Here is a 72,089-nt window from a genome sequence, read left to right as displayed (position 1 = left end):
TGAAGTCCACCTGGCAGTCCGGACCAGGGTGTGGCGGGCCCATCTTACTTACAAAAATTTTTGACTTGGCAGTGATCGGCCAGCCATTATCGGGTCCCGCCTTCGGGCTGCACAACCCGTCATGGGGGGTAATACATGACATCAGCTAGCTATACATCCTGGGCAGTTTTCAAGTATTATAGATTATATCAGATAACACATGATTCGTATGATTACTTGGAAGTACGAAATTATATGTTTATCTAACCATATTACGATTCATGTTTATGGTATGTGAAATGTACGGTATAAGTATTACAGCATTAAATATTCATGTTGCCACACAACTGAATTTAATTTATTTACCCTTACTGAGAGGCGTCTCACCCCGAATATTAAATGATTTTCAAGAAACCTGGAGAGACCAACGAGTCAGGGCCACCGCTGAGTGAGTTGAGCTTCCCCGCTAGGAGGGTAAGTTTTGATCTAGGACCAGGAGATTTTTGTTGTAAGATCCTAGGTTTATTTTGGTATTTTTTGGAGATTGCATATAAACACGGATATTTGAGAGTGTAGTTAACTCTAGTGTTTAGATTTTATGGCTACGAAAATGTGAATTAAATTTACTGTTGCTTAGGTTTCCGCTGGGTTTGACAGGTGTCTCCGATACCCACGGGTTCGGGTTGACCATTTTATTTATTATGTTTCATTTTATATTAAGATAAACAGGTCGTTACAACTACCCCCTACCCCCAACTTAGAACTTTAGTGTCCTTACTAAAGTGTAAAAGAAAATAGAACCCGAGCAAGGGATAGGACCGTGCATGGTGCTAGTAAGAACAAACAGTGCTCCGCAAAAATATAATAACCAAAAGAACATACAAGCAAGAATACACTGTAGCACGAAAGACAGATGTCAACCAAGAGCACCATGAAAGTTGTATTAATATCAACAAGTGGTGTAAACAGATAGCAGCATTGCCAGCAGTTGGATTGGCAATTGGAAACATGGTGTAAAGAAAGAAAAGAAAATAGTAACAAGGTAAGGTGTGCCACAGCAGCGCAATACAAAATACAATTGCCCACAAAATGCTCGACCCACAAGGTCCGACCCTATCTTGCTCGCGTCAATCGTTTTCAGAGTTGGCCATTCGAGTCCCTGCCCCCTAATTCCCTGAATGTCGCAGATACATGGCCCGCCCCAACATCGGGATGAGGCTGGCTGGCCCCATTGGGGTGGTTAGTCGAAGCACTCTCTAGCCCTTGGTTAGGAGCAGGAGGTGAGATGAGTGACGCGTGCAGTACTCTAGTAGGTACAAATAGAGTTGGCGAAACTGTTCCAGAGGGGTTTTGCCTTCTTGAGTTCGTGTCAATATGATGAAGAAGAATGAGAATCATTTGAAATCCCTGCTCCATTTGCTCCTTTAGCTCTGTGTAGGAATCGAATACTGATGATCCGAAAAACTCAAATTCCTAGTGTAGAAGATATATTTCTTCCCATATCAGGGCTCCAGGGGGTGTTTGTGGTCGGGCCTGGAATGAATCGGGAGAAGAGTGGAAATGAATCTTGTCCTGGAGGTGATGGAGAAGACATTGTGGCGAATGTGAGTTGATGCAAGTGACAAGGTTGGAGGGAAAATGAAAAAGCGTGAACGAGTTGTGGGTGGAGGCGTGTTTTAAATGATTTTGCTGAGTTGTCGACCAGAACACGCTTAACTCAGTACTGGTTGTAGACATGGTCGATTCTCTTAGTATTTACCACTCTCGGAATGGCTCAAGGCTAGACCAGATCGCCCTCATATGTGATGGTTGCGTACTTTGTCACAACTCTCACTTATCCTTGAATCTATTCGAAAGACTACCTTCTAGTTAGTCTATTCTAACTACCTTAAAGACTTAAAAAGAAAAGAAAAACTGTCAGGTTGTCTCTCAAAAGAACTAAGTTTACCGTCTTCAGCCAGACACTTTAAAGCTCATTTTGAACTCATTCTGATTCTCAGTTGACATTGGTTTCTCCCTTCTCTTCCTCACACCCTAAATCACATAAACCCAACTTAGTTTCAGATTTGGGGTCCCAATCATGTTTTAGCATAGATTGCTTAAGAGGATCCTCAAATTCAGCATAGGTAGGGCTGTCAAGCTGCAGTATAATTTCCCAAGGGTATTTTCATAACATTGAAGGAGTTGTTTCCTTAACAATTTTGTCAATCACGTCTTCGTCCACTGTAACGACCCAAAAAAAAAAATTAATTAAAATAAATTATTATTCTTAATTAATTAATTATTATTAAGAAAATTAATTAAATTAAGAAATTTGAGGATTCTGTATATATATATATATATATATATATATATATATGTGTGTGTGTGTGTGTGTGTGTGTGTGTGTGTGTGTGTATAAGTATATATGTAAGTATATATATATATAAGTATATATAAAGTTATTATATAATAAAGTTTAAAGTAAATGATAAAGGAAAGAAAAAAAAAGAAAAAAGAAAGGAATCTTAGTGCCTAAGCTTCCTGGGAGAAAGCAAAAGAAGGTACGAAAAAAAAAAAGGTTCACAACGGAGGAACAGAAGGGAAAAAGAAAGGAAAAAAAAATTCTCTGAGCTCACGCTTTCCACTCCTCTTCTCTTTACGATTTTGCGGCGAATTCTCGCATAATTGAAAATCCGAAAATACCACTAGACTTCATTCTCCGCTACCGACATATCTACCGAAGTGGATATCTCTTGGGGTAAGACAAATTCTCATTCTTGCCTTAATTTTTCTTAAATTTTAAGTCAAATGGGCGATCGGACACCACCATGAAAATCTAGGGATGATTCTCTACAAATCTAGCGGAGCGAATTTCTTGTGGGATCGTTGAAGGAATAGCTCAAAAACTAGGATAAATGAGTTATTTAGAAATTAATTGTTATTTAATTAATGTAAATTAGGAAAGGTTAAAATAATATTTTATGTTCCGCTGCGTGCATGTTAATTATGGTATCAGATACAGGTGATTGGAACACGTGGCACTCGGGCCCCACTTGGCGGGTTTCAGGGCATCACATTGTGGTATCAGAGCATTAGGTTATAGATTCTGCAGACTTTAGGATTGATTAATACAGAGTATAGGTACGAAGAAAAATAAGAATAGGAATGGGTAGATTAAGACGTTGATAGGAGATTTTGAGTTTTGTTTCGTAACTTAGAGGCAGAAATCTCTTGATGGACTTCTGTGAGTTTTTGAATCTGGCCGGTTTCAGAAAATCACGGTAAATCCGTTGACAGTGATGTTTCTGAGCAAAGAGACTGGAACTCAGAATTAGAACTTGAGGGTTAAGTTAATTTGGGGATAAGTTGGTTGTTTGATGTTTTAATTGATGATATAAATGTCAAACTGATTCGTTGTTCTATAATTTATTAGCGAATTTTGAGGACGAAATTCTTTTAAGGAGGGGAGAATGTAACGACCCAAAATTTTTTTTTAAAAAAATTATTATTCTTAATTAATTAATTAATATTAAGAAAATTAATTAAATTAAGAAATTTGAGGATTTTGGATATATATATATATGTATATTTAAATACATATAAGGATATATATATGTGTGTGTGTATATATATATATATATATATATAAAAAGTTATTATATAATAAAGTTTAGAGTAAATGATAAAGGAAAGAAAAAAAAAAAAAAAAAGGAATCTTAGTGCCTAAGCTTCCTAGGAGAAAGCAAAAGAAGGTAAGAAAAAAAAAAGGTTCACAACGGAGGAACAGAAGGGAAAAAGAAAAGAACTCTCTGAACTCACGCTCTCCACTCCTCTTCTCTTTATGATTTCGCGGCGGATTCTCATACAATTGAAAATTCGAAAATACCACTAAACTCCATTCTCCGCCACCGACATATCTATCGAAGTGGATTTGTCGTAGGAGTAACGTGGGCATATCTCTTGTGGTAAGACAAATTCTCATTCTTGCCTCATTTTTTCTTAAATTTTAAGTCAAATGGGCGATCAGACACCACCACGAGAATCTAGGGATGATTCTCTACAAATCTAACTAAGCGAATTTCTCGTGGGACCGTTGTAGGAATAGCCCCAAAACTAGGATAAATGAGTTATTTAGAAATTAATTGTTATTTAATTAGTGTAAATTAGGAAAGGTTAAAATAATATTTTATTGGGGTTGATTTGATTGAATCACCAATGTGAGTCATTGCAATCTTTTTACAAAAACGTTTAAGTCAAGTGCAACGAGGCTCTGATACCAATTGTTAGAATTGGTGTATTCCCAAAAGGGGGAGTGAATTGGAATTTAAACCTTTTTCACTTAGGTTAATTTATCCAACAACAGTCAATACACAACCTAGGGTCAGTCTATACAATTTCCAAATGCGTAGATAAGTATAATGTGGAAATTAAGTCATACACATCATTCACCCATAACATACATGTGCGGTAAGTATAAACTGCAGAAATATAACCAAACACACAATATGTTATCGGGGTTCGGCCAACTGTGCCTACGTCCCCGCCTCAAGCTCACAAGCTCGAGGATTCCACTAAAGGCTTACTTAAGGGTGGAACGTCACCATTTACAACCAGGTCAAATTAACACAGGGCTGACCTCAACCTTAACCAGGTCAATTAGCGAGGCTGACCTCAACCTACATGCCTTAACAGGACGACGCACCTAACTTTCCTAACCGAGTCTAAGCCAATCCGGGACTATTCTAAGGCTAGTCTCCCTCTTCAGGCCCGTGCCTGGATATACAACAAATGTGTATATATAAACAAATGGTACAGTGATTGTGCTTTCGTGTAAAGCAGATATGTACCCAAATGCGCGCAATAACATACACCACAATATGATTCAATATGTAAGCTTAATGTGGTCTAAATAGTTCAACTCTCAAAGGTATTTTCTATCAGTGTAATGTATAAGTGAGAGTGTCAAACAAACAATCTTTGTATCACAAGATATTCAACAAATAAGTTCACACAAAGATGTCAAGTCTATAGTATTTCAATCAACAAGATATCTCAAGCCTATTGGTATTAAATGATGTATATGCTTGGTTTGCAAAAGATGTGTAATCTTTGTATTCAGCAAATAATATATGAGTGAATGAATATTGCTACAAAGACCACTATCACACAAACAAATATCTCTTCAAATGTATTTATCGATATATAGCACACTAGATATTTGAAGATGATTTTGAAAAGATTTTGCAAACAAAATACTATACGATCTTCTCAAGATATTGCAATGAAGGTGCAAGCTTAAAAGATCTAACAAGGTCTTCTTAGGATAGACTTATGAACAAAGTCCTCTAAGAATCCTTAGGTTTTGCTCTCTAATAAAATCGTGCCAAGCAAATAGAACAAGGAGAGCAAACCTATTCAAGCACACTCAATCCACTTACAAATGATGTAGGCAATGATAGAAGGCAAGTATGAGTGATTTGAGTAAGAGAATAGTAGTATAGGGTTTTTATTTTTAAGAGAATTCTTCCCTAATCAAAGTGGCTAATCACACCTAATTTTCTCAAATGATCTCATATATATAGACATGGGAGAAAATATGACCGTTGGGGACCTATTGGGTATTATTAGAAAAGTTTAATGATGTTTAAAGCATTTTAACCATGTTTAAAAAATATTAACTGCGGTAAAAAATCATGGCAACCCGAGAGGTCCGGTCGACCAGAACAAGTTCAGTCGACCAAGTCTCATATGGTTCGATCGACCAAGGGACTTTTGAACTGAAGGCTCGGTCGACCAGGAGAGGGCGATTCCTCAATTTTCCGAGGTTCGGTCGATCAGGGCATTTTGAACTGCCTGGCTCGGTCGACCAGACCGCTAGGAATTCTCCCGAGGACCCTTCGGTCGACCAGGTAGTTGTAGTACAAAAAGGGTCAGTCGACCAGATGGTCAAACTTTTGACCCCAGGGGGTTTCGGTCGACCAGGGCCTTTTGAACTACCTGGTTTGGTCGACCAGGTTTCAAATGTTGACCAAGAAGGGTTTCGGTCGACCAGGCATCTGTGAATAAACTGGTTCGGTCACCCAAATGGTCAAACTTTGACCCAAGGAGGTTTCGGTCGACCAGGGCCTTTTGAACTACCTTGGCTGGTCGACCAAAAGTGCACCATGTGTGCATTTCGATCCCGTTTCGAACCGTACACGCCCTATTCAAGTGCCTAACAATCAAATGTATAAATGTGTGTGTCCTAGAGTCACTTAGGATCCAATTTGAAGACACCGAAAAAGTTCGGTGTCGACCAAAGGGAAAACCCTAAGGTCTTTCTAAGGTTCTTTCTCATTCATGGTTTGTTTGAGCTTACGTAGTAAATCATACATGTGATGTGTGTGAGCTTATTACAAACCAGATATCCCTTATTAATATTACAGACCAATTACACAAATGAATTATATATTACAATATGAAGTAATTGGGTCTTCAATCTTTGCTTGCTTTGTGCACATCTTGATCTTAACACTCTTAGTTCTTGCACAAAACCTCAAACACTCATTAGATACAATGAGTATTTGTCATAATCAAAACCGGGCATGACCAATAAGTTCAACAATGTGTGTACTGGCGGCGAAGTAATACTTCACATGAGGGCTTACTGAGTAAGGTGAGTGCTTTGGTAGGTAGTTTTAGTACTAAAGTAGAGGGAAACTACTTGTATGGGCGGGTAATATTCCCTATCCTTGGGGACTTTCGCCTGCATAAAAATTATATATTTGTGCATATTGGATGTGTGTATGATATTAGATGTCGGTGATGTTATCAATGGTACATTTTTTCAGTTGTTATTGATATTATGTGAGAAGCAGTTTATTTTGATATGTAAATATTAAAACTCATTTGTCACACACCGTTATAATTTATTTCACCCTTACTGAGAAGTGTCTCACCCTAATGGATTAACAATTTTTCAGGTTATTCTAGAGATCGGGTTTGAAGGCTTAGGTTGGGATTGATTTTAACAGTTTTTTTTTTGGGTATTGTGAGATACTGGTATATATATACAGATATATATTTGTACTGGGTTATGTTTTAAATGCTGGTTGTGGATATGGATATCTGGATGTTGTAGTGTTCGTTTTTAGGTTGTTATATAGAACTCTGGTATTTATTTGAGGTTATTTATTTATGTTTCGCTGCGTGCATGTTAATTATGGTATCAAATACAGGTGATTGGAACACGTGGCACCTGGGCCCCACTTGGCGGGTTTCGGGGCGTCACATCCACAACTTGGATGGCATTCAGAGGATATTAAGAAGCATTAAATATGTTCAGCCTACATTGCTTATGGCCCCATGAGATGTCCAAAATCCCCATCCTATATTGAATGCAAGCATTAGCCGTGACTAGGAATGGTCGTCCTAAAAGGACAGGGATTGGGTTGGTGGACGTATCCATGTCCAAAATGATGAAATCAATAGGGTAATGGAAATCTCCCACCTTGACTACCACGTCTTCTACCACACCCCGAGGTTGCTTAAGAGATCGATCAATGAGGCATATGGAAACCGAGGTGGGTTGCAGCACTCCTGGGTTAAGTTTCTGATAGGACGAGTATGAAAGAATGTTCACACTTGCTCTTAAATCTAGAAGGGCCACATCAATGGTATAATTACTAATTACACATGAGATAGTAGGTGAGCCGGGGTCTTTTAGTTTAGGAATAAAGTGCTTTAGTATTATGGAACTCATATGCTCGGCTTGCTTAACCAAACCATCCATGTGCACCCTTGATTTTGTCTTTTACATTGACAAGTCCTTAAGGAATTTATAAATGCAAGTGACTGCTTAATGTCATTGAGGAGAGGTTTATCCGTTCACACTTGTTTAAACATGTTTGAGATGGATTTGGTGGAAGCCACTTTCCTAAATATAGAGGGTGTGAGTGGGGCTCCTGGATGTTTCACTGAGTAGCAATGAAAAGCCCTATGGGGGGTGAAGTGAGGTGTGGTTCTTCTGGTGGTGGGTGTGAGACTCTATGGTATGTGAACCTGACTATAGGAAGAGAAAGTGCATGAATCCGCATTGGGTACTTCCAATTTTTCATCCTGGGTCTCCCCCATGCTCGGTTGCTCCTCGCCTTGTTCGGCTGTTAGCCTACTATTTTGATATGTGGTTACCGTCTGGGCCTGCTCAGAGTATGATAAGGGGCCAGCGTCCAGTTCACATTCTACCCCATATTGTCCCTTAGGATTTACTATAGGTTGACTTGGCAGCTTGCCTTCATCTCTCCGACTAAAGGTGGCAGCTAGTTGTCATAAATCGGTTTTTAGCTTTGCAATGGATTGGGAGTGAGAGTAAAGGAGTTTTCGATCCACTTGGAGATCAGCTTACCTCAGCACCGTCTCTTGAAATGTATCATACTTGGGTTATAAAGGCGACGACTGCTGGTCGGTTGAAAATTTGGGGGTTGAATCCGGATGACTTTGGAGATATTGGTACGGGCATGGAGGCAAAGCATTCGAGGCTTGTGGAGGTCTTTGAGATTGAAAACCCGGAGCTTGCGATGTCCACAAGAAGTTAGGATGTTGTTTCCACCTAGGGTTATATATGTTGGAATATGGGTCATTAGAGGGTTTATTATACCAGTTATGGGTGACCTTTACTTTTTCTGCACAAACTCAGGCTAGGAGTGCACATGAGGGTAATTATAACATGTATAGGAAGGATCGGAACAGATTGTACATATCTTTGCACACGCTGTTATTTGCAGTCCTAAGGACAAACATTGATCTAACTTTTTGGATATAGCGTGTAGAGTTGAAGCTAAGTCTTGGCTCGTAGCCAATTCGTAAATCCCCTTAGATTTAGAAGATGATGGGTTAGGTATTTTACAGGTGGCAACCATGTGCTGCTGAGAGTTTTCAACTAGATTTTCAAAAAGAACCCTGACCTCGTTCTCGTGCTTAGTGAGGAAAGTACCTCCATATGATACGTCAACCATGGACCTATCTCTCTCAGCTAACCCTTTGTAGAAAGTTTGGACCAATTGTCATTTGGGGACTTGGTGATGTGGGCATTTACGGAGCAAGTCCCTAAAGCGCTCCCAAGTATCGAAAAAGAGTTCCCCATCTATCTGTGAGAAACTTGTGATGGCTCTTTGAAGCTAGTTAGTCTTCCTAATTAGGAAGTACTTTATAAGAAATTCATGCTACATGGTGGCCTAGTTGGTCACTGAGTTCGATTCTGTGGACGTCAGCCAATATTTAGCCTTATCCTTTAGAGAGAACGGGAAAAACCTAAGTCGGAGAGCGTTATCACTGAAATTAGGAATGCGGATGGTGGAACAAATTTCTAAGAACTCATCTAGATGCTAATAAGGATTTTTAGTTGAGTTCCAATTAAAATTGGGCAGCATTGAGATGAGCGAAGTCTTAATCTCAAATTGGGTCACCTACACATCTGGGGACCGGATGCAAGACGGCGATGTGTATGCATTAGGTACAAAGTAGTCCCTAAGAGGACGAAGGTTTTGCTCTCCCACCACAGGTAGGTGAGGATCATAGGGTTCTGGAATTTGTTTAGTGGGAACCGAGTGGTTGTTTTTGGCTATTACTTTCAATTCCAATGACTCAGCCTTCTCTGGGTTGGAGATAGGTTTCCTAAGGGACCTATGAGACTTTTCAATCTCTAGATCTATAGGAATTATCTCGGGTTTCAAAGAACGCAACCCAAACATATACACTTTTAAGCACAAAGATTCAGACTTCACAAATAGAAAATAAAATAAAAGGAATAGAAATTAATCAAAGAAAGTGAAATAAAAGGAGAGCAAATCAAAAGAACAAGGTTGTAATACTCTAAACTACCAAAAATAATATTTATAAACCTAAGTATCCCAAGTTTAGTAGAAAGTGGGTAAGTTGGGTATCGATTTACGGAAACTTGAAGCACAGCTATTAGACTACTTCCAATTTAGTTTATTATAGCCTTGTTATGAAAAAGAAGTAAAAGATGATATTTTTCAGTGGTTGAAATCTAACCAATTACTTGAAAGCAATTAAATGAAAGCAAGTAAATTTATACTGCTAGAAAGCGAGTAAATTTCTATGTTACCCTACTCCTAAAAAGTGATGCTGGGGTCTGAATCAGATGCTGGACGTCATGCCTCTAACTATGCTCCTTTAGACATCGATAGAAGTACTAACCCAAGCGGGCCAAAGCGGGAAAGGGTCGATCGAGGGCACAGGGTAGCAAGGGTGTACCAACCATCCGAAGCACGGTCGGGAATCAGAGTATACCTTGTCTCAACGATAACAAACACCTCTGCGGTTCCATAGCCAACTACTTCCCTCTGACGGATATGTAGTAGTACTTGTCCTTATCTGCAATCCTTCATTAAACACACAAGTAAACAGAAAGTAGTAAATCAAAAGCAGTAAAGGAGAAAGTAGGTAAAGAGATCATCCCCTTCGTATTCAAAATGTTTGTCACTAATGCCAGAAGGTACAAGAGAGTGATCATGTTGTATACACAGATAGCACATGAATGCCGCCGGTTGTCACAGGCTGTCAAACACTTCATGGACACACCGAAACAAAAATTGAAAACTATGCTACTTCTAATCTAACTTGGCTCTCAATGACATGTTAAGTCTGTCACTAACCTAAAAGAGGCCAAAGAGGAACCTAGAGCTTGTGTTCGTAGTGAATATTTATAGGCTCTAGGGTTTATAAGGTTTGTTTTACAATTTAGGAAGGTTTGTAGCAAATCTTGCATAGAAGATCATCACTGTCGACTAAGTCACTCCTCTATTATTCTTGTGCACACCCTAGTCGAGACTCACGGGAAGTCAGGGATTCGAATCTTCAATGTCTTCAACTTTGTCGCGCCTCAGGGTCTTGATGGTTGAGTTGATGGTTGAGACTTGTAGTATCTCGATCTTCAGGAAATCTCAATATCTCGACATAGTCGCCCCTGAAGGTCTCTTGGTCGAACACTTCGTCGAGACTCTTGGTACTTCTGAATTTTAGTTTTGTCTCAGCATCTCGACGTGGTCGCCCCAAGGGGTCACTTAGTCGAGCACTTGGTCGAACCTTACAACATTCTGATCTCAGTCTGAACCTTGGAGTTTACAGTAGAAGACTAAGTCGCCCCTGTAGTTTGCTAGTCGCGCCACATGGTCGAGCATCATATTCTTGTCCATTTATGCTCTAAAGCCTTTGGAGCTTGGCTGAATGTCTAAATTCGAGCTTTGAATCCTCCAAATTCTCCTTGGCTTCTTGTAATGCCTAACTCCATGGTTTTAACCTATTTTTACTAAAAAGATAAACAAACCTTGCATAACTCTGAACAATGATAAATCTGGGTAAACATATAATAAAATGAGGATAAGCATAGGTAGATGAGGGTCTAAAATCATATATTTTAGGGACTCATTACTCGCTTTAGGTATACCACCCAAGGATTGCACTATACCCCTCTTTTAATCGGGTGGAGCAAACGATTTAAACACTCCTTCAAATATGATAGAGCCCTTCTCTCCAAGTGATACCCTATGTCTGGTAATTCAATGATTCAACAACTTGAACCATAAAAAACAATAAGAAATAAGAACAAATTCTTGTGTACAAAGACACTCTCACAATAGAGCTGATTAATACAAGTTAGATCACTAATATACTTCAAATTAAATATAAAAAAAGAATGAATTTGAAGCTCAAGAAATTTATCTCTAGGTTCTTCTTTAGGTTGAAGGAAACTCAGTAAGAGCACAAGAACCGAGTGGTTGTATCAACAGAAAATCAGTATTATTTAAGTAAGGATGTGTGAGCAAGAGAGCTTTTGAAGAGTATGAGAATTAGAGACCTTGAATGCTTGATTGTAAGTAGTTGTTGTAAAAATCCTTTGGTTTTCCATGTATTCTAAAAGTAATTTCGTGTTGCCCAAGTTTACTTGAATTATTTCCTAAGTTTATACAAAGTTTGGAACTCAAGCAAACATTTTTGGAAAGTTTCCTACGCTGTTTTAATTTAAAAATTACGAAGATCAATCGCTTGACAAAAAGATGTCAATCACCTATCACTTTAAAAATCAGCGTATTTCAAAAGTCAATCCTCTGTCAGGCACTTGAGAGTATTCAGTCAGTCGCCTGACTCAACTTCAGAAGCTTGTCAATTGCCTGTAATGGATCTGTGAGGCGCCTGTCATGATTTTGTTTGCATTTCTTAAAAACATATAAACTGTTAGTTGCCTAATAAAACTCAGTCAGGCGCTTGAGGGTACAATTTCACTGTGTTTTAAGATTTTGTTTCTAAAAACTCTCTTAGCTTTTAGTCTAAGAATCTTTGACTTGAAATTTGAAAAATATATTTTCCAGGGTTGTAAAAATGGGTCTCTAAGTCTATAATCATTCGTAAAGAGTTTCAAAACATCCATATTGACTTTAAATGAAGTACTTACACAAGACTTTCTTAAGACTTAAACATTCTAAGTGTGAAGTCTTCATGTATGTCTTCCTTTGAGTCCATTTTGACTTTGAGTTTCGACATTCTTTAAACTTTCATAAGATTTGTTTTTCTTTGATGTTTTGAGCTTTATTTTAATTCACTTGTTTGGAATGTAGACTTTCAATATCACTTGTGATCTCTTGATTTTGAACTCTAATGCTCGATTCCTGAAACATTATCTCTTTAACTAAAACATGTTAAATTTTCTTGATTTGTTATCATCAAAATAAGATTTGTAAGCCTTGTTAGGCCAACAGATTTTACTTAGGAAAAAGAAAAAAAAAGAAAATAAGGAGGAAACACATTTTTCATCATATTTTCCTTCTATATTAAATTTTATTAAAAATAAAAGTTTGTTTTTATATGATTAAAAATTACGAAAAACTAAATATTAATGATATGTAGAATCAAAATTTTTGTTCATGAATTTGGCACATTTGTCATTTTTTCTCTTACTTTTTTTTTTAAAAGCATTAACTATTTAATATTTTCCTTTCATTTTCTTAATATTTTTGAATTTCAAATTGAGCGCAAAGGCTTTAAAAAAAAAAAAAAGCATACTCGTTATGGGTAGGTTATCTACATGTAGATTGTGTGGAAGAATAGAAGACTTGTATTGAATAGATTGTACTTGTACGCGCAAGTCACGTGAATGAGTAAACCTACCCCGAATAGGTCGTCTCATGTTGAAATGGAGCAGGCTAGATTGGCCACATTCAAATCAAAACATAATGAAATTGACCATTAAAATTAGCTAGCTTTAAACTTAAAATATCATTTTTAGGAGGAAGCTGTTGGGAAAATTGAAGTGACTAAAATGGTTGCTGAGATATGATGATCCCAGCATGAGCAACCAGCCAGGATGTGCATATGGTTCCCTTTGCACAAGGAGAGGATAGGAGAGGAGAGGGGAGGGGCAGCCTGCAGCACTTTAGGCAATTGCATATATGGTCCATGGAACATCAATCAAATTTTGCTTTCATTACATATATAATTAAAGCAATTATGAGGGATAAGACCAAGGCGTTTGAAAGCTATTTTGTCTTATCAGTAAAGATGGTGGAAAATGCATGGGATGGATTGGAGGGTAAATCAAGTTGCACATCATTGGTAATTCTCTTTTTAGTCTTTTCTTTTTGTTTCTTACTACATTCTTTTTGCTATAATTATGCTCTCATCTTTACCCGGTGTCAGTGAGGTGAGAAAAGTGGGGATTTTGCAATCGTCTATCCTACTTTGCATAAAAGAAACAACACAAAAACAAAAAGAAACTTGTTCGTGTGGATAGGCATTGGTCTAGGATTGAGGATGTGGATAGGCATAGCATCTGATTTGAAAAGACATTTTCGTGGTGATGCAATCGTGGTTGGTTGGATTAGGCCTCTTCAAAGATATTTAAAAACTTCATAATTTAATACAAATTGAAATTTTAGTTAATTAATTTATTTAGTTCAATTTTTATTTTTTTTAATTATTTTTGGTTACCGATTTGCTTTTGATTTTTATGTTTATGAATTGATGGTTACCCGAATCGAACTAGTATATATTTATTAAAATATGTATTATTTGTTTTCTATATTATTATATAACAATATATGTAATATATGTTGAAATTACAAAATAGTACGAATAAATATTTTTTGGGTGATTAATATATATATATCTACTCATTTGATTAGTCACTAAACTAATCTTAAGCCAAGGAACCGATAGCCTCGGTCTGCTTTTACCAGAATCTATATTGGGAGTTCAGTTATACGAGGGAAAGGTATTCGCACCCCCTCTACACCCGTTTATACCTATTAATTATGAATTATCCCCACATTGAATTTAATAATATTTAATTAACTCTTTTTAAAAAATAAATAAATAAATAAACAAAATTAAAAGTATATTAAAAATCTTGTTGCGATTTAGGAATGTCCAACAAGACCTCCAAACAAGGAGATCTTGTTAGATAAACTCCCTTCAGAGCTAATATAGGTGAGATCTGAAATACTTCATTATTCTTTTCTAAATCATAAGGACACGCCTGGACAAAGAAATAAAAAAAAATCAAGAAATTGGGAAGCAAAGAGTTTTTAGAAGTATCCCATTTTGTCCAACATTTATTAAAAATTTTAAAGATTTTTTTTAAAAATTCTAAAATAAACTTGCTAAGACACCTAAAATAAGACCTCAATAGACCTTCAAACACCCCCCCCCATATAGTAGCCTCATGTTGTTGCCTAGATAAACTTACTAATACTCAAAAAATGAGACCTCAAGAGACCCTAAAAAAACCCTCACACAGCAGCACCCGATGTTGCTGCCTAGATAAACCTACTAAGACTCCTAAAATAAGACCCAAAGAGACCCTAAAAATACCCCCCACATAGCAGCCCCATGCTGCTACCTAGATAAACCTATTATGGTTCCTAAAATAAGACCTCAAAAGACCCTAAAAAACAAAAATCAACACAGCAACCCCAAAACAACCCTAATTTGCAGCACATGGCAACCCCAGAATAGCCCTATTTTGTAGCACATAACAACCCCAAAACAACCCTAATTTGTAGCACACAACAACCACAAAATAGCCCTAAAATAGTCCTAATTTGTAGCACATAACAATCCCAAAACTGTCAGGTTGAAAGACCTAGAACAAATTCAGAGATTTACAAAACGTGCTAGAACAAAAAAAAGTGGGGGGGGGGGGGGAGCATGACAACACATGCTTTTGAAGTGATTTCTAACAATAGGCAAGCCAATAAATTGAGAATGCTAGAAATTAATAACAATGCAAGTGCAAATTTAAATTCATTATTGAAACAAATCTTCAAGGTTTACAATTAGCTCTCATCAATAAAACCAATTACATGCATCCCATAAGAACTCTTTTATTACATAACCAGCATTTAAAACAAAAACTTATATGTTTCAATATCTTACATTCATTCACAGTCACAAAAACTAAACCCTGCGCAGACTTTCAAGCCTGATCTCCTAAAGAACCTAAAAATTTAATAAATCGTTGGGGTAAGACACTTTTCAGTAAGGATGGAATAAATAATATCATTGTGTCGCAGATGAGCTTTAGTGTAGTCAAAATATAACAGTTTAATTATTCACCAATAACTAAACAGACACTTGTAGACAGTACTCCCACATACATCCTCATCCATAACACATAAATCCGCATACACATATATCACACATATTACCATAGTACATCCACCATCACAGATCACACCACAACATATCCACAATCACGATGCATTCAATTCACATACACTATTATTTATAGCGAGAGTTTCTCGAGGATTGGGGAGTTTACACGCCCATATATGTAACGCTCATTTGCTCTGATACTTTATGTAACTTTACCCATTTACCCTGGGTGCAACTACAACTGATACCTATCATGACACTCGTCTTACTCAGTAAACCCTTGGCGGAGAGTTTACCTCGCTTCAATCATACATAATGTCATATTATAAAATTACATTTAATACTTTGCTATAATTAATTTTCATTTGCCAACTAGAACCCACACACATTCAATATCAACCATACCACAAAATTTGCATACATGTCTACCATATCACATCACAATTACCATACATTCAATTCATATTCATGCACGCACATCCATAATTGAAATGTACATCTCTACATCACACCTTTACTTTCTGGCCTCCTCGTTGCGTACTGAGCATCCCTCCCCATCGTTCTCAATACGTGGCCCACACAGGGACTTTTACTACATACTTCTTAGTTGCGATCCACACAGGGACTTTCATATCACACAACTGCGCACTGAGCATCCCTCCCCATCGTTCTCAGCACGTATTTTACAACCGACATCCACTGTTACACTTTCACAATGACCTATTCATAGTAATTCAGTAAAACGAACTCCTCAGGCCTGCCAATGTTTTACCCCCATTTATATAAATGACAATATAACGAACTCCTCAAGCTCGACAACGTTATATTGTGATTTATATCTAGGACAATATAACGAACTCCTCAGGCTTGCCAACGTTATGTTATGAAATACTCGAATAACCACACAAAACAAATCACCCAAACATATCAATTCATTTACCACAGTAATCACAACCAATTTATTATGAAGAATTAATCACATGCCACACGGTTTGAATGTTATATCATACCCTAATAATTTGACCAGAGAAATTATATCACATAATACTCAATTTCAATCGGTTGGATTTTGAAAATACAACTAGCATAATGTTTCTAAAATCATAAATTCTACTTTAATCGGTTCAAATTTAATAAAAAGCTGACATAATTTATTTTCTGTACTTGATCTTGAGAAAATGCCTAAAACAATGGGGAGATGAAGATCCTAACTTTACGAAACTGCCGTAGAAACTAATTCGGCAACCTGAGAGAGATGAGAAAGACGTTCGGGGAGCGAGAGCAGCTTCAGGTGAGTGCACAAGTGAGGAGAGTCACATGAGAGAGAGAGAGAGAGAGAGAGAGAGAGAGAGAGAGAGAGAGAGAGAGAGAGAGAGAGAGAGAGAGAGAGAGAGCTGAGAGATAGAGAACTGATTTTTCTAAAAAAAAAGTGATCTATTTATAGGCAAACTGTCCCCACACAAAAATGTCGATGGTTTTCTGAAACCATTGACGGTTTGGCCATTTGCCAAACCAAAAATTCCCTTATATGCTCTCGGTAGTTTACCCTACAGGAAAACTATCGGCGGGTTTTCTGAGTCCCACCAAACCGTCGACGGTTTGGTTCTGACCAAACTCTTTTCCTTTTCTTTTATTTATTTATTTTTTATTTTCTGGATTCGGGTCTCTACAAAAGAATATACTTCTTTTGAAGTTTGGTAAAAAAAAGTGAATTTTTTTTTTGAGATTTAAACAAATTTGACAAACTTAATTTAAGTAATGTTAAGTAGCATGCATTTCAAGTCTTAGATATGTATATATATATATATAAGTTTGGATAAAATTCCATACAATTTTATCCTCCATTATGTCTAAATTCATACGAATCCAAGTTTAAAACCTGAAAATTTAAGCTCTCAATGCATATGATTAAGGTTTGGTAGGAAGATGCTAAGCATTGAGATTTTGAAGATCTCATACTCCTTTTTGAGGTTTGAGAGAAAGACACAAAGTTCCCTTGATTTTTGGGATAAAAAGATTAGTCAAGAGAAATTATAAAGGGACCTCCCCATCAAAGTGTTCATGTACCTGTTTTTTAAATTATACACTTATTAAAAATGAATTCCTCTTTAGCATTAATGAATGTAAGACCAATTTGCCACGTGTTTGACATTTAAAAATTTATGCACATGTACATGTGGAGGGGAAAGTCCCTTGTATAATTTCCCATGAGTTAGAGGGGGTATAAAAATTTAAAAAGTCAAACATTAAGAGAAGTCTTTAGGATTTTTCAAGTCTTGAGGAAGGTTTGGGTATTTTTATCAAACTTTTATGCCCCATTTGGAATTCAAAAAATATTAGGGAAATGAAAGTAAAATGTTAAGAAATCCACATTTTCAATGTTTGTTTATTAAGGAAAGTGATAAAGAAAATCAAGAATGTACCAAATTTGTGAGCAAAATTATAATTTTACGCATTATTAATATTTATTTTTTCTTAATTTTTGGTAAAATTAAAACAAACTTTTATTTTTGATGATATTTAATAGGGAAGAAAAATATCAGGGAAAATGAATTTCCTCCTTATTTGTTTTCCTTTTCTTTACTCAAGCAAAATTCTTGATCCAAAGAGACCTTTGGGAAAATTAATAAGAATTTTAAAATCTCTTAAAAGTTTTATATTTTTTTATCAAATTTAATAAGTGATTGTTGTCTTAATTTACAACTACTTTCGACTCCTTTTGGTATCTAAAAACTACAAAAAGTAGAAAAAAATTAATAAATTTTATATGAATAAGTTAAACGATTGTCCACTTGGATTAAGAATTTTATTTTGGGAAAACAAAGAAAAGCAAAAAAAAAAAAGTCATCAACTTTTATTTTATTTTCTCTTGGCATTAATTATTAAAAATATAGTTTTAATATGGAAAAAATTGCAAAAAAAAATTAAATGCTAATGGTATGTAAATTAAAATTTTATTCAATAATTTATTAAATATTTATTTTTTTAAAATAAGTAAACATTAAAAAAATAAATTATTTCAAAATTTTAATTAGGCCTTAAATATATCATAAGTAAGACTGCAATCGAGTCAAATCGAGTCGAGTTTTAGCATGTTCAAGTTTGACTCTTTTAATAAATGAGTCCTAAAAATCAAGTTCGAATTAGATACATTTACTAAATGTGCCAAATTCAATCTTATTCATGTTTGACTTATTCATTAATTGAGTTTAAAATAAGTTTAACCTAGTCAAGACTAATCTTATTAAAATTGTGATTATGTATTAATGAAGTTAAAAATTCAATCTAGAAATTTTTTTATTGAAATATAAAATTAAAATATGTGTTTTAGTATCTGGAGTCATAATTTTTTTTTTAAAAAAGGTAAAAAATTATGTGAATAGTGATGAATAAAGAGAAAATACTTTTTAAATATATTTCTGTAAAATAATGTAAGTTTAAAGTAAACTCTAAATCAAATATATAAAATACCGAATCTTCTAATAAATAAGTTTATTTTTTTATTTTACATACTAAAAATTTAATGAATTTACTTCATTAGTTAACTCTTAAACTTATTAAATAATTATATTATTTGAATTTTTTAAACAATTTAAGTTGCGGGTTAATTAAACGAGCTAATTCATGAGATAATAGAGTCTTGTATTGCCTAATTTAAATTTAATTTATTTAATTTTCAAACTTAAAATTTTAGAGTAAGGTCATAAATTTTAAAAAGGTAATGACAATCCTGAGCAAGCCAAGCCCATTGGCACAAGGGGTGAAATTTTTGGGAGGGAAGGGGGCCCAGCCCTTAACCTCCGCCTCTCTCAAGGTCCAATGGGCCTTCGGTTAGCAGAAACAGAGAAATCAAAAGCAGGGAATACCCGGGTTAAAACCCGGGTTTCAGTTCGTGATTTCGTCTGGTGTAGTGCCGGAGATCTGTGGGCGACTGCCGGAGAAATGACGATCGACGACGACAGCTCGATATACGTCGGTGGACTGCCCTATGACGCCAGTGAAGAAAGCATTCGCAGAGTCTTCGATTTGTATGGAGCCGTCGTAGCCGTTAAGGTCTCAAGTCCTTCCTCTTTCTTTGTTTACATTGCTCTCTAGGGCTTCTCTTGCTATTTTGTTTATTTTAGTTTATTTTTCGGTTCCTTATTAGTTTCAATGCTTGCTGCCGTGGCTCTGTTTGTTTCAAGGAAAATAGCTCCCGTCAAAAAAATTTTCTCGTGGAGAACAATTTCTGTTCTTCTTGTCAAAGACTGAACGTAATTGCTCAGAAGTTCGTTTGTGTACTCGTTTGATTCTGCAAACAAACATTTCCTTTATAAAACAATTGTCTTTTTGGAGATAGGTTCCATTGAAGCAACCTATACCAAGGTGAAATCGTTGTTTCTATTTCTATGCGGTTTTTTTTTTTTTTTTTCCATTTTTATTTTTTGATTGAAGTTAGTGCAACTGTCATTTTTAGCCTTCAAAGGCATGAAAAATGCTTCTTAAAGGATGCTTTGTCTTTTCAAGCGCCTTTATCGGTTGATATTATAATTACTAACGGTTGAGCACACACACATGCATGTGCAAGTATCATACATCATATAGTTTAATTTTTTATTGTAATTATGAGTAGTTTTAGGTAGTTACAAAATTATTAAGTAGTTTTAAACCATTAGATGTGTAATTTTTTTAAATATTTATTTTTAATTTCTTATTTTGAATATTTAATTTTGACTGCTTATGTTTGAACGTTGAAGTATTTTTTTTTCCGGAATATAATGGCCAAAATGGGATATTGTAGAATTTCGGAGGTTCTTTAATTAAGAGTAGATGCTATTATTATTATTATTATTATTATTAAAGCAAAAGAAAACTTTATTTACAAATTCTCTTCAACTGATCTGGTTTTTCTTAAATCCCAAATGGTCCTACACCTACAGTCTCTGTTATTAACTGCTGTTCATTTCTATTAAGAAAATAAGCAACCAACAAGGATGCAATCGTAAAAATAAAAATAATAGTCATTTTTTAAAACTAAAAATAGAGAGTTTTGATGTTATTGGACACATGTTGTATGCCGCATCTAATAATGGGAAGGGAAAAGAGTATAAGCTAGAGGAGGAAAAGGTATCTTTAAAGATAAAAGTAGCACAAAAAGAAAAGAAGCCCCTGTTCAAACACTTCTTATCACAATTTATGGAGCATTTTAAGCTTTTTAACTCTTTATAATCCTTACCTAAAACATGTAAAATCTTATTGTCAAACTGATGTTACATTAGTTACTAGGAGGGAAGATACATCCATGCAACATAATTGCACTTGCATCTGTGGATTTCATCTGTAATGAAAAATACTAAACTTCCACAACATTATAATGTGATGGATCACATCTCCTATCCTCTATGAGAGCACGAACCCATCTCATCCAAATATCTCGAGCTTGATTGTCCTTCTCATTGACTTATTATTTTTATAGAGAGGTTGGAATTGGAAAACACCATCCCCTTTGCTTTGCTTTCTCTCCATTTGACCATAATCTATAACAAAAATATTTCTTCCCTCTATAAAAATTGGTACACCTTCAAAATCTACTGTACAAGTATCTTAGACATTGGAAACATTGTCCAAAGGAATTACAGAACCAATTGTTAAGTTATGCTTGTTAGTTTCAATTGGAGGAGCTTGTTGCACTAAAGCACTGAAGCTTTATAAAACATCCATTGATTTGGTGTTTCTTTGAGGTTTTTTTTTGGTCATAGGCAAAAAGTTCATTGTTCTGCAGTTGACAGCTTTGAAGTTTCTTTAATGTATGGGTACTGGATCAGTTGTTTGTTAGCTGTTAGACCTGTACGTTCAAACAAAATATTATCTGCCGAGTATAGATGTAAATGAGTGTCTTGACAAATTAATGTGCAGATAATTAATGATCGAGGAGTCGGAGGAAAGTGCTATGGCTTTGTTACTTTTACAAATCCTCGTTCTGCAGTTGATGCTATCAATGACATGAATGGCAGGGTATGCCTCTATTCTTTCTTCTTTTTTTATAGAGAGAGTATATATACATATATATTTAATCCTAATTGAAATATTCTTGCCACTATAAATTAGTTAGCCAGCGTTTCTTTGTTTCTTTTGTAATATTTAAAATACAGATTTGATTATTATTTTTGTACATAATTAGACATTTGACACTGTGAAGCTTTAAACTAGACTATTGGTGGGCGGGTTGTGAGAGTAAATGAAGTGAATACCAGAGGCGGGAGATCAAGCTTCAGTCGTGAAGGTTTTCGACGTAATAGTGGAAGGGGTGTGGACTCGGATAGGGCCAGAGATCGTGATAGGGACTATGATCATGACAGGGACCGATATCGGGGTCGAAATAGGGAACGTTCTCGAGATCGTGATATTGATAGGGAGAGAGGATATGAGCATACACATGATCGTGATCGGTCAAGGGATCATTTTGTTGATAGAGATAGAGATGAAGATAGAGATTTGGAGGACATTGAACAGGATCATATTAGGAATCATGATCATGAATTTGAAAGAGACCATGATTTAGATGGGGATCAAGATAGGGAGATAGATCAAACCAGTGATCATGACAGAGGTGCAGACAAGGATAAAGATCAACATTCAAAGAAACGGAATGGGTGAGAATCATTGTCTTGCTGTTCTCATGTGCTGTCCAAGTTTATACAGTTACATTGAGTAGTGTTCTTGTTATTCTCTAAAGTTTGATATCAGATAACATTCCAAGTTATGCGCATGAGCTGTTTTCATCTATTTTGTGGTCCTTTTTTCCCCCCAGTATGTGTAAATGTTAACAATTTTGGCACTATGAAATCCTTGATACCAGAATTAAATTAGTGCATGCGCTATGCAGAATAAACAGTCATTTTTTATGGCACATAATGTTCTGTAGTGTACCTTGAATAACCACCATCTTTTACCTAGAAGGCAAAAGAATTGTCCATACATAGATAAGAGGAAACACTTTAGACTGATTTTCTTTCTAATGATGAGGGAAAAAAATTTCCTATCCCTGTGTTTGGGAGAGGCCTTAGATTTGGATTTGTGTGGATTTGGACAAAATGTAATTCAAAATTGTATTGAGTTTTGTTCAAGTCCACAAAAATCTAAATTTAAAACCTGAAATCCATGCTTCCAAATGCAGCATATCTGTTTTCGAGTTATGGAAGAGTTGAAGCAATATTCTGAATGATAAAGTCAGAAAGAATTTGTAAGAAAACTTGAAAGTCTCCATGAATGATGCATGAGTTGTGATTGACTATAGCCTTCACCCTGAATTTTATGTTGTCTGCGACACATGAGCACGGGGTTGGTAATAATTTGCAATAGTTTATTTTTTTCTGTTAAAATTTATATTCCTGGCAAACTTAGGTTAATGCGTGGTAGTAATCTTAGCGATGCTGTGAAATTGAGGGAACGTAAGTGATGCTGCCATGGGGCTGTGTTGCTATGCATCAAAGGACTGCCTTCATGCTTTGGTGCACCTACGCATTAAAAAAAAAAATTTTTTTTTTGATGATGCTAAAGTAAGTGTATATAACTTGTCAAAAAACTAAGACCCATTTCAGTCTAATGTGTTTTGCAAACAGTGTGGGTATCTATGATTTTGGAATGTTCCATTACATGGTTATGTTTTTCATCTTTTAGTCTACTTTAACTTCTAGAAACAATATGTTCTTTTGAGCTGATGTAGGGCATTTTGTTAGTGTCACTAAATTAATTGAGGGAGAGCTTTGGTAAGTGTGTGCCAATGGGCGCTCTCATAAGACTTGTATTCTGAGTGTTCATTTCACCTTGATAGTTAAATTATTATGTCCAACTGAGTACTCCTAGGGTGTTTAATCTCTTAAATTTGTGACCTCTGCAGTGTCATACCATATACTTCTCATATGCTAACTTTACTGTCTTTATGAGTTGATTGATTTATCTTGAACTTGATGAATTCTATGCATTTGATAGAGCTTAACTTGTTTATCTTGATTGCCTTGAGCAGTTCAAATTTTAGTGACCAATACAGTAGGGAATTTTCTTCAGGGGACAGTGGTGATTATCATGAGCAGGTAGCTTAGCAATTTCAGATTTTGTTCATGCTGTCGAATGCATGCATGCTCATGTTTAGTATTAATTATGGTTCCTTTTATTCATTTTTAGGAGGATCTCTTATCCTCCGTCCTTGTAAATTCTCTTCCTTCCTGTTGATGAATTTATTTTTTCTATAAAAAAATTATGGTGCCTTCTTAGTTTTCATCCTGTTTTGCTCCCATCATTAGGTTAAAGAACAGCTGGAGGCATCAGTTCAAAGGCTTGAAGAACTTCAAAAAGAGGTTGGCATTTTCTTTTGATTATGCTGATTTTGGCATGATTCTATGTATTTGAACCCTAGTAATATTGTGCAGCACGCACCTACAATAAACGCTACCAGCAGGGTATGACCTATAAACTAGGTTGTGCTAATGTAAAGCTGATTCTTCTACTCTGAATTACAGTTTTGCACCCCTCATAAGTTTTTTAGTTTTTTTAGATTTTATTATTGTTATTTATTTTAAGGAATGTGGACACATTGTGGTTTTGCCCCTTCTTTGGACCCCGCATATGCGGGAGCTTTGTGCACTAGGATGCCTTTTTTTTTTTTTTAATTATTTTTTTAAAGAACTGTAGTTCTATAATGCAGAATCCTACCCCAAATCAACTTATGAAAAAAAGTTTGTCATAAAAAAAATCTAAATATCTCATTTGAACAAGAAATTGAGGAAGATGTGATACATAGACCCAAAGCAGTGAAATGGAAAAGTACTTTGCGTGTGTTGTGTGATCATAGAATACTGTAAAATTAAAAGGAAAGTTCTAAAACGACTATAAGACTAGCCATTCTAAATAGATAGAATGTTGGGCTACTAAGAAGCAACATATTCAAATCTGAAGAATAAAAATTAAGGAATGATATACCTTTAAATGATAAAGGAATGAAAACATTTGTGGTAAACTAGTCATAGCACTTGTAGAAATTGTTAGATTACCACTTTACCTAAAATCTTAAGCTATTAGGTTGTGGGCCAACAATGTATATCAAGCTTTAACTCCCTCCCTGCATTTGCAGCCCGACAGCATGTGGAGAGATAAACACATGATAAATAACACCCATGATAGGAGCACAATAATTTTTTTAAACACCACACATTAAGCGTGGACAACAAGACTAGAACCCAAAATCTCTTGGTAACCAGCTCTAAAACCATGTTAGATTATCACTTTACCTAAAATCTTAAGCTATTAGGTTGTGGGCCAACAATGTATATCAAACTTTACAAAGATAAAGGAGGGGCATTTAAGATGGTTTGGGGCCTTTGGGCACTTGCAATGTCCACCAAGTAACATACTAGTGAGGAGGGATGAGTTAGTTGTTGTTAGTGTAGATGTAAAGTAAGGATTTGAGAACACTCTTTTAGAGGATTTTTTCCTAAGATTGTGTGGAATGGGGAAGAAGATTCATGTGGCCAAACCCACCTAATGGGACTTGAGGCCTGGTTATTGTAGCAAGGATAAATTTTACAAGAATCAAGTTTCAATAACATAAAATACTCTTGCTAAATTAGCAATTGTAGCATCAATGAGGAAAAAATAACTAAATCAACATTACAAACATTTTCTCTATGTACATTCTTCAAAGTTTGGATTGTAGATACTAGAACGTTCATTTGTATGTTGTTAAACTTACAAGTGTAAGAAGTTTCTCTCTTATGTGAGGTGACATGAGGAAAATAGTGGTTATCAAAAGGAAGACTTTTGACTTGGTTCTCAACTCTAAAAATCACCAAATAGTGAAGGCTAAGGGCAAGGAAAATCTCTATTTTCTTGGAGGTGGACAAGATTGAATAGTCCCTCACTGCTTGGGAGGATTTATAGGTTTGTAGAAAGGACAAGTTTGTGCCTTTTTCTTGGTTTTGTTGAACGAGGAACAAGAAAAAACCTTGATGCTTCAACTCAAGGAGAATAAGTTTGATAAATTTCTAACCCCTACATATTTGATTCAATGAGATGGAGCAAAATCACCCATGTAGCAGCTAAACTAGGAAGGCAAATGATTCTGAAAAAGAATTCCAAGGTCTTTGTATTAAAGCAAGTGACTTTGTTTGACTTGCATTAGGAGAAAAGCTAGGGTTTCTCCTCTTTTGGAGTAGCCATGGCCTTGATTCCTTTGGGGTTGAGTGCTCTTGCCCCAATTATGGCAATATTGTCTACCCAACACTCAATACTACATAGAAAACTTGCAAGCAAGGGATAAAGAAGGTGAGTTAGGATACGCTTCTTCATGCTTGTTGCTACATAGAAAACTTGCAAGCAAGGGATAGAGAAGGTGTGTTAGGATACGCTTCTTCATGCTTGGCCCTAGAACGATTGATTTTTTGGAAATTTTGGGTGGCCAAGCCATTCTAGGCCCAAGGCTTATTCATGCTTCGTGGATCTTGGAGTGAATTTTTTGGGATATTCTAGTGTTAATTTGGTTAGTTTCTTTTCTGCTTCTAGTTAGCCCAACTCTTTTGCCCCTTTTCGGGTTATGAAGGCCTAAAAGGTGCTAAAGCTTTTAAGGTCCTAGTCTGCTTCGGAACCCTTGCTTGAGCGAGCCTAGAGCTTCCACCTCTATAGGAACATCTCATGGAGCTTGAAAAGACTAGTTGGCAATACGATTGGAACTCTTCAAAGTCCTTGGAGGAAGAAGACTACCTAGCATCCATTCCATCCCTTAATACATGCTTAGATAACATATAGGACACCCCCCCTCGGAAATTGGAGAGATAAAAGGGCTGGACATTGGCAGCTCAAGGAGTTGGTGTTTGACTAGGTTTTTGCGAAATGAAGATGGTTAGGAAGACCATTGAAGTGTCTTTTGAAGGCTTTGAAGATAAGTCCATGAGTTTATTTGAAGAAGGAAGAAGGATGGCAATAGGGAACTTAAGCGACTTGAGTTTTTATTGAATTATGGCAAGAATGGAGGGGGGTCGCTAGCAGTAGAGGTGTATCAGTGAGCCCATAAAATTGATATCGTGGATGTGAAGGGGCTTAATAATATATAAAAAGGGCCTTGATTATTATTGTTATTATTTTTTTTTTTTCTAAAGGATTGGAGAGGAGATGTATTATGCTTATAGGAATCTAATACTAAATTTGTGATAAGTGTATGGTGAAGATCGTTTAGGGGCATAAAAAATCATAGGTGGATTTTTCTTAGAGCTGTTGGAAATGAATGAGGTATTCTTATTTTATGGAAGGACGAAGTGGTGGAATTGGTGGATCACTCTTTAAATTCCTTCTCGATTTCTTCATTTTGAGGGGAAAGGAAGTTTGTGGCTTCCTTGAAAATGAAGGGGCTGAAGGAAAAGTTGAAATGGTGGAGCAAGAACACTTTTGGGAATATTCACTTGAAAAAGACTGATTTTTAATGGCATAAAGGAGTTGGATGATGAAGAACTAGGTCAAGGCCTTAATGCTAAGGGTAAGGCAAGAAGACTTGATGTCACTAACATGGAATAAATCACTTGGAGATAAAAAATCTATGGTGCTATGGCTCAAGGCGAGGTATATGAGCACTAATTTCTTCCATTGAACAACAAATGCCATAGTAGGTTCAAGTAATGTTACCTAGAACATAGAATGTTTTGGTTCTTGGAATGGGAACAAGATCACGTTATGGCACATGCTCTAAATTGTGGAACGTTAGGGGCATACATATAAATATTGTTAGAGGTTATTTATGTCTTTTAGTATTATTATTGTGTATGTTAATTAGTTAGAGTTAGTGAGGGTATTATTGCTATTATAATGTATTTAATTTGTATTATAACTAGAGGGAGAGACCTATCCTCAAGTTAGGTCATTCATTTTACTCGAATTTTAACATGGTATTAGAGCGTGATCCTACCTAAACCCTATTCCCCTTAGCCATTGCCAGAAAAACACCACTCCCATGGCTGTCCTAGATCCATCTCCATCCCATATTATTTCACAAAACCAACCATACACCCATAAACAAAACCCCCCGAAGCCTAACCCCACAAAACCCCATCGCTGGGGGAGCTCCCACGTGCCAGTCAAATGCTAGTAGGGCCGACCCACGCGTCGGCGCATAATTGAAGTTTTGGCCACTTTTTTCTTTTCTTTTCCTCTACCATGTTTTGATTCCTTCTCTAGACTATATTATCAAGCTGTTAAGCCTACTTTTTGCTAAAAAAATTCGACCTTTTTCAACCATGCACTTGCAGTATTCTGTTAATCTTTGTTCATGGTTTGTGAAGGCTTCTTGTGAGTTTTGGAGCCGTGGCAGCATTCGTATGTTCAGTTGTGAGGTTGTGGTAGTGCTATATCCGTCGGTGAGTTGTTTGCCTTGTCCGTGGTTGTGTTAGGCTTCACATAGTTTGTGATTGTCCTGATTAGTTTTGATTATTCTTGTTTTGGTGTGGTTTCTGATTTGTGAGTGTTGGGATGGAATCTATGAATCCCAAAAATTTGTTTCCTACATTGCTGCCACAAATAATGACTCAAAAGTTGGACGGAAAGAACTATGTTCAATGGTCTAAAGCTTTTTGGATTTATTTAGAAGGATTAGGAAAATCTGACCGCTTGCTTCAATCTGATCCTTTTGATGAGAAGAGAAAAGACGTATGGGTTCAAGAAGATGCCTTGATTGTTTCCTTTTTATGGAATTCGATGGGGCCACATATTGCATGGATGTGTATGCATCTAGATACATGCAAGGAGATTTGGGATTATGTCAAACTTCTATACTCTAGTAACATTACTCATATGTATGATCTATCCTAGGAGTACTTTTAGTTACAACAAGGAGATAGGTGTATTGCAGATTATTTTGGAGATATGAAGCGTATTCATGAGGAGCTTAATGTCGTGCAACCTATAACTGCGACATTCTTGAGATGCAGAAGTAGAGGGAGTAGATGACAGTTCTTTGTGTTCTAGCAGGCTTGAGACTCGAGTTTGAGGCAGTTTGGTCTTAGATGCTTAGTAGTGCCGAGATGTCATCATTTGCCAATGTTTATTCTTGTGTCCTTCATGCTTCCTGTAGCACGCATTCTCCTGCTCTTGCATCTGGCTCTGAGAGGATAGCCTTTGCTACATAGGGTGATTCTAGTTCTCTACCAAACAACTACAAAAGTTGTCGAGGTGATTCGAGTGGTTGTTGTGGTAGAGACGGACGAGGTAAAGGTACTCCTCGCAAGTGCACTCATTGTGGACGAAGTAATCATACTATTGAGAAGTGTTGGGATCTTCATGACAGACCTTCATGTGTTGCCAATGCAGCCGCCACCAAATCCTCACCTTTGGGGCCGAGCGGGAGGCAACGTACTGTATCCATGTCAGAGGAAGAGTACCAAGTTCCAGCAGTATCAAGCGTCATAACAAGCTTCTCTTCCATGCATCTCTTGTCCAAAGGTGATCACATAGTAGTGACAATATGCTTGTCATCTAGTACTTCTCGTCCTAGTCCTTGGGTCATAGACTCCGCCGCCACTAATCATATCACAGGTATATCTAGCTTCATCTCCACTCTTCAATATCCTACAAATTTTCCTTGTGTTAATCTCACTGATGGATCCACCACTGTAGTCAGGGGAATTGGGACTATAAATCCCACTTCTTCTTTTTCTCTTCCTTTGGTTTTAGATATTTCCAAATTTCCTTTCAATCTTATGTCCGTTAGCAAAATTACTAAATCCATGAATTGTATAGTGACATTCTTCCTTGATTCTGTGGTTATTCAAGATTTAAAGATGAGGAAGACGATTGGCTGAGGGCGTGAAGCTGGTGGACTCTATCACTTTGAGCCGCTATCTCCTGCACTATTGCTGCCACACCTTTCCAAATTCATTGTTGCCTTGGTTATCCTTCATTGGAAAAGTTAAAATGTCTTGTTCCTAGTTTGAGTTCCGTGTCTAGTCTCGATTGTGAGTCTTGTCAGTTGGGAAAGCACCATCGTGTTCCTTTCGCTTCTTGAGTCAATAAACGGGCTGCTAGCCCTTTTATGTTAGTTCATTCTGATGTTTGGGGTCCTAGTAGGGTTGTGTCCAAGTTGGGTTTCCATTACTTTGTAACCTTTGTGGATGATTATTCAAAAATGACTTGGTTATATTTAATAAAATATCCTTCTGAGTTATTTCATGTATTTTGTGGCTTTTGTTATGAAATAAAGACTCAATTTGGTTTGTCGGTTCCAATACTTAGAAGTGATAATGCTAAAAAGTTTTTTAGTACACAATTCACTACTTAGATGACTCAGTTTGGTATTGTTCATCAATCATTCAGTGCCCATACTCCTCAACAAAATGAGGCTGCAGAGAGGAAAAATAGACATCTTCTTGAAATCACTTGCACCTTAATTTATCAAATGCATGCACCAAAAGTGTTTTGGAGTGATACTGTACTTATTGCGTGTTATCTGATCAACAGAATTCCATCCTTTGTTCTTAGTTGTAAAACTCCCTACTCCATTCTCTTTCCTAATTCACCTTTATTTTCTCTTCCTCCTCGTATATTTGGAGGTGAGTCCTTTGTTCATCAACTAACTCCTGGGGTTGATAAGTTGGATCCTCGTGCTATAAAATGTGTCTTTCTGGGCTACTCATATACTCGAAAGAGATATCATTGTTATAGTCTTGTGCTACATCACTTATTTGTTTCTGTTGATGCTACCTTCTCTGAGTCTACGCCTTACTACACCTAGTGATTAAGCGCTTATGAGCTCAATGAGTCTCTTCTGCCTAATCTTCTAGATTCTACATTGTTGTCCTTGCCCAACCAACCATTTGAGTCTCCATGTAGTTCGAGCCCTTCTCATCATCTTGATCGTCCTAATTTGCAGGTGTATTCACGACAGTGGCTCCAAGGAAGAGAGTCTCTTCTAGCTTCTACTACCACACCTTTGGTTTCCTTATATGATGATCATACTTCCTATGATATTATTGTTTGGAAAGGTAAACCACATGTCCTCAACATCCCCATTCCAACTATGTTTGTTATGACTCCTTTTCACCCTCCTATTATTGTTTTGTTATTGTTCTATCATCTACTACCCTGCCTAAATTTGTTTCGGAAGCCTTAGCCCATTCTGGGTGTCGGGATGCTATGGTTGAAGAGATGAATGCTTTACATGACAATGGTACTTGGGACTAGGCACCTCTTCCTCCTGACAAGTTTGTGGTTGGCTGTCGCTGAAACTGAGGTGTATGGTCTGGATTATTTTGATACTTTTTCTCCGGTTGCCAAGCTTACTATATTACGTCTGTTCATCTCCTTGGCTACTACTTGTCATTGGCCTCTGCATCAGTTAGATGTGAAAAATGCCTTCTTGCATGGTGACCCTGAGGAGGAGGTTTATATGGAGCAACCACATGGGTTTGTTGCTCAAGGGGAGTCAGGCTTGTTGTGTATGCTCAAGAAGGCTTTGTATGGTTTAAGACAGTCTCCCAGAGAATGGTTTGGTTGTTTCAATGCTGTAGTACTTGGGTTTGGTCTTGAACGGTGTGCTATGTATCATTCCGTGTTATACTGCATCGGGTAGGATCCTTCTTGTTGTTTATGTGGATGATATTGTTATTACAGGTGATGATGATAAAGATATTTAGAGTCTCAAATTTTTTCTACAGACTAAGTTTCAGACCAAAGATTTAGGACCGTTGAAATACTTCTTGGGTATAGAAGTATCTAGATCTCGTATCAGGACTGTTTTGTCACAGAGGAAGTATGTTCTTGGTTTGTTGGATGAAACTGGCTTGTGGGATCTAAACCAGTTGATATACCCATGGATCCTAACAAGTCTGTGCTGGATATGGGTGATTTGCTACCTAATCCTGGACAATACCGAAGACTTGTTGGAAAGTTGAATTATGTCATAGTCACTCGATTGGATATATCTTTTGCAACAAGAGTTGTGAGTCAATTTCTAAATTCTCCGAGGATAAGTCATTGGGATGCAGTAATTCGCATCTTGAGATATCTCAAAGGTGCACTTGGGGGAGGTCTTTTATATCATGATCAAGGTCACACATATATCCATGGATATACATATGCAAATTGGGTTGGATCGCTTTCCAACTAGAGATCCACAACTGGGTACTATATCTTGGTTGTTGGTAATTTGGTTTCTTGGAAAAGTAAAAAGCAAACTTTGGTGGCAAGGTCAAGTGCTGAATCTGAATATAAAGCTATGGCTCACACTGCTTGTGAACTTGTCTGGTTGAAGAACATGTTGGAAGAATTGGGTATTTCTCATTTCAATCTATGAAGTTGATGTGCGACAATCAAGCTGCTCTTTATATTGCCTCTAATCCGGTCTTTCATGAGTAGACAAAGCACATTGAAGTTGATTGCCACATTGTTCGAAAGAAACTTGTGCAGAAGCTTAACTACCGCTTATGTGTAGTTGGATATGCAATTTGCCGATTTGTTTACCAAAGCGTTGGGTGGTGCTTGTGTTAAATTCATTTGTAACAAGCTAGGAGCATATGACATTTATGCTCCAGCTTGAGGGGGAGTGTTAGAGGTTATTTATGTCTTTTAGTATTATTTTTATTAAGTGTGTTAGTATGTTAATTAGTGAGAGTTAGTAAGGGTATTATTGTCATTAAAATGTATTTCATTTGTATTATAAATAGAGGGAGAGACCTATCTTCAAGTTAGGTCATTCAATTTAATCAAATCTTAACATATATATTAGAAAAAGAAGTGTTTGGCACTTGTATATTTTGGGGAGGATCTTGAGGTGTTTTTAAATGTAGAAGAGATTTTTTGTTGAGAAATAGATTAATAATGATAGAAATAGAATTAAAATGAAATGATTCCCCACTTTTAACAAAATTTATGTGAAACAATTGAATTAAAACTTTGAATCGTTAGACTTAGCATTTCGGAATGAAAATGTTCCATGTTTTGGAACATTCGTACCAATATGTGGTTTGCTAGGGTGTTTGTGTTTTTTGGTAACCATTCAACGCATCGACCATAATTGAAATTGTGGGTGAGACTTGGTAGAAGAAGTGGGTGGCAAAGAGAGTAGAAGAACTAGGTTAAGGCTTTTGTGGGTAGTATCTATAAGATCCTATACAAAGTCCTCAGTGCAAGGCTTAAAAAGCAATTGTGGAAGTTATTGGCCAACTTTTGCATGCTGGCTTTTGTAGTTGATAGACCGGTTATAGGGCATGGTTTTAAAACCCGGACTGATGACCAACCCGGTGAAGCCCCCAAGTCGGTCGGATTAGTCAGTCTGGAGGGTCAACCTGATGGTTGAATTGGTGATGCCAACATGATATAATAATATATATTAATAAATTATTTGTAAATGCATAAATATTATTTGTGTTAAAGCATGATATACGCTGTTGGACCACAGCATAACAGCTTAAACTTTTAGGTAAAGTGGTAATGTAACATGGTATTAGAGCTGGTTATCAGGGGGTCGTGGGTTCTAGTCTTGTTGCCCATGTTAATTGTGTGGTGTTTAAAAATTACTGTATTACCTATAATGGGTTTTATTTATCCTTTGTTTATCTCTCCATGTGCTGTTGGGCTGCTTGATAGGGGAGTGTTAAAGCATGATATACACTGTTGGTCTCCAAGTTAACAACTTAAGTTTTTAGATAAAGTGGTAATCTAATAATATGTAATAATATTATTATAAAAATAAAATTACACAAGTCCTATATAAGTATATTGCAAAAATGTTTGATTGAAATCACATATGTCAAAAAATTAAAGGAAAAATGGCATGTAAATTTTAGGGCAAAAGACACTGACTTCTTATGAGGTTTAAAAAATCTAGGGACCTCCAATGAGGTTTCAAGAATTCCATAGACATCCTGAAGTTTGCCCAAAAGACACAAACCTCTCTTTATATTTCACAAAAGACAAGCCTTTTTGATAGGTGTAAGTGTCCTAAGAATCAAATGTTGAGGGAGGTTTGTGGGATTTTCGAAATCTCAAGGGAGGGGTTTGGGATTTTTGAAACCTCAAGGGAGGTTAGTGTCTTTTGTTCTAAATTATATAACTGCTATCTAAAATAAAAATTTGTGTTTCAACAGTTTTTCTTATTTAAAAATATTCTTTATAGTTTATATTATATTTTTTATTCAAAAAACGAAATAATATTTGAAGTTTGTAATGGCTTTGTGGGTATTATTATTATTCAAATAAGAAGTTGGCATAGTGGTACTACTATTTGCTTGGAGTGTTAATGCTTTAGGTCCAAGGTTCAACTCGAAGTCATTACATTTCGACGCATTCTTAATTTTCTTTAAAAGAAAAAAGTGTCTTGACCTGCCTTCAACTTCAATTGAGATTGATAAATTGATTTCATCTAGTTTGGATTGAGCCTGCTAAGTCAACACCAATTCGTAACAAATCTAGTTCTAGGAGGCTGATTAGGATGACCTGGTGATGGTTCTTGTTGAACCCTGTCAAATTGGCCAGTCAACAATGGGTTATGGATGTAGCCCTTATTTCAAATGAAGTTGTGGACTCCTACAACGAAGGAAGGAAAAAGGTGGTTTGTAAGTTTGATAGGTAAAAGGCTTTATTGATTATGTCAATCGGAACATATGCTACCTAGAATGCCGAACTTGTCGCTTCATAGAATGGGACCGTGGTACAACACATGCTCTAAAATGCGGAACATAGGGGCATAATTATATGTATATATATTGGTGAGAAACATGCAATGGAACTTGTATAATTTGGGGAGGATGTTGAAATGTTTCAAAATCTGGAAGGGATTATCTTTTGTAAAATAGATTAATAATGATTAAAAAATGGAATTATAATGCAATAATTCTCCACTTTAACCAATACCAAGATATGTTTTGTGAAAAAATATTGAATGAAAATTTTGGATCATTAGATTTAGTTTTTCGGAACGAAAGTGCCATGTTTTGGAATGTATCTACCAACACATGGTTCCCTATGGTGTTGGCATTTTCCAGTAATTATTTGGAACTTTCTCCATCACATTCTCAAAAGAATGGCTTTTGGGGAGCTTTGGTGTAGATGATCCAACAATCATTACTATCCAAACTTTTTTAGTGCTCATGAAGGGTGCCCTGCCAACATTTTTCGCTCTTCTAGAGTTCTTGAGGCAGGGTGACCCCCTCTACTCCTTGGGGTGTGTTTCATTTGGGACTAAAAAATATTCCCATCGAATGGAATTGTCAAGAATCTCATTCCTTGGAATGGGGTGCCTACCTCATTGCCACATTTTTGTTTGGCTTGGGTTGTAAGACTTGGAGGAATATAGGCAAGATTCCCATGTCAATGTTTGGTTAAATTGGGGATCTTGGTAGCTGGTAGGCATTTCAAGAAAATTGTCATCATACTTTTGACGTGTGTAATCAATATATAGAGAATAATTATATTTTCAACTCAAAAAACCTACTAGAATACATAATTAATTAAATCCATGCCTTATGTTTTTCAACAATTATAAATTTAAAAATTTAACACTTAAATAATCAATTAACCGACGTTATTGAGGGCAATATATTGTTGAAATATTAATTATAACACAATAATAATATTATTATTTTGTTAATAATTTATTATTTTAAATATAATAATATAGTGTGATATATTACAAAGGCATTGTTGTCCAACCGATTAAAATAGTGAGGGTAATTTGGTAAAAAAAAAGTAGGATTCCCATGTTAATGGGGTTCTCATGAAACTTATCGGGGAGGATGGAATAGGATGCCTATGTTTTATGGGAATCTTTTTATTCCTAGGAATGTGAACATTCTGCCATGTCAGATCTCCATGCTCAAACAAACAGGAGAATGAGATGCCATGGGCATCACATTCTTGGGAATCTTGAAAGATGTCACGAACCAAATGCCCCCTTATTGTTATCATAATAATGGAAGTGTTGATTCTCTTGTTGAATAAAGCCTATTGAAGGAGGCCTTTGTTAAGGTCTCAATATTGGAAAGAATGGAAGTCTCCCATTTTTTTTGTGGATGACACTGTCATTTTCGGTGAAAAGGGGGCCCTCATCAAATCCTCAACCTTAAGTGCTCTCCTCAATTTTGAGTATAAGAGGAAATTGGTTGGTTAGAAGAGGAATTATGTGTCAAAAGGTGGCAAACTTACCCTTATCAAGAACACCTTATCAAATCTCCTGATCTATTTTGTGTTCCTCTTCCATATCTTTGCTTAATTGCCAGATTAGAAGGAATTCAAAGGGGCTGACATCAAATATCATCATGTTAAATGTGGCTTGTAAAATGACGTATTGGAAATGGAGGCTTAGGGCTCAAGTTGGTCTCCACTTTCAACGAAGCCCTCCTTGGAAAATGGCTCCGGAGATTCATGGAGGAGAAGGACCATTTTGGAAGGAAATGATAACTTCAAAACATGGTCTTCATTGTAATGCTTGGGCTGCCAAAGATGGGAATTATGTTATTGGAGTTTGGGAATTCATTAGGAGAGATTGGGATAAATTTTTCTCCCTGATGAGTTTCCAAATGGGGATAATGTTTTCATTTGGCTGTGATAATGGGTACTACCACTCTTTAGTTGGCCAAAATACTCTTCCGTTGCAATAAAGAAGCCCTAATAAGCGATCACCTTCAAATTGCAGATCATTTGATTTCCTGGATTGTCCCCTTGGATTGAAATGCCTTTGATCGAGAAGTCAACCCTCTTACATTATCTTATGGTAGCTTGTACAAAATCCAATATTGGAGCACTACTAATAATCCCAAGTGGATCCTAAATAAATACAGTAGTTTCACGGTTAAACCTTATCAATTTCTCCTTCAGCAACCAGCAGCAACTTCTTCCCCTGGAAGTCTTTCTGGAAAACAGCAGTCAAAAGGTTGATTTCTTTGTGTGGGAGGCAACTCTTGGAAAGATCCTTACCATAGATAACCTGCAGAAAAGTGGTCTGCTTCTTGTTAACAGGTGCTTCTTATGTTGGAATTGATCACATCCTATTGCACACAAAAAAAAGATTTGGAACCTGGCCATTTATCTGATCAGATAGCAGCGCTGAACAGTTGAAGGAGTGCTATGGGCTTGGAAAGGTTTCTGCTAAAGCAAGGAAAGGAGTAAAGCTTTGACCCTTATTCTCTTTGCCAACTTTTGGTTTGTGTGGAGGGAAAGAAATAGGAGAGCATTCAAGGGATCATTACGCCCTTACATGTTATTAAAGATTGATGCATTGCTACTGCTACTAGTTGACATGGTCAATTGATTTTTATTGACACTTGTAATGCTTGATTTTTTGACTCCCAGCTGTGTGGGCAAATTTCCTTTTGCATGTCTGTATTTGTGGCATCCCCTTGATGCCCTTTAATGAATATTCCTTTGCTGATGAAAAAATGTTGAATAGCTTACAAGGTTCAATTCCTTTATGTAGTTACATACCCAGTCGCATAATGAAAATGCTTATACGCATTCCAACCTTTGATGTTTGAACCGCTTGAGCAATGCTTCCCACTTTTTCTGCCGTGAAGCTGCATTTGCTTCACCATTTCAAAGACAATGGGGAACCTCAAGGATGTTCCATACATTAATTATGAGATGTTGGCCATCTGCATTTCCAAAAACTTGGGGGTTTGAAGTAACTTACTCAACATTATTTATGGGCCTGTTTAGTTGTGAAAAAGAAAACTTGTTTTCCATTTTCAATTTTCCAAACAATTATAAAATGACCCCCTTGTTTTCAATATTCAACATATGTACAGAGAAATTTTAAAAGAACAAAAAGATGTTCTTCAATTTTTCTATACAAATGTGAAAATTGGAAAACCAGGTGGCATTTTTTGTAATTCTTTAGAAACTGGAGATTTAAAATGAGAACTGTTTTTTGTAGCTAAACTGTCCTTATCTTTCATATAAAAGCTGATTCATCTTTCATTTGGAGCATGAAATTGTATGATCCGTGACTAAACAAATTAAGATGATTCTGTGGTCATGGACCAGACATCCATCGTTTTCCATTATTTTTTTCACCCTATTGTGTTGATTGTGGGGAAAAACATGCTATGTTTTTTGCCTTAGCAGATACCGCAGATCGAAGAGAGGTTGGGGGAGAAGAGACAGCTTGTTATGGATTTACAGAAGGAGGCTCAGGTAAATTTTGATTGGCTGCCTTATTTTAGCTGCACATCAGTACTTTTGAGTCCAGGGTTTATAAATTCAGCTGATTCCCCTTCTGTCTGAGAGAAAAAAATGATGACTGCAGAAATTAGAGGATGCATTGACCGGTGCCAAAAAACTTTCTTCACAACGTCAGATGCAGTTAATCAAGGTAAATACTATGGTTTCTATTTTGCCACCAACAAACTTAGCTGGAAGTTCTCTTGGAGGTAATGATTGTTAGCTGAACAATCTGCAGCTGCATAAATGTTATCTGCAAGTTAAAGACCATGGTGAAAGACTTAAAAGCTCTGAACAGGAACTTCAGGTTAATATCTCTACTTTGGTCTATCTTTATGTTTTAAGAAACCTAGAATATGCTGCTTTGCATGTCTTGCATAGTTGGCATTTGGGGTGTTTATAAACCACCTTGAATGAGTTTTTTCTTTGTTGGTAAATGTTTCATCATATTCAATTTTCATGAAATCAAATGGACTTAATACCATTCCAATGAGAGGAATCTGCCTCTCAGGCCTATATCTGTGGGTCAAAAGTGTCCCGCTCGTCTAGTTACAGTAGAATGTCATATTTTCACATCTGAAAATTTAATTAATAAACATTGATGCAAAGGTTCGCTTCAAATGGAGTATGTCTTATATGGAAGGAGCCAAACAGGCCAAGCGGAAGATCTTGAAAGGTGTCCACCAAACACTTCCTGTCTCTTGTGATGTATCGAAGGATCTTAATGACAAATTGATTCATGGTAAAGTTGGAATTTGGCAGAATGGGCAAGATGCTGGAATGAGGATTAACACTACTTGTAGAAATCCCTGGAAGTTCATTTCTTAGACTTCACATTTTTTCCTTCCTTGGGTTGAATTCCATGTAGGTTATGGGGAGAGAATGTGGCTTTGGGAGGATTTGTAGATTGCACAGCTCCTTTTTACTCTATGTTCATTGTCTCCCAGATCATCATAATTCTCCAGTTTCTAACTTTTTGATTTCTTAGGAGTTCTATTGCCTCTTAGAAATTTTGTTCTAGGAGAGATTTGAGTGAGACAAACTATTGGGAATTGATCCAGCTCTTGGGGGTGTTGGATGCCTTTATGCCATCTTTTCGTGCTAATTGCAGAGTTTGGGTGTTGGATGGCCAGGTCAGTTTTGTTGTAAATGTTTTTTCGATCAGCTCATCTGTGATATAGTTGGGTCCCATTTTCCTATGCATTTTTTATTTGGAAAGCCAAATTCTGTCTAAAATTTGGGCCTTTATGTGATGTGCAATTCTTGATAGGATTATGATTATTAGCTTCAGCCTTCAAATAAGAAGACCTTTGAAAGCCTTGTCATTAGATGTTTGTTCCTTTTGTGTTGCAGTAGTGAAAATGTATGCTCACTTACTTTCACATTGTTCTTTGTTGTGGGGCATTTGGTGCAGGCTATTTAGTATATTTTGGGAGTCTTGGGTTTGTCCAACGACATTGGAGGTTTTCTTCTTCTAAGTTTTAAGGGCTTTGGTACTCCGAAGGTAGCGTAATAATTGAAGAGATGTGCTACTTCTTCCATTTTGTGGAGTATATTGTTTGAGCATAATTCTAGAATTTTTAAGGGGAAGGAGGGCAGATCAGAGATGGTGTGGAGCAGGATTGTTTTTTCTTTATGGTGTTTTGTGTTTGGAGTTTTCCCTGGGGTACAATTCATTGGTTTGCAATGTAATTGGAGAGCCTTACTTTTTTAGTTTTAGTTTTAGTTTTTTTTAAAATTTTTTTTACTCTGTTTTGGAGGAGTCTTGTCTTCTGATGTACTGTAATTTCTTTCTTCTCTAATATACAATATTCTTTTTATCTTAGAAAAATAACCTTGTTTCTTTCCTTCCAAATGACCCAGACCAGCACGTTTTTTAGTTTAAAGATGTTAGGTTTAATCTTGACTCAATTCCACAGCTGAAATGAAAAACTGTTCCCAAAATGTCATGGACTCGTAATCAGGAAATGGTGACCCAATTCAGATTGTTCTAGGCTTCCAGCCCACTCACAGCAGGTGTATAGATGACCAATGATTTTCTCTTCATTCTGTCAGGAAGGTCAATTATGCTCCTTATACATTCATTTCTGCTAAGCAAAGCTCTGGCAGGCACAGAATGGACTTCCAGATGTGTGTAACATGAAAAATAATGCATTTGGAAATTTTATTTATGCATTTTCAAAATGAAAAAGCACCGTCACAAAATGAAAAAGCAGTCACATTTTGCAGAAGCAGCTAATCTCGTACTTCGGCAAAGCATGATTATAAAATGTTATGATCAATAATCAATCATGGTTCCCAAACTTAACTTATGGTCCAGGATTAAGCTTGCTATTGTTTTATGTTTCTTTGACGTATGCTACTATTGTTATTGGGAAGCAATGTTCTAAAAGGTAGAGGTTTAATGAGGGGCATTTTAGCTTTAATGAGGTGTGGCATAAGCCCCAAGGTGTTGGGGCATGAGTCTTTTAGTAATTTTATTTTGACACAAAAACATCTAAATAACTAACATATATTATTAAAAAGTAAGAGAAATAGGAAAACTACATACAATTTTGGGAAAAAAATTGAAATACAATTTGTAAACTACTTATTTGGTCATTCAAGGATCAAACATAAATCACTCGAGTAAATCATGCTAAGTGATAATCATAACATTACAAAGTTCAAATGTGTCCATGATCGAAGTTGCAACTCTTAGTTATTCTGGAAAGGTTATGGTTCAAGAGTTCAAAGATTCACTTAGATTTGATTGAAATTGTCTATCCCTAGTTTACTAACCAAAGCTGACTTAAAATTCACAACCAAAAATGTGCAAGCACTTCTTGAGATGGCCAAACATGTTTTTGGACATTGCCTTGTGTCACTAGCCAAGCTTGTTTAGGGCATTATGCATGCCTTGTGCATCATGTATGTACTAGTATAAATTTTATTCTTAGAGTAAGGTGATGCTTAGTTAAAATAGTAAGTCTGGCTCCTTAGTCTCATTGATGTTTCCTAGTGACAGAGTGAATAGCATAAAAAGCTCTTTAGGGGAGGGTGAGTGTTCATCAATCATTGTAAAAAGACTCACTAGCTATTGTAAACGTGTTTAGCTTACTCACTTCCCTATCTAAACATGTTGTCTAGGAGGTGCAATTTATGAATTGTGTATTGCTTAATGATTTACTACAAACTCGTGTTTACATACATGTTCGCTTATTGCTTCGCTTGATTTGTATTCGATGGTTATGAATTTATTCCTGTGGTGAAAATGCGGTTTACTTTTTGCTGATTACTCAAGGCAATGTGCTACTAGTGTTGCACAACGCTTCACAAGGTGTGAAGTGTTTGGCTTGTGACAATGTCAGAGCTTGGTTAATTGATTCATGATTTGATTTCCTTCAAATTGTGAAATTATGTAAAGTGTCAGTGGGAGAACCGTTTTGCTGACTAATATTAAGAGAATTGATGCACTAGAGGTGCAGCCAACTTGATGGCCCAATTTCGAGAACATGCTGATTTATTGGAAGGATCCCAAAAACAATATTGAGGTTCCATTGAGGAGTTAATGGAAGATTTTCTTGGTAGAATATGGATGAACAACTTATTGCCAAGATGATTTTGACAGTTTGCACTCTTAAGGAATGGGTAGATTATGGTAGAATCCAATGCTTATGGGGGTGCCTTTGATGCTAAGGAGTTGTAGGACTTCTTATTTGACATGGAACAATACTTTCATGCAGTAGGATTGACTCGGAGGAGGTAGAAGTATTCATGGTGATAATGTACTTGAGCGGAGACGCTATGTTGTGGTGGGGTACCAACTACAATGAGATCTAGAATGGTGGGTGCATTATTGATACTTGCAAGGACTTGAAGAGAAAGCTCAAGGCCCAATTCTTTCGTAAGAATGTTGAGTACAGTGCTAGGTGCAAATTGCGAGGTCTTAAACACTTCAGCATGAGTATGTGAAACAATTCTTTACATTGATGTTGAATATTGGGGACTTTTCAGTAGAAGACAAGTTGTTCTATTTCTTTGAAGGATTGAAGCTATGAGCAAAGCCTGAACTTTATCGACAAAGAGTTCAATAGTTGCCTGCATAAGTTGTTGCCAATGCTTGATTAACTAGGTTGGGGAGAGTTGTCTACCATGCCTTGGGGAAGAAGGGCTCATTGTGTGGAAATAGTACAAAGTCTTTCAAGAAGGACAAACTCAAAAATAAAGGAGTTGTCGTTGAGACATAAACGTCAAAGGAAGCGTTGTCATCTCAGGTAAAGATAAGCTTGTGTGCTTCTTATGTTGAAGCATTTATAAAGTTAATGATTATCCTCAGAAGTCATTGCTCAATGCCTTTGAAGCGTCCATTGTGGAGGAGATACAAGGACAAGATGAGGATGGAGAGGAAACCCTGAAATGGTAGTGCGATTACTCAAATTGTTGGAGATGCAAATGAAAGAACCAAAAGTTACCCTAGCTAAAGGATGTTTGAGCATTTGTGCACCAATAGGAAGAGCACCCATGCTATAATAGATATCGGGGTTACCCATAACTTTGTCTTATAGGGAGAAGCATAGAGGCTCACTTGAAGCTGTTAATGACTCAACTTAGAACTAGATAAGGACTCAGGATGCATGAAAGTGGTTAACTCTACAGCTTAATCTACTCCGAGAGTAGCCAAGTAAGTGACTGTGAAGCTTGGATAGGGTTGGGACATGCGAATTTCACAACCATTCCTTGAATGATTTTCAAGCGATACTTGGAATTGAATTCTTAACAGAAACTAAGACTGTATTGTTCCCTTTGTCTAGTAAGAGATTACCTTTGCATGGTGCAAGTTGTGGTGAAGAAATGGGACAATGAGGAGTTCCTACCTTCCATGCAACTCAAGAAGGGATTGAGAATGGATGAACCAATGTATCTTGCCTCATTGGTGGTGGATGAAGATGTAGGACAAGAGTTGGTGCCTAATAAGCCACAGCCTGACTTGAGTCCTCAACGAGGTGTGGAGCATAAGATTGAGTTGCTAGGTGAAACCTTGTGCTAAAGGGTTGCACGGGATGACACCTCCAAAGTTTTTAAAAATTAAGGAAGCAGCTTAATAAGTTATTTAAAGTGATAAACATCCTTCCAAAGCATTATTTAGAGTACTGGAGTTCTTTTAGAAGTAATATGGTGGAAGTATGTAGATGTGTGGACTATTGCCCTCAACAAAGTGACTATGTGCAACAATCATCTCACTTCATTGCTTGTTAATTTGATTAGTCAAGTCATGCCAAGTACTTCACCAAACTTGACTTATGGTTGGGCTACTATCAATCGAGGATAGCGGAATGTGATGAGTCAAAGATTACTTGTGTGATGGAGCATGGGGCATATGAATTATTTGTGATGCCCTTCGAGTTGACAACTGCGCTAGCTACATTTTGCACACCTGAATCAAGTTCCATGACTTCTCAACAAGTTTGTTGTGGTATATTTTTATAATATTGTTGTTTATACTTCAAAAGAAAGATGAAGAGAAACTATGGAAGGTGTTTGATAGGTTAAGGAGAATAGCCTTTATGTGAAGAAAGAGAAGTGCTCCTCTTTCGTTTAGAGTATCAAATTTCTTGGTTATGTGGTTAAATAAGTTTATATTTAGATAGATATGGAGAAGGTGGGAGCTATTCAAGATTGGAAGATCCCGACAACAATGAAAGAGATGTGCCTTTCTTGCATTTGCTAATTACTATTGCAAGTTCGTGGAGGGGTACTTGAGGAGGACAACCCTATTAACCAAATTATTGAAGAAAAGTCATAGGTGGAATTGGATGAAAGAGTGTCAGTGCCTTTGCCTTTGACAACTTAAAGGAAGGCATGATGCAAGATTTGGTACTTGTTCTTTTAAACATTATAAAGCCCGTCAAGGTACATTTGTACAAGAGCTGTAAGCTTAGTGAAACTAAGCAGAAGTACACGACTCTGTTGTTAGCATTTCCTTATATAGCCCAAGTTATCCCCTAAGCAAGCTTGTTGACAAGAACTCTTGCCAAGTTTGATTTATTCTTTAAGTTTAAGGTAAGGTGAATGAATTAAGTTGTAGATGCCTTGCAGGAAGGCGTTTGTGGCCTTACAATTGGTAACTCATTTGATGGTCAGTAAAATGATCTCAACAATGCAAGAGAGCATTGAGGTACTAAGGAGAACGTTGTCAAAGATCCAGTTGCCCAAAACCTCATAAAGTTGGTGGAAGAGGCAAAACATGCTAGTTTAGAGGATGAATTGCATTTCAAACATGGTAACAAGCTCTTTGTGCCTCTAGCTAGTTACCTAAGGAAGACACTATGGTTTGCATGTCATGACACCTCGGGTAGGTCACCCAAGTTACATTGAACTTTGGCATTGTTGAAGTTCTGGTATTATTGGTCATACATACGTGATGAGATGTTGAGTATACTTGAACCTATCATACTTGCTAGCATGACAAGGCTGAGCAGTAGAAAATTGCGAGGCTGTTGGAGCCTCTTCAATTACCAATAAGACCGTGAGAGAGTGCCTTACTTGACTTAAGCACAACTTGCCTAGAGTCGAAGACGCAAGTTCTATACTTGTGGTCATAGATTGATTTTTGAAGTACAATGCTTTCATATTAATAGGAAGCTTTAGGATTTTTCAAAATCCTCAGTTCATAGCTTGACATTTTTTGAAGCTATCACTTGCCCATTGATAGATAGATGGAGAGATTCAATAGGCTAATGAAGGAGTCCTTGCGCCATTCGATCACCTCCAACAAGAAGAATTGGGTGTAGCTACTCAACGTGGCTTTGTTATTTATTTATTTATTTTTTATGCCCAAAATAGCTCTACAACCAACAAGAGTCCTCTTGAGCTGGTTACAAGGCAGCAACAGTTGCTGTTATCTCTTACGATTACCTCACATAGTGGATGAACCATACAAAGGAAAGAATATAAGAGAGTACATCTTCACCAAAGAATAGAGATAGAGCGTGGAGATTGCCCAAGTTTACATGGAGAAAGCTTCCGAAATTATAAGAAGTGGGCAAATCAAGGTGGACTATTGTTGCACTTCAACTTGGATGACTTAGTACTTGTTAAGTTCCATCCAAAACAAATTAGTCACTAACGAGTCAAGATAGGAGACTAATTTGCAAATATGAAGGATCAGTCCCTATCTTGGCCAAATTTTGGAAGGCCTCTTGCAAGGTTGATTCTATGGGTTGCATTAAGGCTGAGAGCCTTTCATTGTCGACAGGAAGAGATCCTTGTAAATAGATAGTTTACATCATCAAGGAAGAAGTGGCATAAGTTCTTAGTGAAGTGGAAGAGCCTTAGACATGATGAAATCATTTGGATGTTAGCAGAATATATGAATCTGTTTATGAACAAAGTTGAAGAGTAGCTAGCGCCAAAAGTATACAAAGACATCGATTGCATATTCAAAGTCTTATGTGTACACTGCTGGTGTGAGGGGTGTTGATTTGGAAGATATCAGGGAAGCTACTGGTTTTGCTGTTGGGGAATTTCCTTTTAGATACTTGGGCATTCCTCTTGCCTCTACTAGACTCAACTCTGCTCAATATGGGCCTCTTTTGAATAAGATTGCCACTATGTTTGGCTCTTGGCTTGGAAATTCAATTTCATGTGCAGGTAAATTAGAGCTTATTAACTCTGTTATTTAGGGTGTTGATTGCTTCTGGTTGGCTATTTTCCCTCTCCCAAAAGTTGTGCTGGGCCATATTGTGAAGCTATGTAGATCCTTTCTTTGGGGAGGTAGAAGAAAGCCTTTGGTGGCTTGGAAAGAGGTGTGTGTGCCCAAGGATGAAGGTGGCTTGGGTGTTTTTGACATTGCTGCTTGGAATAAGGCGCTCCTTACTAGAACCCTATGGGACATCCATAGAAAGGAGTCTTTATGGGTTAAGTGGGTGAATCATGTCTATAGGAGGGGTGGGGATATATGGGAAACTCTTTCAAAGAATGAAGTTTCCCCACTCATGAAGAAAATTTTGTAGATAAAAAATTGGATGATACAGGATTGCAGGGGCCAGCAGAATGCTGTGAGTCTGATGGGTCAGTGGGTGAAGGATGACCAGATAAGCACTTCTCTGATTTACAACTACTGGAGGAATAAAGGTTGTAAAGTCTTATGGCATAAAGAAGTTTGGAGGAGTGGTTGTACTCCTAAGCATGCTTTTATTCTCTAGCTGGGCTTAAAAAGGGAAGCTATCTACTTGTGATAAGCTGAAAAGGAACCAGGTTGGCAATCAGTGTCTGCTGTGTAGAGAGGGTGATGAAACTGTGGATCACTTATTTTTTAAGTGTAGGTTTTCCAATTCTGTTTGGAGCCTTGTTTGAAGATGTTTAGGTTTGAATAGACTAATGTCTACCTTCAAAGCTGCTGTTAAATGGCTGCATAAAAAAGTTGAGGCACTGGTGTTCAGGCTGTGGCCAAGAGAGTCAGTTTGGCTGCAACAGTGTACTTCATCTGGCTTTACAGGAACAAAAAGAGATTTGAAGGGAAGTCTCTTTCCCTTGAAGGTGTCTTTAGAGTGATTCAGATTCACACATTCAGATTGGTGTATGACAGATTTCCTTTGTTTGCTCAGGATTGGGGTTTGGTAGACTGCTTGTAAATGCTTGTTTTTGGGAGTTTGTAGTCTGGTTGTGGTTTTTGTTCAACCTACTGTAACTTCTGTTTTTGAGTTGTATATCTGCCTTTGAGGCCCTGGGTATGCCCAGGTTGTTTGTAATGTTTTGTTGTTTGCGAGCATTGGCCCACCTTTTCTCGGGTATGCCTAGTGTTGCTGTACATATCCTTTTTGACCTATAAAATTTTACATTTACTGATAAAAGAAAAAAGACATTGATTGCATAAATAGGGGAGAATGTCAAGAGCTAAGCTTGTTTAGGTCATTATGCTTGCCTATAACTACCTACCTTTTGCACATGGGATGGGTAACTATTATGTAAACACTAGCATGATTTTGTTTTTTGAGTAAGATAATGCCTTAGTTAAAATAGTGAGTATGACTTAGATCACATTGATGTTTTTTAGTGACGGACTGTGAATAGCACTGAAAGCTCTTTAGGGGAGGTGGGTGTTCACCAATAGCTGTAAAACTCACTAGTTGTTGTAAACATGTTTAGTCTATTCTCCTTCCTTTCTAAAAACAGATTGCCTATGGAGGTGTGATTTATAAATTGCATTGCTTAATGGTCTACTGCGTGACTCATGTTTACATACATGTTTTTTTATTGCTTTTGCTGTGTGTTTACTTTCGGCTAACTAGTTAGGTAGGGTGCTACAACTTGTGCTGTATGACCCTTTACAAGGTGTGAAGTGTTCGGCCCGTGACAAGCACTTCTAGAGAGTTGAGATGGCTATGTTGCAATTGAAGGATCCTAGGGTTTTGAAGTCAGGATCCATTATGAACCGACTAGAATTGTTTGATTAGAATGGCAAGGAAGGTAGGGCTTCAGGAGGAGCCACAATACTCTCAGATGCAATTAGGGCTGTGGTCAGGGAAGTGGCTGTGAAGAGGAATGAGCTGGATGGTTTTTTTTTGGTTTTGGACCTGGCCCAAATAATAGAAAAAAAGGTAAATCTTTAAGTTAATAAATTGAGCCAATTATTTGATTAGGCTCAATTTTTAGGGAAGTATAATTTGGGCGTTAATGTGGGATCAAAGGGAGGTTCTCATCCACCAATGGGCTTCATGAATATGGGCAATGATGGTCGTCAGGCTTATGTTTTGGGTAATAGTGAACCAGGTACTTCCTTGCTGGAAAACAAAAATAGGCTGGCTCAAAATACTTCCCTAGAAGCTAAAAGCGAGTATTTGGAAGGAGGATCCTATACCCTTTGAAAGTGTAATCCATTCCTAGCCTATAGATTTCCTATTTATGAGTCGAATTGATCAAGTTTTGGAGCAAAATCAGAATAAGAGCAGAGAAGATACGAAACAAGATTGTGGTGTTAGTAATGTGACAAGCTTTAGAAAGTGATGTGGAAAAGAGTAAAAATTAGATGTTGCTTCAGGGAAGGAAGAAATATGATGTTTCTTATCTTAATTATAAAAAATTTGAGGGAAACAAGTTTTATGCTCATCGGAGGGTAGGCTGGGTGCTGATATGAGGGAAGTGTTTGGAGATAAGAGAGAAAACTTTGGTGAGTCAGTGACAAAGCTATTAAAGAGATATTTTAGAGGAAGGCTTAGTATTGTGGAAGATTCTCATGCTAAGAAGGAAGTTGGGTGTAGTAATGGGGTAAGTAAAGAAAAAAAGGGGAATAAGTGGGGGGACTGCTCAGATTCAGATAGTGATGATATTAGTGTGTTTGACTGTGGTGGGGGAATGCTGTTGGATGAGATTCAAGAACAATATGGGTATGTTTCAAATTCGTGTGAAGATATAGGGGATTTGTCTTACGCCCATCCATCCCTGTTGGAAGGACTTGATGAAGTTTCTATTTTTGATAATGATGATCTGGTTAACGATTTACAGCAAAGGGATGAAATTTTGCCCACACCCGTGGAGGAGGTTCCTAAGAAGGACTTAAAAGCTGAAGATCTTTTGGATAAAATGGAGTTAAAGTTGACTGATTTGAGGAGATGAAGTCAACATGGATGGTGGCAAAAGTTGAAGGGTAAAAGGGAATTAGTGAATTTGAAGAGCTCAATAAATTATGACGGGAAGAGGTTGAAAAGTGGTTTCCTTGGTAGACATTGTCTAGTGTTATTTTGTGATCTCGTTTTTTTGTTTGTTTATTTCTTTTTCTTTTTCTTTAGGAGCTTTCTTGTTTTTATTTGGTGGACTTCTTGTTCCCGCACGTTGTATCTTCCCTTCTTTCTAATATAGCTTATTTTATATATATATATATATATATAGAGAGAGAGAGAGAGAGAGAGAGAGAGAGAGAGAGAGAGAGAGGAGAGAGAGAGAGAGAGAGAGAGAGAGATTATATTACTACTTTTTCTTGGACTGATGATTTTCATGCTTCTCATTGCGAATCGCGTTAATTTTTTTTTTCAGTTATATGATTATGTTGTAAATTTGGCATTACTTTTATTGATGTGATAGTGTTGAATTGTGAAACATTAATGCTAGCAATTAATGTAGATGAATTTTATTTGTAGAGTGTCCATTAAAGACACCAATAATTCAATGTAAATTTATTTCAGCACAATATTTTACATCCAAAAAGAAAAAATTCACACTGAATATGCCTAAATATGTAATTTTTTAAAAATTAATTAAGTGATGCACCCCAGTGGTGTTGCATCCTTGTCTTTTTTGAAAGTTTCTGTGTTGTATTGGTGTCGTGTTGTGTGGTGTTCATATCTTGTGTCAATATTTACACTTTAACATTTTAGTTATTACAAAACATGTACTAATGATATTTCTATAATGTTTCTGGGTTGTTTCGAATGAGACTTATGGGACACTTAGATATGCATCCGACACTTCGATACTTCCTAGATGTGTCTGTGATTTTGAAAACATATTTTTGATATTCGACACTTATCCGATGTTTCCCAAAGACTGCTTGGACACTTCTCGAATATATATATCTTAAAAAATTTTTAGACATATGATGATAATCATGATGTGATTTTTTTATTTAATTTATACAATTTTGTAATTGCAAAACATTTCTACAAATTTGGTGTTTTCAAAAAGCTACAATAAGGAGAATATAAATTCCCCATGACTTTTGAGTATTCATACCTTATAAACTTCACAATAATAATGTATCATCAAATTGTTTAACTTTGAGTATTCATACTTTAACATATGATTATATCTATAATAATTTAATTTGTTTTATGAAAACATATAAACTATGTTAGAAATTATCTAAGTATGTCTCTCAAAATTATTCACTTGAAATCTTTTGCATCACAAAGCATGACTACTTACTCAAAGGGTCAAAGGGAGCTTGTAAATTTAAAGTGCTCAGTGAATTCTGATGGAAAGGGATTGAAAACAGGTTTTCTTGGTTAGGAGTACTATTCAGTTATTTTTATTTTTCATTTTTATTTTCATTTTTAATTTACATTCATATTATTTTTTGTTTTGTTTCTGTTTTTAATTTTTTTGAGTGGACCTCTTGTTCCCGTAGGTTGTAACTTCTCTTTCTCAATCTAATATACCTTTTTTTATTGTCTAAAATATATATATGTATTTGCGGGGCCATGCAAAATTACAAATGCGTTGAGCATCTAAAATATTGACTTTTTTTATTAAAATATCCTTACTTTTTCGCTGTCTAATAATACCCTTACATGGGTCTAGCGTAGGCACAATATTTTATCTGACAAAAAGATCCACATTTTTTTTGAATTTCTCATACTAAAGTATCCTTATATGGCTTACCCCAAGTATAAATATTGTGTGTGACAGAAAATCCTTATTCTTTGAATTTGTTTATAATGAATATCCTTATATGGCCTATTTTAGATCAAATGAGACAATTCAATCACTTATTCTTCTAAAGTTAGGTGCATTTATGTTAGACAATTTTTTAGAAGTTTAATTCCAAAAAACATAGAAACCGTTTGTACAGTTTATAAGTATCATATTTTGGTCATTATATAAAGTTTGTATAAACGTGAGTATTGATACTTCAATTTATTAGCTTAATTATGGTATCAAATAAGCTAAATTACCTAAATGCAAATTTTATTTTCTACTATATAATAGCTAATATTACATATGAAATTTAATACTCTAGAAATTAAATAACCTCAATTTGAAATTTATTTAGTCAATCACATGTAGCAAATGTGATGAATTTACTAATCATCCTTTGTGGTATGTTTCCTTTAGCTTCCATGGGCCTCTTGGAAACAAGAAAGAGGTGGGTTAAATAAATGGAAGGTTGGATGGGCAAATGTAACTCAAATAGTTTGGTAACATTGTATAATTTTTTGCATTTGTGCATGTGGGGGCATATATTTAGTTGTAAATTTCCAGTATGCTGATAGGGCAAGTGGGTGGCATTTTCTATTTGCTCCCTGGCCTGGTAAAGGATCAAGGTTTAAGATTTCATATAGAAAATGTGAATATTGTTCAATTTTTTGGCATAATTTGGGGGACACACAAAAACTGATGGTAAGCATTAATTCAATGGATCGACTGCCTCTCTAAATATGGCTACACGCATATCATGCCTTTCCCAAACCCAAATATGGTGCGAGGGTGTTGTGTTTTATTTAGTTATTGCATGCAAGCGAATGTTGGATTGGCACAATTGGATTATCATCAGCCTGCTGCATTTTATGTTCAAATGTGGCATGTCTTTATCCGCATCTATGGATGTAAACCCTGGCTTCACTTTTGGCTAAAATTGTGAAGTCCATCTTAAATACCAGCTTTTTAATGATTGAGACTGAAATTATATACTGAAGTTTTGAATTCTTTCATTATTTTGTCAAATTATTTGATCATTTATATTCAATAATATTGTTGGCTGTACATTTTGTGACCTTTGGTCAAAATTGTGAAGTCCGTCTTAAATACCAGCTTTTTAATGATTGAGACTGAAATTATATGCTGAAGTTTTGAATTCTTACATTGTTTTGTCAAATTATTTGGTCATTTATATTCAATAATATTGTTGGTTGTACATTTTGAGACGGTTGATTTGTAAAACTTGGCTGGAGAACTTGGCAAACTTGGAGAACACACAAACACACACACACACACACACACACACACACACACACACACATATATTGGTCTTTTTCTTCCAAGTTCTTCAAATAAATGTTGGAAAACATGTTAGCATTACTTGCCAAATGAAAATGGAAAAGGAGAATTGTTTTTGATCAACAGCATGCCCTAGGTATTTCTCAGTAACTAGCGAATGCCATTCATCTGGTGTCAATAAAGTGGAACTATTCGTGGTGGCACACCCTAATATCAACTAATAGCCCCTCTCTTTTTTTATTATTTTCTCTTCCCCCCTTGCAGTCTCTAGTCGATATTGCGATGGTGGAGCTCGATATGGGTGATGTTGAATTACGAGATGGGAACGGGATCTTAATGAGTGGCAATGCATGATTTTTTCTTGCTGTGTAGCAGGCTGCAAGTTTTTAGTTTGTTTGATGTTGCGATAACAGAGGTGAAGTATTTTTGTTAGTGTCCATCCTAGTGCATTTGATGTTTCCATAAAAGATATTCCTATTCTGCTGTAGATATCTTTTTGAAATTCACTGACTGAACTTATTCCCTTATTGAACGGTTATAATGAAAGATTTCTGATTATAAACTTCTCTTTATGTACTATATTTAACATCTGTGATTCTGTTTGTGCATGGTGGCTGTCTTTTTCATCTGACAGTGATCAAACTCATCTTGTTGTATGTTGGCAAATGCGGATTTCCTTTACTTAAAAATCTACTGTCCTTGCATTTGGAAGCGTGGATTTCAATCTTCTGATTTAAATTTGTGTGGATTTGGACAAAATGTAATATAAAAGAATACTGAGTTTCGTCCAAGTCCAAACAAATCTAACACCAAAATTTGAAATTCTTGCTCCTGAGCACTACCTGCATACTAATTATATTGGAGGTTTAGTAGCAGCAGAAATTTTCTATCTCAACTGGATTGGTACTTGTTCTTATGACCTAAATGGAGATATTGATAAAAATATATTTCAGACTTGTGACTTGAGTTGAAATCATGTAAGATATATTTCAGAAATTATCCTATGCTTGGGAGTGGGTTTGTTTGAATTTGAGAAAAATGTGATACAAATTTATATTAGTTTTTTCTAAATTGAAATTTGAAGTGTAAGATTCATATTCTCAAAATAGCATTGGTGTAAATTAGATAATGTTTTTACTTTTGTGTCGAACTTCATTTTGAATTGGGGATTAGTTTGGCTGCGCAACTAGGACCAAATCAAACAGAGCAAACAAAGCAAATCACTAGGGCCCCCGGCCCCCCTCCCCTTGTAAAAATAAAATTTTTTAAAGGTGTTTTTAACACACATAATAGCTTGAGACCACATGCTATGCATTGGATTTGATTTTACAAATGTTATTGTCATGGTAGAATGATTAGTTTCACAATAAAAAATATTAAAAAAAACATGTAATTAAGTATAATCAAGCTCAACTTAAAGATTACATGGAAGAAAAAAAATATAAGGCATCTTTATACTATGAAATTCACATGAAAATAATTATTCGTAGTCAAATTAATTTGAAAGAAGGCAGCTAGTGGCATGCATATAAATTGATGGCCTTCTTCGGTTGGCTACTTAGGTTAGGATAAAAAGAAGTAATACATTGATTTAAACCAGAAGAGGAGATGATTCGTAATAAAGATCAAAATCATGTTGATTGTTTTTACATATCTGTAACATAAAAAATTATAAGTAAATATTATTACTGACCAATAACTTTCTAAAAATGAGAAAATAAATATTAAAAATTACATGTTATCTCTAATATTGTGTGATATTCATTTTATCAATTAACATGTCTAGTAACATGTCACATATTCACCGAACATAATCTTAAATTGAATAAGTTCATATTAGTTAATGTAATGAATATTTTGAAAATAAGATAACATATTTTAGAATATCCTCACATTTGCAACTTTTTCTATAGTTTTGAAACTAAGTATTGCAATAAAAATTTAGTCTGTTTATAAAAAATTGTGACTTTACATTTTCAGTGTATCTCTTAATTCGACACTAATCATATAACTGGAAAAAAAATATTAAATTCTAGTTATATATATAAAGAGATGAGGTGGATAAGAAAAAAATTGCACATAAATATACATCTAAACATTTGTTACGTTAGGCTCACAATTAATACATGTTAATTGACCATTATAAAATGAAATTAACGGGTGGAGCGGCACCCTTTACAACCAGGTCAATTAACGGGACTAACCTTAACCTACACCTTACCAAAATAGTGCACCTAACTTTTCTAACCGGATCTAAGCCAATCCGAGACTATTCAATAGGATTAATCTCCCTTTTCAGGCCCATGCTTGGAAGACAACAAATGTGAAATACAATTTTTGCGTACACGAAAATATACTTCTCACCCTAAGTAGATATGTAATACAATATGCACAAGCACTAATCAATGCACACTAAAAATATAAGAACTATAAGCTCGATGCTCTATGTGTGCAATCAATACTCAGTCTAATGATTATTCTTAAGCAAGCACTAGAGTGTTTAAACAGGTTATTCTTGGAAAACCAAATATACCAAATCTCAATGTTAGATCAGTGTTTCAAAGATGCTAGTAATAATATTCAAACAAATTCAAAAATATTTTCTTCAATGTAGCAAGTACAAGAGTTGTTTGAAAAGAGCTTGTAGAATATATATATATATATATATATATATATATTTGAGGTATATTTTACAGAGTTTAGCCACTAGATTTGGTAGATTTTTGGGGACGGATAATGTCACATTATATAGAACACGAGCCATTGGTACAAGATTATGTGTTGAAGTGGATTTGCATAAGGATCTTGTGGAGGGTTTTTCGTTAGTGGTAGGACAAAAGCAGAATTGGCAAAGGGTAATATATGAGAAGAGGGGTTTCTATTGTAATAAATGTTGTAGGCAAGGTCACACTGATGTGATATGTCGGTTTGGAGTTAAGCCTAAGGATAAAAGGAAGGTAGGTATGAGGAAGGAGGGAGATGAGATGGTTTGGAAAGAAGTGGGTAGAAAAGAAAATATTATAGTTGAAGAGGAAGGTCCTGTTAAGGATATTGTTAGTGCACTAACCCCGTCATTTACCACTTCCTGAGTGGTGGTTTTATTCTCCTGGGATTCTCCATATTTTCTTACAAGTTCATCCCAGATTTTCTGTGCACTTCTACATCTCATGACCTCAAGAAAGATGTTAGAATCTAAAGCATAATATAATAATTCTATGGCATATAAATTTGCATGCATCAAAGTAACATAATTTTCGTTTACAGGCATACAAATTCCTTTGACAATCACCGGTTAGACCCTCCAACTCATGGATTTTATAAATACACTCATTCTAATTTTCCAAGTGGTGTAATCGACACCACAAAACAATGGAGGACTAGAAGGTGATTGTCCCTCTCTGAATGGGGATACACCAATGTGAGCCATCCCGATCTTTAGCAAAAACATTTAAGTCAATGCTATGAGGCTTCGATACCATTTGTTACCCTTGGTGTATTCCCAAGAGGGGGGTGAATTGGGTATTTAAAATTTTGTCCTAGGTTTAGCTAATCCAACAACAATATTTCACAACCTAGGGTCTTTCTAGATACACATAATTCCAAATGCGTAGATAATATGCAAAAATTAAATCATGTGCAATATTCATAAAATAACATACACGTGTAGAAAATAAATTATGGAAAAGTAAAGTGTACACACGATATGCTATCGGGGTTCAGCCAATTGTGCCTACGTCCACACCTCTAACTCGTAAGCCCGAGGATTCTACTAATGCTCACTTAACGGGTGGAGCGACACCTAAACAATCAGGTCAATTAGCACAGAGTTGACCTCAACCTTTACATGCAATCCTTATTGGGTTGGATTACCGCCCCCTCAGGCCACGCTTAGAATACAATAGTATTTCTCAATACAAACTGGGTACAGTGATTATGCTTTTCAATCAAGCTGATATGTACCAAATATAATCAATCAACCACACATCAACTGTAATGACCTGAAAAATTAAAACTGTTAAAATAATTAGGAAGGATAATAATGAAATGGATTAATGGATAATAAGGAAAAATAAATATTTTTTTTAAAAGGAGGAATTGCAGGCCTCGTTGACGAATGTTTTGTTTTCGTCGACGAGTGTTCTTCTAGAGATCGTCAACGAAGTCCAGTCCCTCGTCGATGAAAAAATCCCGAGAGAGTAATTGCACTCTGAATTTCGTCGACGAACGTATTCTCTTATTGACGAAGACCCTTCAGTGGTTCGTTGACGAACCCTGCCTTCTCATCAACGAATCCATGTGGTAGCAGCGTTTATAAATTGAACCAGGGTTGCTTCCATGCAAAGGAATTCATTTTCTTTCGATTTTCTCTCTCTAAAGTCGTCTTCTCGCCCTTCTCTCTAGTTTTTCAACTTGGATTCAGCCCAAATCGATGATCGAAAGTCGCTAGGTGTTCTAAGAAAGATTCTCTACACATTTAGAAGATCAGTTTCCTAAACTGGACTTTTCAGGAAATGCTCCTAAGTTGAGGTAAGAGTCTGGATTCTTAATTTTTTGTTTTTAAAAGGTTATTTAAGGTTATTAAGTGTTGAGAAAATGTAGAAATAGTTGATTATTTGGGGTTTATTTAATTAAACTAGGGTTTTGGAACCAGGGACCGGGTAAGCATCACAAGCATTAGTTTGGGATACCTGTTGGTGTAGTTTAAGGATTCAGGTAAGGGAGAAATTATATATATTAAATCAAGTTTTTATGAATTAAATAAAAATGGATTATGTTATATATGTATATGAGTTTTCATGTGGGTATAAAATACCAATCATGTAACTTATGTTTTCTGAGCTTAGAGCTGCCTATTTAGCTATGTACATGTGAAAATGAACTGATGAAAGTAAAAAATTTTTTTAGGATAATTATGTAAGAAATGAAAAGTATTTCCAGTATATAAATGTTAAATGATGGTTGACTTATTTTACAGGTAATGTATGAATTTTATTGCTAAAATTGTGTGGCATGAGCAGATGGTAATGTAGTGTAAATGTAGAGACCCAAATAATTATCGTAATTTAATAATAGGAGGGGGAGAGGAAAGAAGGAATTTAAACAGAGTCTTGTCGGCGAACTCAGGGAATTCGTCGACAAGCACACTTGAGGGGTTTGTCGACGGGGACACGTGTCTCATCGACGAGAAGATACTGAGAGGTTATATTTCAATTTTGAATTTCGTCAACGATGAATAAGCATTCATTGACGAACTCCCTTCTTGACCTCATCGACGAAGTGACGTGTCTCGTCGACGAAGGCCAATGTATAAATAGACTAAACTCAATTTTTTTGCAGAATTTTCACGCGCAAACCATTTTCTCTCTCTCCTGTTTGTCCCTTGCCCCTTCTCTCTAAGATTTCGGGCTGGATTCTTGCCGGTTGGACGATCCAATGCCACCACAAAACTCATGGGAAAGTTCTCTTCAAGTCTGCTGAAGTGGATCGTTGGTGGGGCTACCTTGGATTTCATCCCAAATTCAAGGTAAGACTTTTTATTTAATATTTGGCTTTTCCATAGTTATAAGAAATGTAGTACATAGAGAAATACTAAATTTTTGTTCTGAGAGATGTTGTTTTCAGGGTGTTGAGCGGGAAACCCTACGGGTGTAGGACCAGACACAGTAGAGGCTTTTCAGTAATCAGGTGAGGGAAATATACTATATTAGGAATTTTAGAAAGTTTACCAGAAAATTATATATATGTACACGCATCAGTATTATTATTCAGTTTCTCATAATTTTATTATTCTAACATAAAATGCAAATTTTAGAGCATGAAGTTTAATTACTCTATAGTGTGGCATGGGTTTACTATAGTTTGGTATAATATTTATATGGTTATGCAAATATCATGTTGTACAATTTATAAGCAGGATGATATTGATATCAGTTTTCAGGAAACATGATTTAAAGTATTTTTCAGAATGCCATGACTTTAGATCCATAACAATTAGTTATTCAGTTTATTTCATTATTTAGTCAAAAATTCATATTATACAGAGTAGTAAAGATGTTATGGTTATTTCTATATCATGGTAAAAACAGTAAGATAAATATATAAATATATATATATATATATATATATATATATTGTATCATACCCTGTGGAGATATTCAGTCAGATTTAGACAGTAGAGCATGGTATTGTCGCTATTTTAGATTAGAGTACAACCATATATCTCATATAGTATGTGGATTCCGTCTAACCGCGCCATAAGAGATTGCAGTCTCCCTAGAAAGCTGGGTTGAGGTGGCCGGTTGGACGAGATAGACTTGGAGTTTGCTCGGAGAGACTGCAGTGGGTCAGATGGTTGATAGAGATATGAATTGACTTGCCTGGCAGGCCAACTAGAGTAAGTCCCGCCTACGGGCCGCACAACCCTGTCATGAGGGATTAAATCATGATATTTGGTTCCCAGGGTATTATCACAGATGTTCTTATATATATACAGATATACCATGTAACAGCAATATTATTATAATATTAGAAGTATGTGCGATTAGAAAACTCAGATACATAGTTGTATTTTAAACTATAATAAATGTGATATGTACGATATTCTAGCCTACCTTTTTTACAGTATTAGTATTATATTTGTATATTAAATGTGTAACTCAGTCGCCACACACTAGTAATAGCATATTTCCTTTTACTGAACGTTGTCTCATCCTAGTGACTTACCATTTTTTAGGTGATCCAGCTAGGCGAGTGGATTAGGCTCGCGGGTAGAGGACTTCTTGCGCTGCCCTTGCTGGAAGGGTAGGTGTTTCCGTGATATTAGTTGTTTGGGGTAGATCCCAAAATTTTTGATGACGTCACTGGGTATTTTGTGATGTATATTTTGGTATTTTTCCTTGATTTTTGATATTATACATATATATATATATTGTTTACAGTTTCATGTTTACCGCTGCTTAGGAATGTATTGTGTACAGAGTTTTCCTCAGTGCTTCTTTGGGTCTGAGATGTTTCCAGTAGTGTTACAGACAGATTTTCTGTATGTTTCATATATATATTAAGGAAAAAAAATGGTATATAGTGGCACGTCGTTATAGTTTGGTATTAGAGCCTAGGTTGTTAGGTCCTGTAGACCCTAGAGTGCAGCGGAAACAATACCAGAATATAGGAAAAGATTTGAGATTTTGTTCTATGGTCTGAATATATGATTTTCGTGGTGGTTACCGTGTCTTTCCTGGGGTGATTCAGGAAAGTAATAGTAAACTATTGACAAGTCGTATATCTAGGTTGAAGGATTGGATTTTGGGTCAGGAATACGGGGGATAGTTAATAGTGAATCTGAAGTTTTAGTGGAATAAAATAAATTAGATCTGTACGGGAGATAGGATCCTTAAATAGTGTTCTTTGTATTTTCAGGATGGATCCAAGGAGTAGTGGTACGAATGCTGGAGGTGATAGACTAGGACCCTCTAGTATAGGAGGTGGAGATACGGATGCAGTGTTACGCAGCGTCACCCAGTAGGTGATTGTTAAGATGGCTAGAAGTGCGGGAGAGCGTGGCTGCATGATTGAGCAGTTTACGCAGATGAAACCTCCATCTTTTGTTGGAGGAGCTAACCTAGTTGTGGATGAAAATTGGGTTTAGGATATTAAGGAGATTTTGGCGGTGCTTGCATGTATAGACGAACAGAAGGTGTCATTTTAATCGTTTAAACTGATAGGAGAGGCAAAATGTTGGTAGAGATCAGTGCGATTGATTGAGGAACAGAGGCCTGATCCCGTGTCAGTGACATGGAGTTGATTCAAGGAGCTGTTCTTCGAGCGATATTTCCCTACTATCGCTCGAAGTGCGAAGGTAGTAGAATTCTTGCATTTAGCCCAAGGGTAGATGATAGTATCACAGCATGCCACACGGTTTATAGAGTTGTCTCGATTTGGCCCACACTTGGCACTAGACAAGGAGAAAAAAGCACGAAAATTTGAGGGAGGTCTAAGACAGAATTTGTTTGAGCAAGTCATCGGCTTTCGGGCTCAGACGTTCGCAGAGGTGGTGGACAGGGCTACCGTTATCGAGAGTGGTTTGTAGAGAGGTGCCGCAGCTCAGAGTTAGAGAAAGAGGCCCACGCCTCAGGATTTTCAAGCGAGTTCCAGCCGGGGCCCATGGAGAGGAGACCGATATGGAGGTAGTCAGGGACGGATGATGGGACGCAGTGGTCCTCAGGGTGGACGAACTATACCTACCTGTCCTAGATGTGGCCGGAGGCATTCAGGTGAATGTAGAATGGGAGAGGACATCTGTTATCATTGTGGGACACCCGGGCATCGATCTTGGTCATGTCAGGGATTGCCGGCACATGGACCAGCTCCCAAACCATTTCAGGGTGGTTATCAAGCGCCCCGCGGAGGCCAGCAGAGGAACATTGCACCGACGAGAGTCTATGTGTTAACGCCGGGTGACGCCGAGGCAGCTGGAGATGTAGTCACAGGTACCTTTATTGTTTTTTCGCATAAAGCTGTTGTTTTATTTGATACAGGTGCCACTCATTCTTTTATTTCGTCGGTGTATGCTAAATTGACGGGGTATGAGGCACGGTTGTTAGCTGTTGGATTGGATGTAGCTATGCCGAATAGATCAGTGGTGAGATGTAGGAAAATACTCAGAGACTTTCCAGTGACCAATTAGGAAAAAGTACTGCCAGCTGATTTTGTGATATTAGACATGCAGGGGTTTGATATAATTCTGTGTATGGATTGGTTGACAGTTAATCATGCTAGTATCTATTGTCATTTGAAAGAAGTGATTTTCAGACCTCCGAGTGAGTAAAAATACATATTTCTTGGTTCACGTGTGCATTCATCGCCATAGCTTGCGTTAGCTATTCAGGTGAGGAAACTAATTCAAGATGACTGCCAGAGATTTGTTGCCTACATAAAGGAATTGCTAAGAGAGGAATTGAAACAAGCCAATATTCTTATGGTCAGAGAATTTTCAGATGTTTTTCCAGAAGAATTACCTGATTTACCACTGGACCGTGAAGTTGAATTTACTGTTGATCTTCTACTAGGGTCAGCACCAGTATCTAAAGCACCTTACCGAATGGTTCCATCCGAGTTAAAGGAACTGAAAGATCAATTGTAGGAATTGCTGGATAAAGGATTTATCAGGCCTAGTGTGTCTCCTTGGGGAGCATCGGTTTTATTTGTGAAAAAGAAAGATGGGACCATGAGGATGTGTATAGATTATAGGGAAATAAATAAACTGACACTTAAGAATAAATATCCTCTTCCCAGGATCGACGACTTGTTTGATTAGCTTCAAGGGACCCAGGTCTATTCTAAAATTGACCTTCGATTGGGTTACCATCAGGTGAAAGTTAGGGTAGAAGAAATTTCGAAGACCACATTTTGAACAAGATATGGGCATTACGAGTTCTTGGTGATGCCATTTGGGTTGACTAACGCACCAGCAGTATTTATGAATTTAATGAATCGGGTGTTCCATCAGTACTTGGACCCGTTTGTTGTTGTATTCATTGATGATATACTGGTATACTCGAGGAGTTTTGAGGAGCTTGAGCATCATTTAAGGCTGGTGTTACAGACATTGAGGGAGAGAAATCTGTTCGTAAAATTCAAGAAATGTGAATTCTGGCTGAGACAAGTTTCTTTTCTAGGTCATGTGATCTCTGAGACGGGTGCGCTAGTTGACCGGAGTAAGATAAAGGCAGTAGTGAGTTGGGTGAGACTAGGGAATGTACAAGAGGTTAGAAGTTTTCTGGGTTTAACAGGCTACGATCGACGCTTTGTTGACGATTTCTTCAGATTATCAGATCCGCTGACGCGACTCACGAGGAAAAAATGTGAGGTTTGATCGGACTGATGACTGTGAACAAAGCTTTTAGGAATTGAAACAGAGGTTGGTCACTGCCCCGTTGTTGGCTATTCCATCTGGTGAGGATGGGTTCGTGATATACAATGATGCATCCCTGAAAGGACTTAGGTGTGTGTTGGTGCAGCACAACAGGGTTATTGCTTATGCTTATAGACAGCTTAAAGAATATGAGAAAAACTACCCTGTGCATGATTTGGAACTAGCTGCAGTAGTGTATGCTCTTAAGATTTGGAGGCATTATTTGTATGGTGGGAAATGTGAAATCTTTACAAACCACAAATGTAATGCCCCGAACCCTTAAACCTGGGTTCGGTGCGTTATACCTGATAATATCTTGATAAATCATAATCCATAACATACACAGCGGAAAGACATAATCATAATCTCCATAAACATAGTTCTATAATACCAACATTCCATAATACTGTAATACTAGAGTTTGCTATATCCTATCTAAAAATCCATAAAATTTATCCATCACCTGCATTTTCCATAGATGCACACATCTCCAACACATTTTAGTATGTTCACAACCATTCCGTTTTCAACAGACTTAAAACATAAAGACATAAAACATAAACATTTCCATTCCCAAAGTCTTATAAAAAATATACCCCTTCTTTTATAGTCCTCAAAAATGCTAAAATACCCTCGAGCTCCTAAGTCCGACCTTGAGGATGTCCTGAAAAGAAACATTCACATTTGGGTGAGACACATCTTAGTAAGGGAAGAAGTATACATATTAAAACAGCGTGTGGCTAACATGAGGTATATAGATATCATTTTAAATACATTTGCAAATCATTATCATAACATTAAAACCATTTTATAAACCTAAATAATCACATGCAAAGTTTTACCCACGAGATTACTCAAGGATAGAGGTGATTACCCGCCCATACAAGTAGCACCCCTCTGCTCTGATACTTAGGTAACCCTAAGATCACAACTAAAGCATACCAGGGCACTCACCTTACTCAGTGAGCCCTCAAGTGTTAACTTAATCTCGTACTCACGCATTCAACAATAGTTTACTGGCAAAGTCCCTAAGGATAGGGAAATCTACCCGTCCATACAAGTAGGTTTCTTCTGCCCTAGTACATTATGCAGCTACTGCCACATTTGAAGCTACTAGTGCACTCGCCTTTCTCAGCAAGCCCTCAGGCGAAGAGTTCACCTTGCCTCATCGTAACATGTTCTACATACATAAATACTTCTAATATCATAATACATCATTCTTTCTATCATTATTCAATTGTACACATCTGTTCATATTCATAGCTTAACATTGCATTGCATTTCACTTTAAGTGACTCTTTCCCATTTGTATCATTCACATTTCACATTTCATTTCATTGCATTGTCATTTCATTGCATAATATTTCCATTCCATTCCTTCGTACTGCAACTAGTCTTTAGCCATCATTTGTTAGTTTCCACATAGAAATGCGCTAGAATCTGCTACAGTTAGTCCATATAGAAATGCGCTAAAATCTGCTCACATGACTGTCTATCAGTTGTCTTACATGACTGTCTTTCAGTTGTCTTACATTTACATGATTGCATTTAACATAAACAAGCAACATTGTCCATATATTTTATTTATAAAGCTTTACTTATTTAGCCTGCATCTTATACATTCAACATATATTTGCACAGAATCTCATGCCACACAATTTAACAATAAAATTCATATACATTCCTTCCAAAATAAGCCAACCCATAATTAACATTTATACGCTGTAAATACATTTCATTTCTTATTTACTTCCTTAGAAAATTCCTTTCACTTTCATTCGTTTATTTTCACATATACATAACTATATAAACAATCCTAGGCTTAGAAAAGATCAATTTCATGGTTGGCATTTTAAACCCACATACAAACATATATATATATATATATATATATATATATATATATAAATAGCATATAATCCATTTTAATTCATCAAAAACTTGATTTAATATATAAATTTTCCCCTTACCTGACTTTCAAACTACGCTGGCGGGATCCCTAAACCGATACCCACAGCGTTTACTTGGACCCTGAATCCAAAAATCCTAACTTAATTAAAACAAATTCCAATTAACTCAAATCTTAAGAAAAATACTTATTTACTACTTCCTAGGCTCCAAATAACAACATTCCTTAAGAAAATCTCAAAATAACTCACTTACCCTGATTTTGGGATGTTTCCCAAACCTCACAACCCAACGATTAGCTCCTACAGCCTTGAAGAGAATGATCCTACGAACCTCATGGTGGTTCAACATCATTAATCTGGGTCAAAATCGGCTCGAAATCAAAGAGAGAAGGTTGGAGGACCGTTTTTAGAGAGAGAGAGAGAGAGAGAGAGAGTTCGTAAATTTCACACCGAAAATGAAGAAATCTCTATTTATAGGCAGGGCTTCGTTGATGAAACACGTCGATTCATCGACGAGGCACTATAGAGACTTCGTCAACGAGAAGATACCTTCGTCGACGAAATTTAGAGTTCCAAAACATTCTCTCTCGAGATTCCTTCGTCGACGAAGACAGGACATTCGTCGATGAGGCCTACTTTTCTTTAAAAAAAATTCTTCCTTTTCTCCTTTTACCCATTAATCCATTTCATTATTATATTTTATCTTTAATTTAATTTTCGGGTCATTACAACAAAAGTTTAAAATATTTTTTCACTCAAAAAGAGCTAAATATAAGGCAAAGAAGATGACTAGAACTTTTTAAATATTATGATTGCATTATTGGCTACCATCGAGGGAAAGCAAACGTGGTGGCTGATGCATTGAGCAGGAAGTCAGTGGGAGCAGAGGTATTAGCAGTGGAGATTTAGCACCCCATTTTGATGGATTTGGAGAGATTAGACATGGAACTAATAGAGGGTGATCACCAGTCATTCATTGCTAACTTGGTGATTCAGCCTACATTACAAAAAAAAAAAAAAAGATTCAATCTGGCCAAAATGTTGATCCAGAATTAGCGGAGTTGATAAAGAAAGTGCAAGATCGACAGGAGGAGGATTTCAGCATATCAGATGATGGAGCCCTGCGATTTTGTACTAGACTATGTGTTCCTGCATATGTTGAGATCAAGGGAACTATATTGGAGGAGGCTCACAGATCCCTATATACCGTACATCTAGGAGTACTAAAATGTATCGGGATCTATGAGAATCCTTTGGTGGAGCGGTATGAAGAGAGATATTGCTAAATTTGTAAAGTAGTGTTTGACGTGCCAGCAGATAAAGGCTGAGCATCAGAGACCCGCGGGACAGTTGTAGCCACTCTTCATTCCAAGTGGAAATGGGATCACGTCTCTATGGATTTTATTACTGGGTTACCACCAGTACGATAGGGATTGAATGCTATTTGGGTGATCGTTGATCGTATGATGAAGACCGCTTGTTTCATCCCTATTAAAGTTAGCTATTCCATAGAAAGATTGGCAATAATATACGTTCAGGAAATAGTTCGCGTCCATGATGTACCGGTATCCATAGTCTCAGATCAAGATCCTCGGTTTACTTCACAATTTTGGAAAAGCTTTCAGGAGGCTATGGGTACACAGTTAGCATTTAGCACTGCTTTCTACCCCCAAACAGATGGTCAGACTAAGAGGACGATCCAAACATTAGAAGATATGCTCTAGGCATGCGTGCTAGATTTTGGAGGTAGCTGGACCTAGTTTATGCTGTTGGTTGAGTTTGCTTACAATAATAACTATCAGGCTAGCATCAACATGACACCTTACAAGGCACTGTATGGTAGAAGGTGTCATTCTCCTATTTTTTGGGATGAAGTAAGCGAGAAGCGAGTTTTGGGTCCAGAGATAGTACAACAGGCGTATGATAAGGTCCGACTAATTAAAGAAAGAATCAGTACCACGCAGAGTCGACAGAAAAGCTATGCAGACACTCACTGCCGGGAGTTAGAATTTGATGTGGGGGATTGGGTATTCTTGAAGGTAGCTCCTCTGAGAGAGGTTATGAGGTTTTGGAAGAAGGTCAAGCTGAGCCCTAGGTTTGTTAGCCCTTTTGAGATACTGGAGAGGGTGGGGTCAGTTGCCTACATGCTAGCTTTGCCACCAACTTTGTCTAGGATACATGATGTGTTCCATGTTGCCATGCTAAGGAAATACGTTCCAAACCCGTCCCACATAATCAGTTATGCAGAAATAGAGCTTAAAGATTCATTAGCCTATGAAGAAGTACCAGTACAGATCTTAGATCGCAAGACACAAAAATTGCGCAACAAAGAAATTCATCTGGTGAAAGTTTTGTGGAGAAACCATGCTATAGAAGAAGTTTCGTGGGAACTTGAAGAAGAAATTAAACAGAAATACCCACACTTATTTAATGAATTATCGTATTAGTCAGTATGGTTAGATAAAGATAAAGTTTGTTTTGTGTAAAGTGATATTTATATCTTTGTATTTTAGATTATAAGATAGGTAATGTTTTGGTTTTGAGAGAATTTTCTTTTTGAGTATATTTGTAATCTCCTAGGACCTTGAATGTAACCACGGTATTCCTCGCCATAAGTGAGGGTAAGTAATAAAATAAGTAGACCGTTTATCTTTAAGGGATGATAAATCATATAAATAGTAAATTTCGAGGACGAAATTTTTATAAGGAGGGGAGAATGTAGAGACTCGGATAATTATCATAATTTAATAATAGGAGGAGGAGAGGAAAGAAGGAATTTAAACAAAGTCTCGTCAACGAACTCAAGGAGTTCGTCGATGAGCACACTTGAGGGGTTCAGTGTGCTCATCGACGGGGACACGTGTCTCGTCGACGAGAAGATACCGAGAGACTATATTTCAGTTTTAAATTTAGTCGACGAGGAGTAAGCATTCATCGACGAACTCCCTTCTTGACCTCGTCGACGAAGGCTAGTGTATAAATAGCCTAAACTCGATTTTTCTGCAGAATTTTCACGCGCAAACCCTTCTCTCTCTCTCTCTCTCTCTCTCTCTCTCTCTCTCTCTCTCTCTCTCTCTCCCTCTCCCTCTCCCTCTCTCTCTCTCTCTCTCTCTCCTATTTGTCCCTTCCCCCTTCTCTCTAAGATTTCGGGCCGGATTCTTGCCAGTTCAACGATCCGAGGCCACCACGAAACACTTGAGAAAGTTCTCTTCAAGTTTGCTGGAGTGGATCGTTGGTGGGGCTACCTTGGATTTCATCCCAAATTCAAGGTAAGACTTTTTATTTAATATTTGGTTTTTCCATAGTTATAAGAAATATAGTACATGGAGAAATACTGAAGTCTTGTGTTTGATAATGCAACCATGTATGCAATGATAGCTAAAAGGAACTCTAAACTAATTGATCACAGCTAAAAGGAGCTATGTTAGCAGATTCTAGCGCATATTTATGTGGACTAACTGATGTACAGCTAAAAAGAGCTGTAGTACGAATGAATGAAATGAATGTGAAATATGAAATGTGAACGATATAAAAGGTGAAAGGTTATGTAAAGTGAAATGTTATGAAATGTTAAAGTTATGAACATGAACATATATGAATGTTTGAATAACGACAAGTAGAATAGTGTATTATGGTATTTATGCTAGTAGAACAAGTTACGTTAGGGCAGGGCAAACTCTTCGCCTGAGGGCTTGTTGAGAAAGGCGAGTGCACTAGTAGTATCAGATTTAGCAGTAGACTGCATAATGCACTAGGGCAGAGGGAAACTACTTGTATGAGCGGGTAGATTTCCTTATTCTTGGGGGCCTTCGCTAGTAAACCTTTGTATGAACTATGTGAGTACGAGATTAATCTGTCGTTTGAGGGCTTACTGAGTAAGGTGAGTGCTTTGGTATGCTTCAGTTGTGACCTTTGGGTTACCTAATGTATCAGAGTAGAAGGGTGCTACTTGTATGAGTGGGTAATCACCCCTATCCTTGGGTTTTCTTGTGGGTAAATATTTTCTTGTGTTTGATAGGGTTTAGAAAATGATTTCAGAATATTTGTTAGTGGTTTTGCAAATGATATTAAAATGTTGATTATAATCTCATGTTGACCATACACTGTTTTAATATATATTGTTTCTTTCCTTTACTGAGATGTGTCTCACCCGACTACAAATTTATCCTTTTCAAGACCACCACGTAAATGAGCTTAGAGAAGCTCGAAGTTGATAGCATTTTTAGGGTTTTAGGTAGAGAAAAGGGCATAAACATTTTGATGATATTTTGGGATGTAAATAAGTTATGTTTTATGTTTTTAAGTTTTCTGGATTTTATGAATGGCTGTGAAACATACTGAGGTTGTGAATACTGAATATTTTTGGAGATATATGTATATATGGGAGTACAGGTGATGGATGGCTATTATGGAATATGGATATAATTAGTAAACTCTGGTATTTATTTTTATGATTGAAAATCATAGTTATGTTTTCCGCTGGGTATGTATGATTTAATTATGGATTATCAGGATTTAATCAGGTATAAGGCACTGGATCGGGTTTAAGGGTTTGGGGTGTCACATCAACAATATAAGAAATTGTAAGCTCAGTGATGCAATTTAGTGCAAGCAAACACTCAGCAAAGTATGATCACAAATATGCTCGAGTGTATAAACAAGCTATTTCTTTGAAACAAGATATATCAAATCTTAATATTGGATTAGGGTTTCAAAGATGTTGCAAACAATATTCAAATCAACTCAAAAATGTTTTCCTTAAATGAAATAAGCACAAGAGTTGTTTAAAAAAAAAATTATAGCTTGTAAAATCCTTTGCACACAAAAATGATAGCTATAAGAATCTTGCAATGACAATGCAAAGATCCTCAAGCTACTAGGTTTTTCCCAATACTAGATTTATCAAATAAAATCTATGAGATAAACCTTGCTTAACTTTCCAAAATTAATACCAATCAATCAAGCCAAGTAATGAGAGTATTAAGCAATATATACTAAGCAATAGCATAATAAGAAACTCTCACAATGCTGGGATTAATCAAAGGAATGAGTGTTGGAGAGATTTTGAAGTAGTATAGGCAAGAATGAGCTTTTGAGTTTGAGAGGATTTTGCACTAATGATTTTCTTAATCTCTCTCTAATTTGTGCAAATGAGGCCCTATACATAGAAGTTGGCCAAATTATAACCGTTTAGGACATAGGGGTCTTTATTAGAATTGTTTTAAAACCAATAAGGAAAACTAACCCCATTTAATTAATTTTAACTTCGGTAAAAAATAAACAACCCTAGAGTTTTCAAGTGGCTAAACCATGGTTCGGTCGCCCGAATAGACTCAGTCCAAAAAGTAACTTTTGAGCATTCGGGTGCCTGAATCAGGGCTTGGTTGGTTGAACCGCGGTATTTTCATTCTTTCTGCGTTTTGGTCACCTAGTCTATCATTCGGTTAACCAAACTCACGTGTTTGGTCACCCGAGGCCATTTTGAACGTAAAGTTCGGTTGGCTGAGTTGGTGAGAACAAGTCACCTCAGCGGTTCGGTTACCCGTGGACTGTGTGTTCATTTCAATTCGATTTTCCGAACTCAGGTCAACTTGTTGACTGGTCCATGGTTCGGGCGCCTGATGTGTTTTGAACACAAAGGGTTTGGTCGCCCGACCTCTCACATTTTTTCTATCAAGTACATTTACACTTCAATTTATTCCCCTAATATTATAATTGATTGTGGGGATTGTTTTGTGCATTTGTGTAGGGACCTAAGGTCTTTTTAAGGTCTATGAGCTTACAATATACCTATATGCATGATAAGCAAACATTATTACAGAACTTTTTCTTATAATTACTATTACAGACCCAAATCGAATAATAATATAAATTACAACATAAAATAGTTTTCACGGTTTTCAGGCTTTACTTCATGTGCCACCGAATGTATATGCTAATATGAACCTGCACAAAAATTAGATAGCCGTCAAATACTTGAGTATTTATCATTATCAAATTTGAGTATGACCTATGAGGTCAACAAACTGTATAATTTCTTACTCTGGAAACCCATAAACATATACTACACTTTACTGGTAAAAATTTCTTATTTAATTGGCATAGCGTATTTCCCTTACCCTTCCCTTACCTGACTAAATGAAATTACTTTACTATTTTCCTAACTTACGCCTGCGGCGTTCGTGATTCCAAGACCCTGAAATTATACACATATGTATATATCCCTGTCAATCAACTGAATATTTAGAATAATTATCATATTCATGTTTTTCCCGAACATGCATATTCATACTTTCCAAAACTATTAACTATTTTTTATCTTTACTTGGGTTCCTGAGAAAACACCCGCTGGGATCTTCAACCCATGCCTGTGGTGTTTGGAAACCAAATTCTGAAATCACAACACCCTAGTTTAATCAACTCAACTTCAATATATTTTCATCTAACACAATATCTGAGTTTAGAAAAGTCTACTAACTATATAAACCCTAAAATAATCAACTTACCTTGATTTTGGGATGATGCCCAAATTACTCAAACCAAAATTCTACTCTGGCTAAATTGTAGAGAATTTTTCTGGGATCATCGTGGTAACTTTTGATTGTCGAAATGGGAAAAATCGGGGCCAGAATCATAGAGAGAAGTAAGGGGAACCGAATTCTAGAGAGAGAGAGAGAGAGAAGAAACTGTTTTTCTCTCCAAAATTTGACTTTTTGCGTATATATAGGTGGCTGGCCACGTGGAGAGAAAAGAAACTATTTTTCTCGCCAAAATTCGACTTTTTGTGTATATATAGGTGGCTAGCCACGTGGCTTTGTCAACGAGACACGTGGACTCGCTAATGAACTTATGAAGGGAATTCGTCGACGAAGGTGATGAGTTCGTTGACGAACCAAAGGTCTGAAAATCTCCCCTCTTTGTATCTTTTCGTCAAAGAGTCACTGAGGCTCATCCACAAAATATACAAGGGTGTTTGTTGATGAAACCAGGTAGTTCATCGATGAACCCTGACTTTGGTTCCTTTTTTAATTTTCCTTTCTCCCATTTATACCTCTTTCTCTCTATTATTTAATTGCTATTATTTTTCGAGTCTTTACATTCTACCCTCTTTATAAAATTTCGTCCTCAAAATTTACTATCTGTGCTATACACCATCCTCTGAAGAAAATTTGTTACTTATTTTATTAATTACCCTCACTTATGGCGCGGAGGAATACCGAGGTTAAAATTATTGTTCTAGGAGATTACAAGTATAAACATAAAATAAAATTCTCCTAAAATAAAAAATACTACCTATTCTATAATCTATAATACAACTTATACATTAATTACCCTGTACTGTATAAACAATACTGATTTTATCTGAACTGTTACCTTCCTTTTCTTAACTAATACTAATCCCCACCGAACATATGTGGGTACTTTTGTCATATTTCCTCCTCAAGCTCCCACGATGCTTCTTCTACTGCATGATTCATCCACAGGACTTTTACTAATGAAATTTTCTTGGTGCGCAACTCCTGTTCTTTTCTATCTAGAATCTGCACTAGTGTTTCCTTATATGCTAAAGTATCTCTAAACTCTATCTCCTTATAGCTGATCACATGGTGAGGATCTGGGATGTATTTCCTCAGCATGGAAACATGGAATATGTCATGAATCCTGGATAGAGCTGGTGGTAAAGTTACCCCGTAGGCGACTGAATCCACTCTCTCAAGTATCTCAAATGGACTAATAAACTTAGGGCTCAGCTTACCCTTCTTTTCAAACCTCATAGTTCCTCTCAGTGGTGCTACTCTCAGAAATACCTGATCTCCCACCTCAAACTCCAACTTTTGACAGTGAGTATCTACGTAGCTTTTTTGCCGACTCTGAGCTGCACTGATTCTATCTTTAATAAGTCGGACTTTATCATACGCATGCTACACCAATTCTGGTACCAGAACTCGCCTTTCACCAATTTCATCCCAGTATAATCGAGAACGACACCTCCTACCATATAATGCCTCATAAGGTGTCATCTCGATACTGGCCTGGTAGCTATTATTATACGCAAATTCAACCAGCGGCATATACTAGGTCCAACTACCCTCAAATCTAGCACACATGCTCGTAGCATATCCTCAAGTATCTAGATCGTCCTCTATGTTTGCCCATCAGTCTGAGGATGAAAAATTGTGCTAAATGATAACAGAGACCCAAAAACTTCTTGCAAACTCCTCCAAAATCGTGACGTGAAACGTGGGTCTTGGTCTGAAACTATAGATACTAGCACACCATGGGTCAAACTATCTCCTGAATGTACAACTCTGCCAGTTTATTCATAGAGTAGTTGACTTTAATAGGGAGAAAATGAGCAGTTTTTGTCAGTCGGTCTACGACCACCCAAATGACATTCTGTCCATGCAACACCTGCTGTAATCCTGTAACAAAATTCATCAATATATGATTCCATTTCCACTTAGGGATGTGGAGTGGCTATAACTGTCCCGCCGATCTTTAGTGCTCAGCCTTTACCTGTTGGCACATCAAACACTGCTCTACGAACTCAGCTATCTCCCTCTTCATGCCGCTCCACCGGAATGACTTCCGGAGGTCCCAGTACATTTTAGTGCTGCTAGGATGCACTGTGTAAAGGGATCTGTGTTCCTCCTCTAGGTAGCCCTCCTAATCTCAGCATCTGTAGGTATGCACAACTTGGTACGGAACCTCAAAGTTTGATTATCTGAAATACTGAACTCCTCTCCCCGTCCGTCCTGCACTTTATCTATAAGCTCTACTAATTCTACGTTATTTCTTTG

At 36.6% G+C, this 72,089-nt stretch overlaps 1 protein-coding gene and 1 non-coding gene across 3 annotated transcripts; both read left to right on the top strand.

Annotated features, from left to right (window-relative positions):
• Positions 1-9,012: 9,012 nt before the first annotated feature.
• On the top strand, positions 9,013-9,118 carry LOC131158974 (small nucleolar RNA R71). Its single transcript, XR_009137590.1, has one exon. It is a non-coding gene; the product is annotated as a small nucleolar RNA R71 (small nucleolar RNA).
• A 10,229-nt stretch (positions 9,119-19,347) lies between these two features.
• On the top strand, positions 19,348-52,032 carry LOC131157722 (glycine-rich RNA-binding protein RZ1B). 2 transcript variants are annotated; one of them, XM_058112067.1, is made up of 9 exons: positions 19,348-19,662; positions 21,505-21,603; positions 21,799-22,241; positions 23,615-23,681; positions 23,892-23,945; positions 37,681-37,749; positions 37,862-37,927; positions 38,015-38,083; positions 51,733-52,032. In XM_058112067.1, the coding sequence occupies exons 1-9, from the start codon at positions 19,429-19,431 to the stop codon at positions 51,820-51,822; spliced, it is 1,191 nt and encodes a 396-aa protein (XP_057968050.1). In that variant the 5' UTR covers positions 19,348-19,428; the 3' UTR covers positions 51,823-52,032. The 2 variants fall into 2 exon arrangements, with proteins under 2 accessions (XP_057968050.1, XP_057968048.1); XM_058112065.1 differs by having other exon boundaries at positions 37,678-37,749.
• The last annotated feature ends 20,057 nt before the right edge of the window (positions 52,033-72,089 follow it).

This window comes from Malania oleifera, chromosome 6 (genome assembly GCF_029873635.1).
Source record: "Malania oleifera isolate guangnan ecotype guangnan chromosome 6, ASM2987363v1, whole genome shotgun sequence".
In the NCBI taxonomy this organism is placed as follows: domain Eukaryota; kingdom Viridiplantae; phylum Streptophyta; class Magnoliopsida; order Santalales; family Ximeniaceae; genus Malania; species Malania oleifera.
Note: the sequence above shows the minus strand (reverse complement) of the source record. Positions and strands in the feature narration are given on the sequence as shown.

What these genes read in the sequence shown, in the direction of transcription:
- LOC131157722 (XM_058112065.1), top strand. Translation starts at nt 19,429, where the DNA reads ATGGGCCTTCGGTTAGCAGAAACAGAGAAATCAAAAGCAGGGAATACC. An exon ending in TCAATGACATGAATGGCAGG is followed by an intron (nt 21,604 to 21,798) that starts GTATGCCTCTAT and finishes GCTTTAAACTAG; the next exon opens with ACTATTGGTGGGCGGGTTGT. An exon ending in GTCAGATGCAGTTAATCAAG is followed by an intron (nt 37,928 to 38,014) that starts GTAAATACTATG and finishes AACAATCTGCAG; the next exon opens with CTGCATAAATGTTATCTGCA.